Genomic DNA, 72,089 nt, shown 5'->3' with positions numbered 1-72,089 from the left:
CACGAACCCCAAGGCCCAAGCCAGTCAAAATCAAATAAGTCAGAGAAAGACCCTGTTGAAGGAGTCACCTTTTTAAGGCAAGTGGTTTGCTCAGTGATCTAATGTAACTGAGTTTCAACTTCCCCAGAAGTGTTAATCCAGGTACAGCAGGTGGTGTTGGTTGGGCACAGCACAGACACCTCCTTACTCACCTACAAGACAGTCAAGGGCTGTCCTATTACCAAGAATGACTTTGGCCAGAGATTCTTAGGATTTTTTGGGTAGCTACTGTTTTAGCAGTGGATTCCGCAGTACTTTCAAGAGTTAAGGAGAGGTTCCTGATCATAGCCTCATTTACATTTACTCCTAACCAGGCAATTAGAGGCCTGCCAAAGCAAATCCTGATTTATGAAAGCATCCTGGTAGGTTCTTCCTAACTCAACAATGTAAACTCAAGGGAGTGGACTAGTAAGATGTCTCAGTCTGTCTGTGCACAGTTAGGTAACCTAAAGGCATTGATCTATTATACACCAGCCATCTAGGCATTCACTTTTTAAAAAATGTAATTGGATCCTTTGCAGTCTTAGCCAGCTTGTCCACACATTGAAGTTTCTTTCTAAAGACTCCTTTTCCACAAACCTTCTACAACTTTTTTTTTCTTTTTTCTTTTTTTCGGTATGTGGGCCTCTCACTGTTGTGGCCTCTCCTGTTGCGGAGCCCAGGCTCCGGATGCGCAGGCTCAGCGGCCATGGCTCACGGGCCCAGCCGCTCCGCGGCACGTGGGATCTTCCCAGACCGGGGCACGAACCCATGTCCCCTGCATCGGCAGGCGGACTCTCAACCACTGTGCCACCAGGGAAGCCCTACAACTTTCTTTTTAACATTCAGATTCTGTTCTGTTTTTCCTCTTTCCTACTCTGAAATACCCAGTCTCACATTAGGACAAAATTACTTTCTTTTCCCTCAGAAACATGCATCTCTGTTTCTCATTCCTTCTCTTACCAAAAACACAATCCTACTTTGCATGCATACAGAGATGTTGCCTTTTTTCTTTCTAATAGCATTAAACAGCTGTGAATAGTCTATTACTGACAAATTTATGAATACACTTCATAATTCTTAAAAGTATATTTTCCTCATAGTACCTTTCCAATGTGACACAAAACACGTTTACCATTAGACCAAAATATCTTTAGTTCCTCTGCTAAAGGAAGCCAAAAATGTATAAACCTGTTTTTAGTAATGTTTCAGTTTTTTATTTGGTGATAATCTAGATATTCAGTAAATTTGACTTAATTCAGCATTTAAATTAACTTAGTAAAACCTCAAGGTTACAAGTAACCAAAAGACTTTGGAACCTGGCGAAAAGTTCACCTAGAAACTCTTACTCCATTTACATCTATTACATCTTTAAACCACTTGTTCTTAATAATCATGTTTCGATTACCTGCAAAAACTTCATTAGACATTATACAAAGGTAATCATCATCCTAACTTATTTTTCTGGCCAACAAATTTTGTAGGAGATAACATGAACTTAATTAGTAAACCCAGATAGAATGAAAGGATTATATTTAATGCTGATAACTCTAAAGATATGCCTGTTTTAATTAAACCAAAAACCTTAAACTAGCTTTTCTTTACTAAAGATTAATCCTATATCATGAGAACTTGGATTTGAGTTATGGTTTTATATTTCCAAGAGCTTTAGGAATCTTTAATTTATATAAGCACTTAATTCTCTTCAAGCTAATCAAATAGAGCTCTTCTACAAATCAATTATAGTAATATCATCCAGAGGTAGAAAACACCATATATCTACAACACATATACATAGATACACATAAACATATAGACAGACACAGACACCTTATAACTTCTATTTTTAAATTTTAGCCATTAATCAGATACAGTAATACAAAATTCACTAGTTATAAAAATGGTTAGGGCTTCCCTGGTGGCGCAGTGGTTGAGAGTCCGCCTGCCGATGCAGGGGACACGGGTTCGTGCCCCGGTCCGGGAAGATCCCACGTGCCACGGAGCGGCTGGGCCCATGAGCCATGGCCGCTGAGCCTGCGCGTCCGGAGCCTGTGCTCTACAATGGGAGAGGCCACAGCAGTGAGAGGCCCGTGTACCGCCAAAAAAAAAAAAAAAAATTGTTGGATCCAAATTACATTTCTGGCAGTTGGAAAAATTTCAAGTTACCTGCTCAGATAGCTTAAGCTTTTTTTTTTTAATTTAAAAAGAGGGTCAAAGAACCTTAAGAACATCTGTATTTAACATAGGACTGCAGAAAACTGAGCTAGGAAGAAAGACTGAGAAAGCATGATCTTTATTAATTTTTTTTTTTTTTTTTTGGCCGCACCACATGGCTTATGGAATCTTAGTTCCCCAACCCAGGCCTTGGCAGTGAAAGTGCTGAGTCCTAACCACTAGACCGCCAGGGATTTCCCTAAAACTTTTTATTAATAGTAGTGAAGAAGGCCTTTTTGGTTGTTGTTTTTTTCGGTACGCGGGCCTCTCACTGTTGTGGCCTCTCCCGTTGCGGAGCACAGGCTCCGGACGCGCAGGCTCAGTGGCCATGGCTCACGGGCCCAGCCGCTCCGTGGCACATGGGATCTTCCCGGACCGGGGCACGAACACGAACCCGTGTCCCCTGCATCGGCAGGTGGACTCTCAAACCACTGCGCCACCAGGGAAGCCCAAGAAGACCTTTAAGATTTTCCATTCGCCTAAGTTTCAAAATAACCTTTCCCCCTTTACTTTTTTCCTTCTGATAAGAATTACCTCCCTGAAGTTTTCATTGCAAGGACAAGGCCTAGATAAGAAGATAAGAGTTCTAGGCGAAGACCAGGTAGAACACTTACATCTCAAAGGCACAGAGAAAGAATGCAGGATCCTCCAATAAGGACTTTTGTTCCCTAGGGCCAGAATTTTTACAACACCTACAAGTTGTTTGCCTTTGGAATGTTTTAGTAAATCCTTTCACAAAAGCTTCAGTATGTTTTTCCTTCCCTCTGGGTACATAGTTTTCTTTTAGCTTAGGAGAGAAGGCTTTTTTAAAAAAAATATTCTATCAGGCTCTGAATATCAGCTTCAGATTTGGCCAACTTCTGATGACAGAGCTACTTAAAACAAAACAAAAAAATCCTTTCAAATATCTTGTTACTTTCTGGGCAGGACAAACAGTAAATAATTAAATAATTTTGGCAATATTGAATAATTCCCCTTCAAGAGGTGTCCCCAAAAAGGATGCAAAAGATATTTTCTTTTCCTCTGTCTACCTGGTATTACAGACAGAGATTCAGGAGAGCAGACTCGGGTAAGAATGCTCACCCTTTACTGACTTCTGCCAGTTTTTCCAGGATACAACATGTAGGCTATGAATAGGGTTTAAAGTACAGAGTATAGCTATGATATCCACCAGAACTTGGTAAGATTTTTTTTTAATTTAAATTTTAATTTTCCCTTGACTGTTTAAAAGTATTACTGGTAGCAGTTTACCAGAGCGTCCCTCAGAGGCCCATCGGCTCTTGAAGGGGCCCACATGGGGGCCCTCTTTTAGGGGGACAAATGGGAGCATTGGAGATGATGTGGAAGACTTTTCATAGAGCCTTTGAGGACTTTTCTTCCTAGTGCCCCAGCTGATTACAAGTGAGACATCAGTCCCTGGGCCAGCATTTTGATGTTGCTTATGAGGGTGTGATGTAGAAGGTCCAGGCGTTGTTTTGGGTGCCAGGACTTAGAGCTGTTGTAGCTGTAAGGCCAATAGCTTAGCAGATTTTTGCTTGTGGTCTTGTTCCAAGATACCTGAAAAGTGCTCAGCAATGGTCATGAATTCAGTCAAACCAGCAGCCTTCCATCCTATTTTCTGCCCTTTTATTAGTCCATTTATCTCAGGAGATAATTTCTTTACAAACAGGGCACCTAGAGCAGGTTGAGTGACCTTCTTTATTGAATGAAACCTGGAATGCCTTAGGAAAAGAGCTTCCAGACAGACTTTAAAATCTGCCACAGATTCATCTTTCTTTTGTTTACATGCTTGAATAATAGACCAACCAATGTGGGTAGGGAAGACTTTAGGAATGGCTTTTAAAAGATTGGTTGCTATTTCTTGAGCTTTATTTTTTGGTCCATGAGGGGACCATGTTGAATATCGAGGATCTCCTCCTCAGGGTTATGTCATTACGCTTCGCATATCCATTTTTTGGCTTCATCAGGTCCTACCAACGTGTGCACAAGCTGACCAAGATCTGACAACCCAGGGTCATACACCCTGATAAAAACTCTAATCTCTTCAGAAAACTTTTGGGAATCCTCCCTACGTTTAGAAAATTCTTTAACTATGGCCTTTAGTTTGGTGTGTAAAAGAGGAGTGAAAGATACCTAAAGAGGATCTCCTGAAACCTCAGGTGGTGTTATTTTAAAAGGCAACTGTTCAATCGGTCTCTTTGTAGTTGAAAGGCAGTTTAGGTGGAGGATTAGTAGAAAATGAGCATCCTGGTAAAGGACAGAGGGGAGCAGTAGGAGTTAGGTCAGTTTTATTGCCTTTGTTTTGAAACTGAGCAGGGCCCTGTGGGGTTCCTGGGAATGGAAGCCTTTCTGTGTCCCCTGTTTCTTGTTTGTAGGGAACAGACTCCAGCCTCCATGACCTTCCTTGAGTTCCAAAGGGCAGATTCAAACAGTTGCTAATCAGGGAAGGGAGGGGATGCAAAGACAAGGGAGGAGCAGTCAAGAAACAATAGTGCAGCCTTGGGGCAGGGTCCTGGTTCTCAAGGGATACACATAACAATATCTTTAAGCTCTTTATAGAACTAAAACTCCCAAGAATGGAAGATGTCAGCATTCTTAATTCCAGAGAAGACCACCTGAGGCCATATTAAAGGAACCAGAGAAGCTCATCAAGAGATTACCTGAGACCAGGCTAAAGGAGTGCAGGCCCTGCACACACCCTAATCTTATCAGCAACCGCACCCTTGAACCATTGCTATAAAAACTTCCCACCAAATCCTCCCAGGTTGGGACCCACAGTTTTCAAGGGCGGGAGCCCGCTGTGTTCCCCTTTGCCTGGCAAAGCATTAAAGCTCTTCTCTTCCATTTTACCCAAAACTCTGTCTCTGAGATTTGATTTAGCACCGTGCACAGAGGCCCAGTTTTCAGCATCAGTTTTAGGTACCACTTGGGTCTTTAATTTTCCATTAGTCTTTTGCAACACATTTTTTGTTGAAGCTATTTTGGAATCTTGAAGCCTTTTGGATGTTTCTGCACACCAACTAAAATAGGTATCCCTTTCTGTTTATTTAATTCAGGAACACTTGCAGTTGAAAACTGCACTTCTTAAATGAACAATCTTCTCTAATTGGAACATTCCCCATAATGGCCATTGTAATACTAGATTGTCTTTAGTAAGGTTTTCCCATTTTTGTAGATATTTATAGCTTCTGGGACCATAGTTCTTAGACATAAAATAAGCACCTGTGCCACAGATGGCATACCCAACTCTTTGGAATTTAAGCATTCCATTTTATTATCGTTAATTAATTTATTTATTTTAGCTAAACCTTTGGGTCTCTTGGAGCCAAACTAATACCTAAAAGGGATGTGCCTCTGGGTTGGGAAACTGTGTAATGTTTTGCAGTGTACCTCACTGCACAGAAATTTTCTTGAGATTGGCAGGTCAATGTCAATCTAACCCATTCCATGACCATCTTAACCTAACATGGGTGTGTTAGGGGTGAGCACTCTAACACCTTTTAATTGCTTGACTTGTGTACATTTCTGTGGCTTTCTGGCTTCTGAGATGCCCATTAGCAATAGCCTCTACTTCATGTGCACATGAGCATACCAGCATTATCACTGAGATGTTACTGGGGAATGGCTAATAGAAGGCCCTGTGTACACCAACAGCAGTTCCCATGGAACTGGGGGCTGGGGAAAGAACTGAACCAGCAGATCCCAAAGAAAGGGAACTGCAGGCTGATTCCAGACAAATGAGGAACTCCAGACTAAAATGCCAGCTGTTCCCAATGTGGAATCTAGGGACAGAACCAAAGGCTGAGGTTTTCCAATCAAATGGAAAACTGTGGACTGAACCAAAGGCTAGGGTGTTGGGTTCTGGATGGGACCATCTGCTCACTCATGCTGACCTGCCCTGTACTGCAAAGCCAATTAGATCAGGAGCTTGACACAAAGAGAACAGAACTCAGAACCAAGAAGAACTTACCCACAGCCCTCAGAAATGGTGAGAAAGACAGAACTCAGAAGAGTTTGCGGTTACCATGCCTCTGTTTCTCATTGTTCCTGATGCCACTGGAAGACTCCTTCGACTCCACCATTGCCACCAAGTCTGTTAAAAAACAAAATTCAACGGAGTAAATTTGAAGATCGAATTTGCTTAATTTCATGATTCATGAATCGGGCAGCATCCCATCTTAGCAGATAGAAAAGGAGCTCTAAGGAGCTGTACAAAATGGAAAACTTTTATAGGCAGAAGGAGGCAGGGCAAGGAAGCCATTCTAGTGAAGAATGGATTGTTTCAAGCAAGGTCACCTTCCTTTGGGGAAAGGCAGGGGGCTTTCAGGCAGATTACCTCATTAATACTGACCAGATAATTCCAGATTGACTGATTAAAGGTCACATTCCTGGGAGAGGCTGAAACTGCAATTAGGTTGGGTATGAAGTCTTGGTTTGCTGACTTGGGACTTAGCACAGGCAACTCCGTTTTGGGCCTGTTGTTTCTTTTTTTGACATTTCAACTGTGTTTTCTCAGACTCATGGCACAGAATGATTTCTGCCTACTTTACATGGCAAAATGTATATATCTGTCCTGACTCTGTCACCTTTCCTTTCCCTTAAATTTGCACATGGCAAGGAAATCACGCAGATAAAGGGATTAAGATGCAATAACTTAGGTAAGGGGGGAGGCTTCAAAAGGATATGATCTGAGCTGGCTCCTATGATCTATATAAAAATAACATTCATCATGGTAGACTTGCATTTTAAAAAACACATAAAATATAAATAATTGCTGCATATTTTATCTCTGGGGCCTGACAAAGTAACCGCAGCACTTTGTGTTCCCCAAATTTGACCATGCTAAGTTCTAGAAGCTTTTAAAAGATACCCAAGACATAAAAAGTTCACACCTATACTTGGAGTGCAACCAATGAAAACATTTAAAGAGAATTTCCAGGGCAATACATGAAGCACAAATGAGGAAGCTTAATGCAGACCAGCACACGTATATGAAATTTCTTATTTTTAAGCCAAGGTAGTATGTTTTTTTAATTGAAGATAGAAAAATTTTAAAATACTGCATTTCTTCTGTGTGCTAGGCATGTGTACTATCTCATTTAAGCTATTCAAACACACAGAGGGTAGGTATCTAAACAATACCTGCTTCTCTACATGAGGGAGCTGAGGTTTGGAGAGGTAATTAATTTGTCAAGGGTTATCACAATACCAAGAGCTAGGGCCAGGGTCTCATCTGCCCTCTTAAACCCCACTCCAGACCACTTTGGACCACATCATAGCTACCTCCCAGCGCAGAGTTTCTCATTTTAGATGCAGGGAGTTAAAGTCCTCCAAGGTAGAGAGGCTGCCTAATAGTGGATATAAAACCTGTTACTATGACCAGCTCACTCTTGTCTAGACTGACCTTTCTGGTTTGGGGCACCAAAATATTGCATCCTGGGAAATCACTCAGTCCCTGTTTGAAAAAGAAAGATTTTGTGCACCAGTAAACCCCTCAGTTGCAGGCAAACTGGGACAGTTGGTCACCCTACCTGTGGTTTTCCCACATATGTAGGGGCAGAGTCAATCCTAACATCTGCTTCCTTAGCATCATTCTCCCATGTCCCCACCACAGCCTACATCTGATCCCCTAGGGCCTAGCTAAAGCTCAGAGCCAAAAATAGCCCCTAAACTTAGTAGAAACTCAACATATATTTGCTGAATTTGTGTCCATGTTTGTCCAGCCTCCCAGTTCATGGACCATGGTGTTTTGCCCCTAGTCAATGTTCATCAGTGTTTACTGAATCATATATAGATGAAATCTATATATGATTACTGTAATAAACAGTAATCAATTACTGTAATGAACAGTAATGGCAATCTTAAAGAAATAAAGAAGTTTCCATGCAAGGGAGAGCTCTGTCTCTACAACTTGATGATGGTAGAGGACTTGGGGGTCAATTGCACATTTATGAATATCACATCTCCCTCCACTAGAAGATCAATTGGTGGAGCCACATTTCCTCTCCTGGGCAGCAGCCTCCCCAAATCACTGCTCGACTGCCAACACCAACTGGGCTCCCACAGGGGCAAAGGTCAAGGTAGGTGCCCCGAAGACTGTTCTAGAAAACATCTCTCATGTCTCAGGCAATGTGCCAATAATTAGCCCATTTAATACTTGCAACTACATGACACCGTTGCTATTATTATTCCTATCCTATGGTAAGTTGACTAAAGCTTCTAAAGGGACTGAATCCAGAAGCCAAGCTCTTAGGCACAAGGACATTGTACGTTCCATGTTATCATACAGTTGATGGATATGCCATGCATAATAATGTGGTACCTCACTGATTTCTGTTGTCTTTGGGGTGTCCAGATAATAACGAGAATAGTTATTTTCTGGTAACTGACAGATGTTAGGGAATAAAAGATAATGTAAACAGACCTTTGTATATTTAAGGTGGATTAAGTTTGCTTGTTCTTTCTTCTGATTTTTGAAATTTTGTGCTTGGAATTTGTAGATCTGAACCTGTGCCAAACACTGTAAACAGTTTTCCTATACCTGCATCTGCAAGTATTTGCAAACTTAAAAATGATTCCCTCGAAAGGCCCTAAATATGCCCTTCTGAAAAAAAAAAAAAAAAAATCCCATGCAACATCTTTGTCAAATGTCCCTCCTTTCTTTCCCTTGTCCTCCCTTTCCTCTCCTTTTGTGTGAATTGGAGGGAATCAAGCAAAATGTAAATGTAGATGAAGCCATACTCCTTGAGTATAATATCCTTAACTACTATAATTATAGAGAATATATTGGAATTAGCTGAATCATACAGGAAGTAATTCTTTAAACTTCTCTAATTTAACCTTAGAAATGCATAGAATCAAGAAATTTTACCATTACAGAGAATCTTAGAAATAATCTAGTTTGGTGGTTTTCTACCTTTGGTCTACAGAGCCCTGGGAGCCTGATTAGCGAGTGACCAGCCAACAGGGTCCCATCAACATCAAGCAACAGTGACAGGTAACAGTCAAATAGGGGCTCCTGCTCACCTTCAATGAGCACCGATGGCATATGTTGTGAGCTGACCCACCCAGCACGCATTGCAACCCCTTTCTAGCTGGCCTCCTGTCCTGCACAGTGCCTGGGTTCAGTCAGGCAACACACAGGTACAAGTGAGCTACATGAAAAGGCAGCCATAGGCTGGGGCCTCAAATCTACTGGCAAGGACAATGGCAGCAACATTAGGCAGAGCTGTGGAGAGTTTCTGGATTCCAGTCTATAGTGTGGCAGTTATCAAGTGATGGGCAAGTGACAATGTGGCTTCCACCAGAATAGGGGCATGGTGGAAAATTCTCTAGCTGCTTTGTTCCTGGATGGGCAATATGCGTGCCCAGCTGTCCAGCCTTCCAGAGACCCTGTAGGTTAACTTGTACCTTTTATTAAGCTCTTCCTACCTGACTACCTACAGTAGATTTGGTGGTTGCAACCAAAAACCCAGACATATTTGCTTTTATGTCTTGATGTAGTGTTTCCTTATGATTTTATTTAACCAAAGAATTCTGGGAGGAAGAAAATGTGACAACTACAGATTCTATCAGCTGCCTATCAGTTCTGATTCTATCAGTTCTTTTATATACAAAGAACTTGGGATTCAGAGAAGTGAAGCTATTAGTGGTAAAGCTGAGTTTAGAATCCAATTCTCATGATAGGCTCACCAAGTGATGTTCCAGAAAATGACCTTGGCAAACCAGATCCCATTCAACTGCCCAGTCCTTAAGAATCACCTAGGTGGCCTTTGGTTGGCCCTTCCTGCACACTTTTTAAAAAGCTCCAGTTTTACAAATTAAAATATTGTTTCCTTTTACATTTCAAAAGTTTTCAAATGTCCTGCTGTAGACTATCAAATCTTATTATTTTGTAAATGTCTCCATTATTCTAATAAAATGTGATAAGTATTCCTCAGATTTTTCCTTTCCAAAAGTATTAAGATATTTGGGGACAGTTCCTAGAATGCTACATCAATCTTTTGTTTTTAAATTAAAAAAAAAAATTTCCCAAAAGGTGTTTCTATGTCAATATGACCAAAATGGTGCAGGTCTTTCAGATCATAGTACTGTATCACAGATGGAATCTGAGATTCTGTACTATATCATAGCTAAGAGCATGAGTTCTGGTATCTGGGGCATGTTATCTACCCTCATTAAGATCTCAATTACCCTATCTGAAAAAAACAAGAGTGATAATCATACCTACCCATCTCATGGGATTGTTGTAAGAACTACATGGGATCCACACAAAAATTGCACCATGCCTGGCACATAATATATGCTTAATAAGAGTTAGCTGCTATATTTGTCTTCTTCTCCTTCTCCTCCTCCTCCTTCTTCTTCTTATTAAAACAAAATCTTAACTATGATACGGAAAATTCCAGAGAAAATTGCTTCCTGTCTTCCAATCCCAAACTCCTTTCAGATTTCAAAAGGAACTGCCCCAGAGGGCATTTAGTTATTTGTCCCAATGTCTGCTGGTAACTTTTTTTCTGCCCAGGAATGACGGGGAAGGGAGCAGGAACAGCTGGCCGACACCCTACATTAGATACCCCCCACGTCATGCAGGCTGTCACAGTCTGTGGAAACCTCATGCTGGAAGCCCATCTCTCAGACAACCTTCCACTTTCCCGGCATCATGAAGAAAATGGCTGACATACTCCAGAGTTTGCAAAGTGCTTCGCTGAAGAGTTTGACTTGATCCAAAAAATCACCTTCTGAGGAGGCAAGGTGGACAGATGTCTTTACTCTGACTTTTCAGGGTGCACATTTAAGCTGGCAGATGGCACACTGGGAGGTACATGACTGGTCACTGGCCCACTTATATCTTCTGTCTTTAGTCCAGGACTCTTTAGAGACTTATATACAAGTAACATTTGAATAATATATTTGAATAGCCAATTCTAAAGCAATTTATAAATCATAGATTGTACATTTCAGAACGAAACAGGCCAGTAATCTAAGTGTGTGAGTCAAGTCTGGTGTAAGGCAATACGTAGGGTGGTTTCTGAGAGCATCTAAAATTCCCTGCCTCCCTGAAAACATTCACCTTCAAGAGTCGTTAATGTGCTTAACTGTCACTCTTTCACACTGCTGCTGGGAATAAAAAATGGTACCACCACTTTGGAAAACAGTTTGGCACTCTTTAAAAAGCAAAAAAAAAAAAAAAAAAAGAGAAAAACACCTACAGTATGATGTAGTCATTTCATGCTTGGGTATTTACCCAGGAGAAATAAGAGCATACATCCAGATAAAGACTTGAACACAAATACTCAGTGTAGTGTTATATGTGATAGGCAAAAACTGGAAACAATTTAAATGCCCATCAACAGGTGAATGAATAAATATATTGTGGTATATCCACAATGGAGTTCTACTCAGCAGCAAATAACAAACTATTAAAACACACAACAACATGAAAGGACCTCATAATAATTATGCTGAGTGAAAGAAATTCTAGAAAGTACAGATAAATCTAGAGAAAGCAGGTGAGTTTACTGAACCTAGACATGGACAGCAAGGAGGAGAGCACAGAGGGTAGGAAGGAACAGAATACAAGAAAGCACAAAGAACCCTTTGAAGGTGATGAATTTTTTCATTATCTTGATTGTGATGATGGTTTCATGGGTGTATACAGAGGTCAAAATTTGACACTATAAATATGTGCCATTTATTATATGGCAATTGTATCAGTTTGCTAGGGCTGCTATAACAAAGTATTGATACCACAAACTGAGTGGTTCAAACAACAGAAATTTATTTTTTCATAGTCCTGAAAGCTAGAAGTTCATGATCACGGTGTAGGTAGGGTTGGTTCCTTCTTAGGGCTGTGAGGCAAAATCTGTTTTGTGACTTTCCGCTACCTTCTGGTGGTTTGCTGACAAATATTGGTGTTCCTTGCCTGGTAGAAGCATTACCCTGATCTCTGCCTTTGTTTGCACTTAGTGCTCTGCCCATGTGCATGTATGTCCAAATTTCCCCATTTTATAAGGACTCAGTCATTTTGGATTAGGGTCCCACCCTACTCCAGCATGACTAATCTTAACTAATTACATCTGCAATGACCTTATTTCCAAATAAAGTCACATTCTGAGGTCCTGGAGGTTAGAACGTCAACATATGAATTTGTGGAGACAAAATTCAACTCATACTAGCTATTACAGCTAAATAAAATTGTTTAGAAAAAAAACATAAAAACCTCCCAAACCAGTTAAACTCAAATTCAACCATCAATTTTATGTAAGAGTTGAACTTTTCCCCTTTTTTCCCTAAAATTAAGTGACCTTTTTAAGTGTGAACATGGTACTCATGCTCTCCCTCTCCCTCTCCCTCTCCCCCTCCCTCTCCCCCTCCCCTCCCCCTCCCTCTCCCCCTCCCCCCTCCCTCCCTTGTTCAATTATAAAGATGCTATTCAAATGATTCAGAATATGCTTATATTAATTTTTCAGATTATTATTGGAATTCAAACAAATACAATTTTCTTATAGCAACCTAGCAGACTCCTGAGAGTATATCCACAAAATCCTGGGGGCCCTGAGGATCCCAGTTAAAGTTACACTACTGCTAGAGAAAGATTCCTGACCTAAAAATCAAAGAACGAGATTTTAGGTTTAGTGCTCCTATTAACCAGCAGTGTGACCTTGGATAAGGGTTTAAATCCACCCAAACTTTCCAGATGCTCTTGAGGTACACGGAAATGTTAGCATTCTTGAGACCTGAGTTTGCTCATCTGTGAAATGAGAGGGTTGAGCCAGATTATGTCTAAGGTTCTTTTCAGCCCTCAAATCCTATGGTACTTGCTGAACTGAATTGCAATACAGCCTCATTTCTAATGACAAGCCTAAGTCACCACTTACATATTGCACATCTCTCTGTGGGTTTTTCTTCTGCCAAAGTCACAAAACTAAGTCCCTTTTCCAAAAGACTGTGTACAGTGCAAGGTTTGGGCAGGATACAGACTCAAGGGTACAATGTGAATCAAACTTCAGAGGAATAAAGATTTCATTAGATGATCGGTCTGGTAGGAGAGTAGTTAAGTTATCCATGAAAATGGAATACAGGCAAGGTTTTACTCAGAAGAGACTGTTAACATGCTCAGAGATATAAAGTGTGAACGTCTCTGTTATAAAATGGAGTGCAGTCAAAAATGCAGACAAACTCGACCGAGGAAGGTGTTGGATGAAATGTAGGGAAATTCTGTGACCTTCCGTGTTTCTGCAGGATGTGTATAAACCATTTGTGTCTACTCTGCCTGACAATCTTTCTTTTATAGCCTGGTAGGCCCCTAGGACTAAAAGTAAACGTGGATATTAAATTTATGGTAATAGGGGCACTGAATTACAGTGCAGTAGTCTCTAAGCATTTTCTTATGAGGAAGTATTCTGAACTTCTTTAAAGTTTTATGATTGCTGAAGGAAAAAGGATGTCAATGAAAGGAGTACAAGCTGCTATTGGGGCACCTGACAGTCGCGTCTCCGTGCTTTAAGTTCTCTGGGAACTTCGGGAAGGCAATATGGTGAGGGCAATCAGGTTAGCCATCCACCAAGAACAGTTTTAAGAGGACGTGAGAGGAGAATATAGCCAATATTTTATAATAACTATAAATGGAGTATAACCTTTAAAAATTGTGAATCACTATATTGTCCATCTGTAACATATACTATTATACATCAACTATACTTCAATTTAAAAATTTTATAATAATTTTAAAAAGGAAGTAAAAATTGGAAAGCCCTGTCTAGCAGCTGTTCTATGTATGTTTTTCAGTGTTTTTTTTTGTTTTTGTTTTTGTTTTGGCAGTACGCGGGCCTCTCACTGTTGTGGCCTCTCCCGTCGCGGAGCACAGGCTCCGGACGCGCAGGCTCAGCGGCCATGGTTCACGGGCCCAGCCGCTCCGTGGCATGTGAGATCTTCCCGGACCGGGGCACGAACCCGCGTCCCCTGCATCGGCAGGTGGACTCTCAACCACTGCGCCACCAGGGGAGCCCCTCTATGTATGTTTCGTTTGCTGTAATTATGGCCTCTTCCTTGCTGTATGATCCTGAGTCAGACATGTCCCCGCTCTCCTACCTTGTCAAACTTGTTATGAGGACTAAGCAAGATGAAAAACAACAGTAAGAGAGATTGCTGTACTTCTAATATATGTTGCTATATATTTAATACAGATCGCTGTGTGTTGCAAACTTTCCTCTACTCTTAGGCACACACCTCATCTACCTTTGCCAGTTTCCCTTGCTATTCGATGTAGCCCATAGAATGTAGATAGAGGTGATGTGAGCCATTTCTTAGCCTGGCCCATAAAGTTTTCCCATGTGGTCCTTTCTTCTGTCTTTCTTTTCCCATCCCCTGTGTGAATGGAAAGGAGTCTGCAGAAATAGAGGAAGAAGAATCAAAAGATGGAAGCAGCCTGCACCCTGAATGACCATGGGAGGCCACCCAGCCAGGAACACACTCTGTTACACAAGTGTGAAATAAACTTGCCTTATTTAAGCTCCTGGGGTTCTTTATTTGTTCCAGCAGCTAGCATGATATTTACTAATACATTAATATTTAGTGAATGCTTGCTATATGTTACGCACATAAACGTCTCTTTAATCCTCACAAACCACATGATACAGATGCAATTACAATGAGGACTTAAATAACTTGTTCAAATCCATACAGGTTGTGCTGGAATTTAAACCTTAGTAACATGAATAAAGAGCTCTAGCTTGTAACTATTATAGTATATTGCCTCTTTCAATATAAGAAACATTACTAAGTATATTACCTGGCACAGATTAAGTACTTAATTTATGTTAATTTATGTTAGCTATTATTATACAGGCAAAAGAGAAATCAGAATGGAGAGCAAATAACTGAAAACAAACATACCAACTAAAATCTTTATAACATAGAAGCAAAAAACCTAAATAATCCTTTATTTTTTAGTAAGGCCTGGCTGTCTAAAAATAAATAGTAATGAAAACAAAAATTGATGATCCAAGCTATAGTTTCTGTATCCATAGTTCAATAACCAAAATGGGCATTTCTAATGAGTATGTTTACTATAACATATGTTTTAGCAAAAAATTGATAAAGGCCTTATTTCTCACCAACAGAAGACTGGTGGAATTATACAGCCATAAAGCATTACAGTTTTAAAGACTTTTTTTTTTTTTTTTTTTTGTGGTATGTGGGCCTCACTGTTGTGGCCTCTCCCGTTGTGGAGCACAGGCTCCGGACGCGCAGGCTCAGCGGCCATGGCTCACGGGCCCAGCCGCTCCGCGGCATGTGGGATCCTCCCAGACCGGGGCACGAACCCGTGTCCCCTGCATCGGCAGGCGGACTCTCAACCACTGCGCCACCAGGGAAGCCCTAAAGACTTTTTAATAATATGAAGAAAATACTCATCATATAATGTGTTCTAATTATATAGAGACATTAATTTATTAATTGATTCAATTCATCCATTCAAAAAATGTTTACTGAGTACCGATTACATGCTGGGTGCTGGGCTAGGAGACGGCCATCTGGTCTCTGCCTTCCAACAGTATATAGTGTAGCTTTTTAGTGTAGGCTTCGTCAACAGACTGGCACAGTCCCTTTCTAGGGCTTAGTTTTCTTATGTGTAAAATAAGGAGGTTGGCTTAGATGATTGTCAAGGGCTATGTATGCAGCAATTAAATTAAGTGGAAATGGGATTCTTGATCCAGTCAGGCATAAGGACATTATTTGGTGTATGTGCAAGGTTATAACGCAACTAAAACTGCAAAAGTACCATAAACCTATCAATGTGAGTTATTTAGACCAATGAATCATCTTGGTTTGATCCAGACTAAGGGGTTTCTGAGATCTGAAACTTTTAGGACTAAAACCTGCCAAGTCCTAGGCAAATCGAGATGGTTGGTCACCTTAGTTTCATGTCAAACTATTAACTTAAATGTTAAAATAATTTTAATTAATAATAATCAATTATTTTGCTAATAATAATTAATACATAATAAGCACAAAAACCTTAATGAACACTTTTTTTGTATTGGAATGATTTCATATACAGTACAAAACTGAAAGAATGGGAAATATGAATATGTAGTAAAGTCATTCAACTGTCAAAAATTTTTCGAGAAGTACACATTTCACGTGAGAGTTAACAATGATCACAACAATCACATCATTATGAGTTTTATAGTCATCATCCTCTGAAAGCTTGGGATTATTACAGTTTTGAAACTATAATCTTAATTCAGAGGCTGTAAAGAACACTCTATTAATATTTCAATTAGAGAGAGACATATTTTCTTTATTATTTTTTTTTATTGAAGTGTAGTTGACTTACAATGTTGTGTTAATTTCTGCCGCACAGAAAAGTGATTCAGTTATACATATACATACACACTTTTTTTTTTTTTTTTTTTTTTTTGTTTGTTTGTTTGTTTGCGGTACGCAGGCCTCTCACTGTTGCGGCCTCTCCCGTTGCGGAGCACAGGCTCCGGACGCGCAGGCTCAGCGGCCATGGCTCACGGGCGCAGCCGCTCCGCGGCATGTGGGATCTTCCCGGACCGGCGCACGAACCCGCGTCCCCCGCATCGGCAGGCGGACTCTCAACCACTGTGCCAGCAGGGAAGCCCCATACATACACACTTTTTAATATTCTTTTCCATTATGGTTTATCACGGGATATTGAATATAGCTCCCTGTGTCATACAGTAGGACCTTGTTGTTTATCCATTCTAAACATACTAGTTTGCATCTGCTAACCCCAAACTCCCACTCCATTCCTCCCCCCTGCAACCCTTGGTAACCATAAGTCTGTTCTCTATATATGTGAGTCTATTTCTGTTTCGTAGATAAGTTCATCTGTGTCATATTTTAGATTCCACATGTACGTGATATCATATGGTATTTGTCTTTCTCTTTCTGACTTACTTCACTTACTGTGATAATCTCTTAATCTCCAGGTCCATCCATGTTGCTGCAAATGGAATGGCATTATTTCATTATTTTTTATGGCTGAGTAGTATTCCATTGTATATATGTACCACATCTTCTTTATCCATTCATCTGTCAATAGACATTTAGGTTGTTTCCATGTTTTGGCTATTGTGAATAGTGCCACTGTGAACACAGGAATGCATGTAACTTTTGGAACTATTGTTTTGTCCAGATATATGTCCAGGAGTGGGATTGTTGGATCACATGACAACTCTATTTTTAGTTTTCTGAGGAACCTCCAAACTGTTTTCCATAGTGGCTGTTCCAGCTTACATTCCTGCCAACAGTGTAGGAGGGTTCCCTTTTCTCCACATCCTCTCCAGCATTTGTTATTTGTAGACTTTTTAATGATGGCCATTCTGACTGGTGTGAGGTGATACCTCATTGTAGTTTTGATTTGTACTCCTCTAATAATTAGCGATGTTGAACATCTTTTCATGTGCCTATTGGCCATCTCTATGTCTTCTTTGGAAATATGTCTAAGTCTTCTGCCCATTTTTCAATTGGGTTGTTTGTTTTTTTATTGTTAAGTTGTATGAGATGTTTATATATTTTGGAAATTAAGCCCTTAGAGAGAGATATATTTTCAACTTTTAAAAGCTGTGGCTTAAAATGGCCTATTATGATTTTGTTCTTAAAATACAGATGTCCTTTTAAAGATTATTCTAAGATGATCACCTTCTAAAGTTTCACCTTTCTTTCTTCCCTCATTTACCACATAGCCCAGTATAATTAGGCTAATACCAATTATAATGTTTCTTCAAACTGAAGCTGAAGAACCTCAAGGGGATAGTGAGGGAACCCAAAGGGATTTGTAGTGTCTCAACAAGGCCAACTTCAGGGGCAAGAACTCCTCCCTACATCAACAGTAAGACCTGGCTCCCTTGGGAAATCTGGGGCCCTTCTATCCACTTCCATTCTCCTCCAAAGCCTCCAAGGTTTTCCAGTATGTAAGAAATAAATAAATATTTACTAATAAATTTAGGACCCCAGAACTGGGTGAGCTCACGAGGAGTAATTCAGATAGATTTGAGGATTCTACAAAAAAAACAAATGAGTTTGGTTTAGTTATCCCTGTCTATTGACTGAGTGTTTCCTCTTCATTCATCCCAATGAGGAGGGGCTTTTAAGTGTCAGTTGATAAAACAATCCTGAAACCACTTCGCAGAGTTACAAAATGCCAGTTCCTAAAATTTGGACCCATAAACCATTTAGGCAATTCATCAGATTTCCAATGACTGAATCAAACTTCAGATTTCTTTATAAATGCTCTGCCTACATTTGTCCTCCTCTGTCCCACAGCAATCTTTCCAACACACAGCAATCCTCATCCTCCTCCACAACCAGGCCCCCTCCCCAACTCTGGCACGTACATTTCTTCCTAATGATAATGCTCCTTCTGTCAGGAGCCAAATATATGCAATGGTCAAGGGGAAACAGGCAGAGCTTCTGTTCTCACCCTTGCCTTGGGGAAGAAGGAAATTAGTTTAAATAAATGATATGGTGATTTAAAAAGAAATGAACAATGGAGAGACAGAGTCTGTTTCTCTCATCGGAGCTGCTGGTGCTTTTAAAATATTCTGTCACCTGTGTCGGTTCTGTGAAATAATCATCCCACCTGTCTGACCTGATGTCTTGCTTTAGTCCTCACTGCCTGGCTAATAACGCCTAGTGCTTCCATGTGTTGAATGCTTACTATATACCAAGACCTGCACCAAGTATTTTACAGGCTTACTCTTACTCAACCAGCACAACCCTTTGGGATAGATACTGCTATTAACGCTACTTTATAGCCAAGGAAACCAAGGCTTAAAGAGGTAAAGTGACTTACCCCAGAGGAACACAGCTCATAAATTGCAGTGCTGGGATTTAAAGCAGTGTCAGCCTGGTTTCAAAGTTCATACCTTCGAGTCTGACTCAGTTTCTTCTTAGCTGGGCTTAAAAACCATTCTCATGAAGTCTATTCCAAAACCTGGAGGCTGTTAGATATCTTGCCCCCTAAGCAGAGTAACTCCAAACCACCAAGAATTGCTTCAACTGCTCCCCAGGACCTACTTCTGTAAAGCCCTGCTGTGCAAGGTACAGCATTGTTTCCCCTCCTCTCCCAGAAAAACCTAAAGGAGACTCCCTAAGAAACCTGTGTTCTGTCTTTCCCTGATCATTCAAGTTCTGTGTTTCTACCAGAGGCCCACCTTCTTTCGGACAAACTCCAAGCTACATGTAATCAGCATGAGAAAGGGAGGAAGAGACAAAAGTATGGCATTTGAGAAAGGTTCTAGAGAAGTTATTTTGAAAGTTTTAAAATCTTCTTTTATATGTAGCACCCTCGCACTCTAGTTGCAATGGGCCGTTTCCTATAGCTGTCCTTCTACTCTTTTTTTTTTTTTGCGGTACGCGGGCCTCTCACTGCTGTGGCCTCTCCCGTTGCGGAGCACAGGCTCCGGACACGCAGGCTCAGCGGCCATGGCTCACGGGCCCAGCCGCTCCGTGACACGTGGGATCTTCCCGGACCGGGGCACGAACCCGTGTCCCCTGCATCGGCAGGCGGATTCTCAACCACTGCGCCACCAGGGAAGCCCTATCCTTCTTCTCTTCACTTACCTTCTTCCTTAAATCCTAAGATATTCTTTCCCTAGAGCCTTCTAAGGCACACTGTGACCCACTGGTATTTATATGACAGTTTCAGGATAATACAGAGTAAATGGACATATGAGAGCATCAAATATTTATCAGACATCTATGAAAGACACCAAGAAATGCTATAGGAATCAAGATATAAGATTATTGTTGTTAAATTTCTACTATGTTTTCAAGGAATTCAAAAGATGATTCTATAATAATGAATGTATCTGTCCTAATTCCCCAGAAGTTCTAAGCTTGGACATCATGAGGAAATGTCACCACATTCTCTTTCGTGAAGTTGCTTGGCACTGAGGGGTTAATAATGCTCTAGCTTAAATCAGATCCCCCAATAACAAGCACCAAGGGCTTCTCTGGAGTCTGGCTCTAAGCTGGCCACTTGGAAGACGAAACTCAGGTTCATGAGCAGTTTCCAAAAACCCGTTTCCACCTTGCTCTCTGACACCGCCCTCTCCAAACAGACTATATTCTCAATCCTCCACTTATTTGAACACAACTTTCACACCTAACAAATCAGAAAGCTGTAATTACAAAGTTTCAGAAACGTTTTCTGAAAGCCTCCCTAAATAAGAAGCTGCTTCGCCGTTCATTTAAGTGTCACAATACTCTCTTTCCGCGGCAAGGGCTCAGACCAGTTCCGCGTGCACATACACCCAGGCATGTATACCCAGGCATGTACACACAGCACAAGGAATCGCCATTCATTTTAGGAGGAAGGGTCAGATTTCATACTGAGCCTTGGTTCTCTCGGGTTGAATTTTATCTGCTTCTCAGTCCCTGGAGCCCAAGTTCTACGTTGCACAGAGATCTGGCACTGTTGTGCCTAGCTGGCCTGCTAGCGTGGGCTTTTTTTTTTGCTAAGAAACGGCAATGTGTTTTGCCTGCCTAACCCAGCCGCAGCCTGTCGTCCGCTAGACAAAAAGCGGCAGCCCGCTGCTGCCTGCAACGGCCGTGGCGGCGACGCAGGGAGGCCGGGCCACCTGAGACCCGCGGCGCTACGCCTTTGTTGGCCCGGCTACAGATGGTGCCCCAGCACTGGGTTGAGCCAGGGGCGGGCGTGGGGGGCCGGAGGACAGGAGGGGGAGACCGGGAAGGGGGTCGGGCGGGAGGGGAGGAGACCGTGGAGCAGCCAATCGGGGTGCAGCCCATCAGCTGACCGCTTTTGCTTACACCAGGTGCACGCCGGCTGCGGGGAGCACAAAGCCGGGCGCACCGAGGGCGCCGGCAGCAAGCCAGCGAGCTAGGCGAGGCCAGTGCGTCCGCGCCTGCAGCGCCCTCCGGGCGGGGAGAGGGGCCGCCGGCGTCAGCCCGGGCAGAGGCATCCGCGCGGTGGCGTCCCTAGGCGCCCCGGACGCCGTCCTCCGGACCTGGACGCTCGCTGCCCCGCCCTCTGCGCCCCACTTCTGCCTTTTTTCCCAATCCTGACTGCCCCTGCCCCGGCCCCCGAGAGCCGGATTGAGCCCAGGCCCGCGCAGCAGCTGTTGCTCGTGTGGCTGCTTCGCCTCCTGTCTTGGTGTTCTGCCGGGAGCCCCCCAAGGAGCCAGTGCCTGTGGGTTGGGAGAGAGGCGCCGCTCAGCCGGTCCTCCTCCTCCTCTTCCTCCTGCTGCCGCCGCCGGTGCCTGGTCCGTGCGCACCCCGACACCCCCGCCAGCCGGGCCTCGGGGTAAGTGCGCTTGCCTAGCCGGGCAGCAGCGGGAGATGTGGGCGGCAGCGAGGGGAAGTCGAGGCAAACTTGGCGGCGTGGCGGGCCCGAGAAGGGGCTGGGGAACCTGGGACAAGATCGCGGGCCTAAGGGGTACGAGGGGGCGCGGCTCATGAAACTGGGGAAAACGACGAAGTCGGGGAAACCGGAATCTAGTGACCTCCTTACTGAAAAAATTCACTGGGGTCGGGCAGAACGATACTTCGGAAGGAAGGCCGAACAGAAGCGAGCAAAAGGCATTGACAGGAGGCGAGCCCGCTAGATTTCAGGGACCGACGCGGGGGAGGGTGATGCCCGGGTATCCGGAGGAAGGAGGGCTGCTGGAGTGTGAACTGGGGAAGGCAGCCGGAGCCGGAGAAGAGCGCGGAAAGGGGGCCCGGGGAGTTGGAAAGACGACTAAGAAGGGGAAAGAAGGTGGCAGGCTGTGGAAAGAGAAAAGAGGAAGGATGTTTTGGCGGTGGCCTTGTAGGTAAAGAAAGAGACAAGGGGAGTAATTCACAAAGCATCGAGTGTACTGAAGTCAGGGTATTGGGAAGAATCTGCTCAACTGTCGCGCGGTCGAAGTGGGGAAAAGAGCTCATCCTACACGTTTTGAGTCCAGAAGGGGTGGCAGCCTCACGAGGCTTTTCAAGGATGCTGAAATGTCAGGGAAGCCTCGGTCCGCTCCAGGCACGGAGCCGGTGCTGGGTTCCCCGCGCGGCCGGGGTCGATGGCGAGGAAAGTTTGCCAGCGAGTGTCCTTTGTGCTGCGTGGAGAGGGGTGTGGGCAGCCGCCGACTGGGCACTTCCCGGGGCTCTGCAGCGACTACCTCCGCGGAGGGGAGTCCCTGCTTGGCAAGCCCAGGTAGAGTGGAAAGATCGAGTAGCTGGAGGGGCGCGGCGCACTCGGGAGTGGTGGGAAAACCGCCCCAGGACGGTTGTGAGGGAGCCGGCCTGCCTACTCGGCACTGCGAGGTTCGGCGGTGGTACCTGCTCTGGGAGACAGAGGGGGACCTTGCCTGATGGGTTCACCGCTGTAGCCACAGTGCCTGGAACTGAATGAATGAATGACCGGGGTGGGAATGGTTTTGAGGCGTTCGAACAACAGAGGAAAAGGCCAAGGGTCCAGGAAAAGAGACCCTTCTCTAAATCTCATGCCACCATTAGCATTAGCATTTTCACTCCCAGACCCAGAAAATAAAGAAAAAGTGGAATTCAGTGACGGAACAGGTATTACTGACTTGAGCTTTTGCTTGTAGGATTTTTTTTGAAAGACAGTATGTTGTTTTGTTTCGCAATTTGCCTTGCCACGGTGGTCTAAAGAGTTAATATTACTCGAATATGCTCATTACTTCATTTTTAAGATCTAGGACTGGAGAACTGGAGAGTTCAGGAAGGTACTTTGATCAGTGTAAGTCTAGAGTAAAAGTGGTGTTGTTGGCTCCAGGGCCATGTGTGTCCCGAAGTCTCTGATTTGCATGCAAATGTGAGCGAATCCTGGCAGATGTCTGGCCTCATCCATTCACATGAAGGAATTTGAAAAGACAAGGAGTCTTTAGTTAACAATAGACCTTAAGAAAATGGAATAAAGGCGCAGTGAGTTTTTCTCTTTGGGAATTCCAAGGCTTGCTGACACCTTTATTCAAGAGCCAAATTCTCTGAGTGCTATTGTATTGAAAGCCTCAAGTACTGCTTGCTCTTTACCTGGCTGTGTGTTTTTGTGCAATTTCAAGCTGGATGTTCTGAACTAGTGAGGAAAATGGTTATATGAAGCAGACAGTAAGTTAATTTTACTTCTGGTGGTTTCAAGTAATTTCTGAATCGACCCCTCAACTTTTATTTAGAGTTTCTTCTCTTTTTCTTTCAGTAATCCCACCTCCTGCTCACATTTGCTCTCCATCCTCAGACATATACAGTATAGGAGAAGATAGTTGTAGATGACTAACAGGAATCTCTCATTAGAATGTCCATAGTCCAGTCAAAATCATTTTAGTGACAAGCACCAAACTTGTAGAACTGCAGGTGATGAAACCATCACGTTCCTAGTCACCTGAGGGATTTTCGGGTCACAGGACAGAACAATGAATAGCGAGGCAGTCATGCAGTAGACCCCCAAACAGGGACATTTCTGCCTTGTCTAAGAGTAGCTAATAGACCACTGCACTGCTCACCTCCTGGCACTGATCAAGCGATGAACAAAAGGCGTGCAGTGTGGGCCACACGTGAGTCCCGGGGATTATACCTACTGACAGGCCAGCCCAGTGGCCTCTTCTTTTGTCAGTCTCAGACACTGTCGAAGGGAAAAAGAACCTATTCACTGAACAGCGTTTGCCACTGTATGCTATATATTCGCTGAAAGGGACATTAAACTACAACCAAAAAAAAAAAAAAAAAAGACAAGACAACATTGTTTTGAGGACTCAGTGGGGGGGGGATGGGGGATGGGTAGCAGATGTTAGTCTACTGTTTTATATGTTTCCTTAAGTTATTTTCACTGGTTCAGTGACTTTTTTACAAATGAAGCAGTACTTTCCCAGGAGGGGAAAAATGAATTGAGTCAAATTTAAGTAAGAAAATGTTATAGCCAAGGTTACATTTACTGTCTTAGAGCTATCTAGAAGTCAGAAAGTAACAAATCATTATAATAAACTCTTATGTGACTTAAGCCTGGGATTTTGTCTTGATTATGGACTTGAGGGCTACCTGTAAAATGCAGTTGACATTTATTTCTAAACTAGGCAATGAGCCATTTTATTGTAAAGTTACCATCTAGGTATTTTTGAAACAAATGTAAGTTCAAAATGACCAAAGCCTCACATTTTGTGAGAACTTACTTCGGCTGTTACCTGCCTGTGTGAAATCTTTGTTCTGCAAGTCTAATGGAAGGGAAGATTAGGGCTTACTCCTTGGTAAATAAAAGTAATAAATACTTACTATTAGAAAAGGATCACTCCGCTAAATAAAATCTTAGACCGGATCCAACTGCCGACTCTGGTTCTGAACAATAATATAGGTAGTTCTGGGCAGTGTCTGGAATTCCCAAAAAGCAGGGGAAAACTCAACCATTGATTTCTCTCTGGTTAGACCCTGCTAAGGCTAGCTTCTTGACCTGAACTGTTAGAACAATTATCACATATTCTAAACCAGTGACACTCATGGGAACAAACCCAGTAGGTACTAAAGAAAATCTGTCTCTACAGAATTATAATGCTACTTCCCAAGCCAGTTGGGCATGATTATAAATAATTAGAATGGCAGACTTTTTAATGCCACCATAAATAAGCCATGAATAAAGTATGGTAAATTATAGGACCTGGGTGTCATTTTTTACTAGACTTTCATAATGCTTTCTTATAATTTATTTTTAAGCTACAAAATAATAATAATAGTTCTTTGAATGATTTGCTTGAGCACTAATGTAAGCTTGCTCAAATATTGTATTTAACTTTTCAGAATTATTATGCTGAACACCTATTTTAGGTTAAGGCAATCTGGAGATAAAGCAAATTCCATTTTATACTCATAATCATATTTTGGTTTCTGGGAAAAACGTAAGTATCTTTAACTCATGAATAGAGCTTTGATTAATATTTTATTCAAGATGAAATTATAATTATATAGATGAAGTCAGAAAAACAGGTATTCTCTCTTGTTTTGGCTCAAAGTGCAGAATAGAGACAAAAGTTAAACCCTATATGTAAAATCCAATACTTGAGTGACCAAGGGAACCATTCATACTACAAGTCTTCTTAAATGAAGTTTGCCTTTTAAATTTTCTTGTTTTACTTATTTCATGGATACATCACTGGATGTAGCATCCAAGTCTCAAAACATAGACAAATGCATAATAAATTGTTTACTGACATTAAAATTACAATACATGATAAAATAACAGTATATATTTTCAGACTTTATGGCCACCCTATAAAAGTGTTAAGCATATTATTCAATAATTAAAACATGTGCCATTTTATGTTAGAGTTTTTTTTAAAGAAAGAATATGCAGGCTTATATATTATTATTATACTTTTTACTTTTTGAATATTTCCAAAAGGTCTAACAAAGGTAGGATATTATTAGCAGTTTTATCAGTTATTTGCTTGGTAACTAAGCTACCTAGTCAGAGCCAGGTGATCTTAGATCAGCTTCTTAACCCCACCAACCCTCAGTTTCCTCATTTGTATCATGACTAGGTTGGGAGAATAGGGCTGCAAGGACTAACTACCATAATGCGTGAGGTTGCTAAAAGGTTTGTGGAAGCTGTGTGTGTCTTCAATACCACAACGAACATAAACGTTTAACTTGGATGGAACCATTACAATTATTACACCAAAAGTCATCCTGAGATGCACAGAAACTAGGCTTAAACTTGCATTGATACAGACTGGAGGTCTGTCAGCTCTGGTTTGAGGGTACCCTCCAAAGATGCTGCTGCCTTGACTTACAACATTTAGTTTTGAAAACTGAGGAGTGAAAACTGTGTTTACGATGGCTTATTGCCTTCCATTTACACTCTTCATAGCTCAGGGGTTGAAATGTTATTTGAAAGCTCTGATTAATATACATGTCTTGTAATTTTCTGGCCAACCTAGCTCACATCTATTATACTCCTGGCAGACATGTGGACTCCACAACTGCCCCCTCATTTGTATATGAAACAGACACTGGTGGCATTTTTTGGTTACCATAGTTACATTAACAGTATACACATGACCTGACATACTTCTTCGTGAAAGGGTTTTGTTGCAAATATTATGTTGACCTGGGAGTAAAGGACAACTATCTAAAGTCTGAGGCATACATAGATTAATCTGTTGTCTATTTCTGGAGCCACCATTTCAATCATGGGAGAAGAGCCATCCTACAGTGAGGTCCAGGAAAAGGCAATCGCAAGACTTTGACTAGCAAAGATGTCTAAGAGAGGCATTTCCAACAATGCTTAACCTCTACAGGAGGATGTCTGTTTCGTATTCATTTCAAAATATTTGCTCCTCCTATCCATGACTGCCCTTTGTGAGATAATGCATCAGCATAGTCATTTTTGATTCATACAGGGAAAAATGGACAGCATCCATCTCAATAAGACCTAGGGGACAAAAAAATCAATCTGCACTATTAAGCAGTAAGCACAAAGAGAGGATCTTCATTTAGGAAAACTAAAAAAGCTTTACAAAGAAAGAAAGATTGCTTAATTGGTTTCATGCCTATAATTTTCCCCTCTAGAAAAAAATGTTAGCATAGCAATAAAGAATATCATTAACCTGCACTGTTATTTCACAATAGTAATAAGTCTTAATTTGCATCTATAATAATCACTGTAATCAAGTACTGTACAGCGAGTCAGGAAGGCACAGGCTCATTTCCCAGCTCTGACACCAATGACTGAATGTGTGACCTTCTGGATGTCCTGCATCCCTCCTGGTGCTTCACGTCCCTATCCGAGTTGTGTTTTAAAGGATCCAGAAAGACTGGTAGATATTTCTAGTATTAACCACTGCAAAGAATTTGATTTCTGCCCTATACATCATGATGAAATGGAGAGCTAAAGGTCTGGGGGACATGGCAAGGTGATTTTTCTGGTTCCTAATCCCACAACTGAGAGATTGTTTTGTTCTTTTAAAAATTTTCTCCCCCTAATATGACAATTCCCCACCACCTCACTTGGACTCTCTTGAGGGTAAGAATTTTACTTGGGATATAGGAAGCTGCTTAGGATTACAGAACCCTTGCACACTCAGTAAATATATACTGACCACCAGCCATGTGCCAGGCATCATAAGAGGTACTAAAACCAAAAGAAATTAGCTTGCTTTTTCTGCATCTTGTATGCTAAATCCATCATAAGCATTTTAGCACACCCCCGCCCCCAGGGGACATTTGGAGACATTTTTGTCAATTATCGTCACAACTGAGGGTGGGGTGTGCTACTGGCTAGAAGCCAGGGATGATGTTAAACATCCTAAAATGCACAGACAGTCCCTCCAAAACAGAGAAGTATCTGCTCCACGTGTCAGTCAGGCCAAGGTTGAGGAATCCTGCTCTGGTAGATGTAGCTCTGCCCTCAGTGAGTTTAAGTCTAGTACAGGTGACAGAAAGGAAGCTGGCAGTACGATAAAGCATGCTGTGATGGTGAAAGTGTGAGCTACAGCATCTGTACAGAAGTAGGAGCCTTCATTCAAAGTTTGGCTGCCAGCAAAAGCTTTAAGAAACATTCTGATTAATTCCCAGAAAGGGCTATCGATACCTGGAACACCAGTGTTCAGCAGGAGACAATTTTAGATCTAACCTCATTGAACATAAGTGAGTTGGACGGTTGTTTGAAAGAGGGTAGACGCCTTAAGTTTGTTGAGAACTCTACACTGGATGGAGTTGTTAATTCCTTGGAGGACTCAGAATTCAGAGTGTCTTGAGTCGTTAGGAGAGGAGGCTCGAAACAGAACGAATGTCAGTGGCAAGAAACATAGGGCTGTACAAGCTGCTTAAAGAGAAGATGTAGCTGAGTTGACAAAGTGAATAATGCCTCATGTTTTAGAACCTCAAATTCTGCAGAGTCCTGAAATATGTATCTCATTTGACCTGCCGCAGTCTGAGACACCAAGTATTATCATTCCTTCTCCTTTTTAAAATTTTTTTTTGCCGTACACGAGCCTCTCACTGCTGTGGCCTCTCCCGTTGCGGAGCACAGGCTCTGGAAGCGCAGGCTCAGCGGCCGTGGCTCACGGGCCCAGCCGCTCCGCGGCATGTGGGATCTTCCCGGACCGGGGCACGAGCCCGTGTCCCCTGCATCGGCAGGCGGACTCTCAACCAGTGCGCCCCCAGGGAAGCACCCCTTCCCCCTTTTTTAAATAACTAAGGAATCAGAGCCATGGAGAGATTCAGTGTGACCTTGGATGAGTCACTTAGTATTTCTCTAATGTTTATCTATAAAAGAAGAGGGGTTGCAAGGCTCTTCTTCCTAATGCAAGTTCAGTTTGTCTAAGGACACATCTAGGGAAACAATGGAGCTGGGATAAGACCAGCCTCACTGCCTCTCTCAGACCCAGTGCCTTTCCCATTCACACCAAGGCTGCTTCCTGGACCATGAAGTCAGAACAGGTAATAATATGACAGTGATTCAGCATTCTACCTCTCGGGTTACCAAAAAGAGCAAGGATTTTGGATGCATCAATTATAATGTATAATGCAGAGAAACTTAAGCTGGGTTTCCCAGATACCTAAGGACTAATCAGACCTTCCCTCTAATATTTTATTTTAAGCCGACCTTAGAAGCTTAAAAAAATACTGTGACAAGCTGGGAAGAAAGGTAGGAGAGTGATGCTAGGGTAAGAAAATGATATAACCCAGAATGTGTGTGCAGAACTGAAGACGTTCCGCCTAGAAAAGAGATGCAGTGGTGGCATGGCTTTCTGCCTTTGTTTGATTTTGCTCTGTTCTTTGGCAGGGGTATTTTAACTTTCCTCCCAGAGAATGATGACCAGTGTGTACATACACACACGTGCACCCACATACAACTGGGGTGACAGACTAGATTCCATACTGAGACATTTATGTGTTTGCTTTAATTAAGCCTGGCACATTAAAAATGAGCTTTGGGGAGAGCCTTCTCTCAAGGTTTTAAAGATTTAACTACTTCTCACTTCTGTGCGATGGAGTAATGTTTTCTTGTGAGAAGAAAGACTGAGAAGCTGCCTGACTGCTCAAATTTCTTTTCATCTTCATAATTCTGTGATTTCAAGATCATGAGCGAGAGTTATGTAGGACTTCAGCCATGACCTGAAAGTTTCCGAGACACTAATGGAATGTATATTAACTTATCCAAGCATGATAGAACCACTGAAGACTCTGGAGCGGCAATTAACTGGATTTCTCCACTTGTTCTTCCAGCTGATTATAGTTCTTTGCAGGGAGAACTACACATCAGGTTTAACCCCTCAAAGGACCAATGAGCTTTGCTGTGTCCTACGGGGATAGTCTGTCTCTGGAATCCCAGCTGACCTCCCACACATACCCACAAACTCATCATTTCTCTCCTGGGAGGCCAGGTGAAAAATTTGGGTCTCTTCAAAACCATCTGAAGGAAAAACACAAAGTATGTGGGCAAATACTGGTGGGACAGTTTTCTCTTCATGCATGAAGGATAACACTGTCAAAACAGAACCCTAGTGAAGAAGTTTCCAAATGGCTTCACCCTCAGGATAGAGCAATGGAATGAGAGATTCACTCCGTGCACATGAGATGCTTTAATTTTTAGGAAGAAAATATTATATAGAACTCCCAAATAGCATCCCCAGGGCCCCCCTTATTACCTTATATAGAACGTAGAAGCAGTAGGAGAAAGGGAATGCTATCCAACATTATTGTGCCTTTCCCGTGTGCCAGGAACTATCTCACACACCTTACCCACATTCATTCATTTAATCCTTGCAACTACTGTATAATGTAGACACCCGCTTTACAGCTCAGGAAGCTGTCGCACAAAGCAATTAAGTAACTTGCCCAAGGCCACAAACTAGTGTGTATTCAATAAATATTTATCAAATGAATGCATAAATGAATAGAATATACATCTGTTTTAGAGGAGAGAGTCCTTTATTCAAAGTCTCAATTTATAGCAGTCCTGCTTCCTAAGCAGGGCACTTTCAAGAATGATGACAAATGAAGTCTTGATGACAGATGAAGTCTAACTTCATCTGGATGACAAATGAAGTCTCAGAGCTGGTAAGTGACAGAGCAGGGATGTGAACTTGGGTCTGACTCTGAAACTGCACTGTTAAAGCACTCAGCTATGCTTCTTTCTCGCTAATTGCAGCTATAAAACAAAAGGATTAGACTAGACTAGCTTTCATAGCCCATCTGGCTCTAAAAATTCTATAATTCCATTACCAAAGTAAGGTTTATGTAAAATAAAACATGATGTATTTTTATTACTTTAAATTTTAAAATCTGATATTTTTATTTAACCAATCATCATTCAATTATTCTTTAAAATTACACTGGAGTTATTAACACCATGTTTTTAAATTGTTTTTAAGATAAGTAATTTTAAATAGATGAAAATGCATACTTAAGACTGCATTCTCCTAACCAGTACCATCACATGGCATATTGAATTATATCATCATCTAAATTTAGAAGGTTTCTAAAAATTGAAAAACATCTTTCTGTTACACAGAGAAAAGAAGTCAAATTATTAATTGTGAAAAAAGTTACTTTGATATTTGCAGAGATAAGGAGATTGCTGAATATTACGGAAAGTATTGAGTGATTTTTACAAGAGCTTAAAGCTGCTAGCAATATTAGAAACTACTTGAGATTTGCTTCTAGATATTGTTTTGCTTTAAGAGATCCTTCTGGCATCCAAGTGATGCATCAGAACAATGTGAGTCCCTGCCATAGAATTACAGGATGTACAATCCAAGGCAGGGCAAAGAGAGTGGATAACTAGGCAGGTCTTAGAGTTGGGAAGAACTGGTTCCAAAACTGCATCCTAGCTGTGGCCTGGAGTGATTTCAGTGAGCCTCAGTATCCTCATCTGTAAAATGGGGATAATAATAGAACCTGCCTTATAGATTCATTCAATGAGATCATGTGTCTAAAGCCCTTTGCACATTTTACTGGACCAAGGTAAGTACTTAGTAAATAGTAGCAATGGGTAGTAGTGGTATTATTATGTGGAAATGTGGCATTCTGACTGCTATTGTGTCTGGATGCTCTTTTGGAGGCAAGTGGAGGTATTTTAACAGAGAAGAAGATACAGACTAGATGTTTGAGAAGTCGATAGTTCACACGGTTGTCACCTTTTGTGATGAACCCCAAGAGAGCTTTATATGTGTGCAGACATGCAAGAAATCTTGAGTCAGTGGTCAGCTGATGTACTTTGAAAGAAGTGGCAAACAGATGAATACATTAGAGCTTTTTTGTTTCTAGATTCTGCTTTGTATCCACTCTCTCTTTTCTCTCTCTGAAAATATTATAATACCCCTAAGTTGTGATTCATAGAATCAGATTTTCTAACCAGAGAGAAAAGGTTCAGTTCAGAGCTATCATTCCCCAAAGAGGAGCTGAATTCACGACATTGTTAGAACTAACAGACCCAAAAGCTTCAACCCTCTGAAATCCATTGTTAGATAATAAAGTTGCTGAGGCATATACAACTCTTAGAACAATGGCTACCATCTCATAAATGCTCAATAAATCCTGCTGCTACCACTGTTATTGTTGATTCTGTGTATCACCATCTTCATAACATTTATCTTCTTGCTTCTTGACCAAACTACAAAGCTCCTGGTTGGGAGCAGATTAGAACCCAAAGAGTCCTCCTGGGAGCAGGTCAGTCACAAAGCAAGAGAAAGCACCAGGCTAGCCAAATCAGGTGACTCTTAAGAAGACCCCTGGTAGATTGACATAGGAAAAAGTTGCTGTGATTTAGCTTCTATAGCCTCTACCCTGTTTCAGCTAGCAGATTCTCCTTTACTCATGAATGGGAGTGTTAGAATACAATTAAGTGCCTCATTTTCTTTGAATTCTTTGAGGGCTGGAAATATTAATTATATACAGAGAAACTTATATTCATTGTCTGTTTAATCCTTCTAATCAGAGCTTCCCAACTGGTAGCTGGGTGCATTTACAGGTAATTGGAGATACTGATACTCTTAGCCCTTGGGTACAGCCAGTACCACCCAGTTAGTCACCTCTGGTTACCCTTGCCAATAAACAGCATTTTCTAGTGTGCTGAGAGGTGGGCATACCAACTATTATCCTTGGTTTAAAGATAAGGGAAAAACCTGAGACAAAGAATTTGTCCAGTATCTCACAGCCAGTTAGTGTATAGGACCAGGTGCTTTTAACTCTGGTTTTCCTCCAGGCTGAGTCAGTCACACTGTCTTTGACTTTCCCACATTTCCTTGTCCTCACTTCAAGCATAGTGTGTTATCTTAGTTTAATATTATTTATTCACATCACAGTGATACCACCCCTCCACCAAACAGCTCCTTAAGGGAAAGGCTATGGCTTACTCAGCCTTGAGTCCCTGGCACCTAGAAGAGTACTTGGCACATGGAAAACACACTTACAAATATTCAGGGGATGAAAGAGGGAAGGAATTTCCATATCATATGTCTTCTTCATTTTGCCATGCTGTTTCCTCTCATAATTAAAAAAAAAAAAATTTCCTAAATAGTTTGGTAGAAATTAGTAGCTCTTAAACCTGTATTTATACTCAGAGATGTTAGTACGTTACTATTTTAGACAGGTTGTTATAGAAGCTGAACTCATTGGGGGATGCTTTTATGTTATTAATGCCAAGGAAGTGTTATTAATCAAAAAGTATTCATTAAATGCATGTAGACTATCCAGTGCTATTAGCAGGGTGATGTGGAGGAATGAAAAAAGTGTACAAGGTGTTATTTCCATCCCAAATAAGCTTTGAGACTCATTGGGAAACAGAATGAATAGAGACAAGACAAAATAATTCAGCGATCATCTGTGGAAATTCCACAACAACAGAAAAAAAGAGGGGCTCGGATGAGATGGGTCTGGGTTTAAATTTCAACGCTATCACATACTAGCTGTGTGATCTTGGTTAAAAGACTTAACTTGTCTGATCCCCCAAGCTGTCTCATCTGTAGAATGGAGGAGTGATATGACCCCACAGGGTTGCTCTGAAGATATGTGGGAAAGCTCTTGCTATAATGCTTAGAACATGACAGTCATTTACTTCAGTCACTTGGCAAATATTGACAGCATCACCTCTCTACAGATCTTTTTGTGTGAACTGGGGATACAGTGGTGAGCAAAACAGATGAAATGCAGCCCCCTCCTATGTGGGGCTTGCCTTCTGAGGGGGGATAAAAGCATTAATCCGATTATCACACAAGGAAATGTAAAAGTATGGCTGTGTTAAGTCCAGTGAAAGAGAAGTTCATGAGGCCAGAACAGAACATTACATGAAGCCTTCTAAGAGAACACCTGCCTAAAGAAGTGACATTTCAACCAAAATCCCAAGCGTAAGTGAGAATTAGCCAGGCAAAGGGGTGCTGGGGGGAGCTTTGTAAGCTAAGATTTGGAGGTTGGAAGAAGCTCAGTGGGTTTGAGAAACAGAAGACCTGTGAGGCTTAGAATAGAGCAAAAGGGAGGCCATTAATCTCAGACCTTCCTTTCCCCCTTCCTCTAAAGTACACTGGAGTTCAGACAATACAGATTATTATGAAGTCCCGCAAAGGGGGAGTTTGCATTATGTACAGAGGGACGGGATGTGTTGAATCTAGTCATGGAAAGGGGAAGAGAACAGAAGGCTTGAATTCCTGGAGAGAAGAATTGCAGGAGCAAGGGTTCAGGTGCCTGGGCTGGCTGAGTGGCATGCCAATGCCTGACATATTTGGACTGACACACCAGGACTAAGAGCTAAAGAGCACAGGAGGAGAAAGTCTCTCCTTCCTTTCTGTGTGGTCTTGGGCATGTTACTTAACTTTTCCACCTCTTGGTTAAAGATAAAATGTATGTGAGAGTAAAAGAGAGTGCCTAGTAAGCTAATATACATTCTTTTATTTCCTGCTTTCCATTGCCTTTTTCCCCTGTAATACATTTCCTTCTCTTGTAGATGAACCCCTGATTAAGACACTGGCTAACTGACAACACATCAACTGTGCTGCCCACACATGTAAATTTTTAAATACTAATTTATACCTATCTTAAAACCCTCTTGCTTGGTATGCAAATGTTTCATGTGTGGAACATCATTCTTGTTCCTGATCTCCATTATGTAAATTGCACTTAGCCACATCTGGCCACGTGTTGACATGAAAGACGTGACTGATGTTGAGTGTTCAAGATCCTCCAAGAGATTTAGATGCTGAGTAATTTCATTACGGTGCTAATGACCATAAAATCTAGTTGTTATTGATTTGTCCTCCATGGAGAGATCTACTTTTCTGCCTGATCTCAATTATTATGGTTCATAATACAGAGATCGTTTCAGCACCGAGTTAGCATGCTGCCCCTGTAATAATTTGTTTTCACTTCATCTTTGTATTGACATATAACTTAATTCAGACATTATCACCAGATAGTTATCAAAGGAGATGATGGAGATAGAGTCACTTATTTTTCAGTAAGATGCCCTTATCCTTCGTATTTGTACTGTGCTTTATAGCAGTACATCTCTGGTTCCCTGAACACTTTTATTACTATTCTACTTTTCTTTATTTTTAAATAGTAATATTTTATTTATTTATTTATTTATGGCTGTATTGGGTCTTCGTTTCTGTACGAGGGCTTTCTCTAGTTGCGGCAAGCGGGAGCCACGGTTCATCGCGGTGCGCGGGCCTCTTCACTGTCGTGGCCTCTCTTGTTGCGGAGCACAGGCTCCAGACGCGCAGGCTCAGCAGTTGTGGCTCACGGGCCCAGTTGCTCCGCGGCATGTGGGATCCTCCCAGACCAGGGCTCGAACCTGTGTCCCCTGCATTGGCAGGCGGATTCTCAACCACTGCGCCACCAGGGAAGCCCTACTATTCTACTTTTCTCTCCATGCTTCTAGAGATCTTCTTAAGTCTTACCAGTTTCAGTTCTCATTACCTCTTACTTAGCTTTACTGAAAGTGCTTCTTAGTGCGTTTCCCCATATCCATTATGTTCCCTCTCCTGTCTTACACACAGCTGGTGGATCAATTTTTCTGAATTGTAGAAATGATTCCATAGTTCCCTGCAAAGACATTTAATGGTCCCCACGGATAATGAGATTGTGCTGAATATTTCCCATACCCCTCCAGAACCACCCTACTCCACATTGCTTTGTAACCTGGGAATCAGATTGTATGGACTGTCCCAGTGGGTCGTTTGCCATCTGGTTTTTGTTGACTTCTGCTTCGTGCAGTAGCTAGCTCAGGGGTGTCTGGCCATCCTTTGTGCGTTTACCTTAACCTTGTCCATGCCTTGTAAATGGTCCCTTTTTAAAAATTTTCTTTATTCACTCCCTTTTGAATGTACCTTCTGTTTTCTGCTAGGTCTCTGACAAGGATAATAAATTGAGAGAATACTTCTTAGTGAAGCATAAAAAGCCCTCCATAGCTAGGCACCGTCCTTCTTTTCTGTCTTGATTTCCATTCCTGTCTTAGAGACCTTGAATCTCATTCATAATGAAATAGTTCTGATTCCATGTACCTATTCCGCCTCTGCTACTTTGGTGCCTTGACACCAGCAGTGTGCTGGTAAATGTTTTAACAGTCAGCTCTCTGAAAAGATCAGCCTGATTCGTAGTGTTTGCCAATTTCTGTGGTGTAAGTACACTCACCATGACCAATCGTAAGCTGACAACATGATGTCTCTAAACTTGGATGTAAAAAGAAATGCTCACGATTGGCTCAGGACACCACTGCTTTGCATACAACTTCACTTCCACTTAGGATGCCTGCTTCCCCCCATTCCCCAACAGTGCCTTACACAGAAGAACTGCCCAGTCAACTATTGTAATTCATTTCTGTTGTTCCTTTGAAGGGTACAATAACCGAATTGACAGCCGCATGTCCATGTAATACTTCTGAACCCAGAATTTTCTCATGAGTGCTAACATGGGTGCTTGTTAGATTTTGGAGACTTAAAAAAGTCCTGAAGCAAAAATCAGTCACCTGTCCATATTTTATCCCAAGTTGCTGAAGCTTACTGAAAAGTTGCTTAATTCTCCAAGAAGACAATTCTCATTTTCTGGTCTTGTGTTCAAATTATGTCTTCATTATCCTCATTTAAATATAACTTGAAGTAATAATAAAATAACATTAATATACTTCATCACTAGTATAACCAGTTGAACATTCCAGTTTAAATAGTGTACTCTTAAACCTAAAACTCTACAGAAAGCTTTTAAGGTGTTTGTTAGTCCTAGATAGATAAGATTGCACTGCATTTTATTCTAAAATGTACTTTATTATGAAATAACCTTTTTATTTAGTCAAGCTTTCCAAGAGATAACTTTAATTTTGCTTCATTAAAAATATCATTCCTATATTTAAAGTTCAAAAAGTAACTACAATTTCCATTAGAAAACTAGGGAGAGTAATAAAGATGATCTTATAATAGCACTGGATTATTTTATATTTTAATGGTTATGATGGAAATAGATATTTAACTGAAACTATTCTTTTTACTTTTAATTTAATAAGACACATGAAGAGACTATAGAATGCATTATGATTTACAATGCCTGCTGGCATTTTAATGTTCTCAGCTGTTCCTTTGCACCATTGATTACACAAAGCCCAAACTGGTGTAATTAAGGACCATCCCACTAATGTGCTCTGGTGGATTTATGGCGTCCAGGTCATCCATGAGCTGAAGTACATTGAGTATTGGACCATTAGTTTCAAATGCATACGAACATAGGTGAACACATTGGCATCAAAGAGAATCTATAATAAGAAACTATTTCAAATTCAGGGAGGTAGCTTTCGCCTGATTTTAATTTACTAAACCAATTTAAAAACCAGATTACTAAAATCCTAATTAACTGGAATTCTTTTTCTCTAGCGTCCACTTTTAGGAGAAAGTGGGAAATTGGAAGAAAATAAGTTAATAACCAAGGCTTTATATTTTTTAAAAATTTCCAACATGAGTTCATTATCAAGGCCTTGAAGAAAAAATGTCTTTTAAAAAATCAAAAATTTAACTACCATTATCAAAGGCAAGAAACGTGGGTATTAGAGATTGAAGCTAAAAGCTTTCTAGGAAACCTTTAAATTTGCAAATTCCCTGAGCCTAATCTTCTGGTTAACCAAGGTTTTACTTTACAAGTTAGTTTTATTCTGTGCACCTGGGAGAACGCTGCAGTGTATTCACGCTACTTACTGGAGGTCCCATAACATCACATCACCGAGGCGGGGCTTCCCTGGTGGCGCAGTGGTTAAGAGTCCGCCTGTCAATTCAGAGCACACGGTTTCGAGCCCTTGTCCGCGAAGATCCCACATGCCGCGGAGCAACTAAGCCCGTGCACCACAACTACTGAAGCCCGCATGCCTACACAGCCTGTGCTCCGCAACAAGAGAAGCCACCGCAATGAGAAGCCCGCGCGCCCGCGCACCGCAACGAAGAGTAGCCCCCGCTTGCCGCAACTAGAGACAGCCCGTGCACGGCAACGAAGACCCAACACAGCCATAAGTAAATAAATTTATTTTTTTTAAAAAAAAAGATCACTGAGGCAAGTGGGTTCACAGAAAGGGTTCTCACTCAGAATGCAGCATACTTGGGTTTAATATCAGCCCTTTCACCAATTAGCTGTGGGAATTCTGGCAAGTCACTTGATCACTGAGCCCTAAGGTCATTTATAAAATGAAAATAATCACATCTACCACCATCTCGTGCTGTGAGAATGTAGGCAAAGCACTTCCCACGGTGCTGTCCCTCTTGCTGTATATCCTGCTCCCCATCCCTGGCCTTTGGCTATCTTAGCACTCTTCCTTAGAGAGCCACTGCAGCCCCCAAGCCTTCAAAGGGAAGGTTTGAACAGGCAGGCACACTTTTTGCTATATTTATCCTCTCCCAATGATGAAGAAAATCAGGTTCTTTGAGTCCTTATTAGAACAAAGTCATATAAAAATAGTTTAGAAAAAGAACTGAAACCAAGTTTATTTTAAGAGTTCAGGGACAGATGGCTTTATTTTGCTTCTTTAAAAAAGATGGCATTCTGTAGAAATACAATGTGCTTAAGGTCTATCAAATTGAAGGGCAAATACTGTCACTCCCCCCAACACTGCAGTCTTTAACCTTGAGTAGCAGGAACTTTTTACACTAAAGATATGTATACTTCTATATGTCGGTCTCCAAATTTTAAAGGAACATTTCAACGTGGAAGGGATATGTTCTTGACATTTTCTCAGTCTGAGATTTAAACAGCACTTAGTCTTCTAATTGGCAAATTCTAAGCAGTCAGATTCTTTAGAGAAATATTGCTAGATGAGATCTAAAAGTATAGGCTCCCCTCTGAAGGACATTGGATGCTTTCATTTTTTAAATACAAATTTTGAGAAAATGTCAGGTAATAAATATTACTACTGGATATAAAAAATATAACAAAAGATAGTACAGAACTCTCTTTGAGCAAAGAAAAACGCAATAAATATTCTGAAATGGATGTAAAAATGTTTGCCATTTTTTTGATGAGAAGTTATTTTCACTATTACAAAGTAAACTCTCATTCAGTCTGAGAGCAAAAGAAAATCTAATACGATCTAATGGAGTTGCTTGACTTAGTTGGCATCCAAAAATCTACAGCGTTTGTATTAGCAGCCTACATATTGGCACTTTCAGTACCAACCATGATGAGTCTATTTTTTTCATTGGTCTATCTGTAGTTTTGAATGTATAATCAAAAGCCATTGTAGCAACTGGCTCCTTATGGAACATTTGTTAACATGACATGGTGAAATCTATGTGTGCAGTGAAAATACTAAGCAATATGCTGTGAAGTTCTTAAAAAGAAGTAATGAAACTTAGCCTTCTAGGCATGTTAAGGCTGCCGAACTAAAGATTTCGCGTTTATTTAACATTTAATCATGTCGGTAATTACAGAGCAATTATTTTATATAGACATATTACGGGAGGAGAGTTAAAATAATTTGTAAAAAGACTAAAATTAATTGATTTCATGGTAGTTTTTATATCACTGCACTTGCTGGTACTAAAAAGGAGCAATAAAAATAGCCCAGTTGTTGGTTCATGTTTTGTTCTGTTTAGCCTTCTGTCGGTTTCTCCATTCAATAATGTTAAATTGCTACCTCATGATTCTAGTTATGCAAATAGCTCATTTCTTACAAAGAAAGAAAGAAAAAAAAAACTTTCTTGATCCTGCAAGTAATGAAAACAGAAAACAAAATTTTTTCCTGGTCCAGCTTCCTTTGCCTGTCTTAGAATCTGAGGTTTAAAAGGGAATTGAAAGACTGTAGGTTCAAGAAGTCTGCAAACTATAACTGGCATATGACTTTCAAAACAGTGGAGGAAAAATGATTTTGGCATAGAGCTGAGATAGCTCATGAGTAGGTATTAGTCTTGCTTGCTAAGTCCTAGAGAAGAAGCTCTAAAGATCATCGAGTTTACCACGATATTTAAAATTAAGAATGGGTATCTCCCTATCCGTAAGATGTATAGGCAATGGTAGAAAACAACCTCTTTTCATAATCAGGGTATGTGTTGTAGGTATGCAGTGGGGAGAAAGGTGGTGAGGAGAGTGAGCACCTTAAATATTAAATAAAATAAGCATTCATGTAAAAATAATTAGGAAAGTAGTTAATACACATATAGCGCTGTATTATTTTCAGGACTGCCATAATAAAGTACAAAAAACTGGGTGACGTAAACAACAGAAATTTATTGTTTCACAGTTTGGGTGGCTGGAAGTCTGAAATCAAGGTATCAGGATATCAGCAGGGTCATGCTTCCTCTGAAACCTGCAAAGGGTCCCTTCCTCGCCCCTTCCTAGCCTCTGGGGGTTTGCTGGCAAACTGGTGTTTCTTGTGTACTGGTGTAGCTGTATAACTCCAGTCTCTGCCTTCATTGACACAAGGCATTCTCCTTGTGTGTCCCTGTATTCACATCATCCTCCCTCTTATAAGGACCCCAGTTATATTGGATTAGGGGCCCACCCTGCGCCAGTATGACCCCATCTTTAACTAATTACATCTGCAACAACCCTGTTTCCAAAACAGGTCACTTTCTGAGGTCCCAGGGGTTAGGACTTCAACATATCTTTTTGAGGGAGGACAATTCATTTGAGCCTTTTAAACGACCCCATGAAGAAAGGAGGCTCACACTGCTCTCAAAGGAGGACTTAGAGTCTAGAAAAGTGACTCTCATGCATGAGAGCTGGATTTTAATTCAGTCTGTTGGCTCCAAATCCTGAGTTTACTCTCATCTTCTCAAGAGCTGCCTTATCAGTTGGCAAGATTTCCCATCCCCTTTCTTCTAGCAGGAAATATAGAGATCATTTCCTGAGTTCTCAAAAACGATTTCCATCTTTCCTACCATAATATGAATTTGCCTTGCTGGTTTTTAGCACTACTTTTATCTCATGTCTTCTACTATTATCTTGCCCAAGGGTATGATCCCCAAATGACAAATGTTTTTGATGGGAGCCAACTAAAATGCTTAAAACACAAAACAGATAGGGCCATTAGCACCTAAAGGCCTATTCATTCCACAACCGATTCTGAGCGCCCCCTAAACACTCAGCACTCTGCCAGGCACTGTGTAGCAAACACCATCAAAAATTCTTAATTTCTAAAAAGTTTCCTACACTCAGACTTGTCTTTAGGAAATAGACAAAGAATCATGGCATTTGCTACGGGGATAGACATTTTTTGTTTAGGTTAGTTTGTTTAGGTTAGTTTTTATGCAGGATGGTTTCTGACAACTATTTTCAAAGAGGGTAAGGAGAACAATGGTGCAGTCTGATACTTGGTTTGAAGGCACGAGTCCAGACTTGTTTGCCTTATCCTGAGATTCTGGACAAAAGAATTCTTTATGACTTTCCTTCTGGAGTCAAATTATGAATCTTTTAAACAGTGCATTGGCTTTCCTGTGTTTGCTTTTTGCACACCATCATCCATACACCTGTTTCAGGTGGACTTTGTTCTCCGGGGTGGCAGGCCCCATGAGTGGAAGACTGTTGAAAATGTGTTTTGTGACATATCTCGGTTGTTTCAGCCAACATTTATATACCACTCATAGGCCAGGCACTGTGGTACAGTGCCTACCAAGAGGAGTAAAACACAACCTTGGACCTCAGTTATATATTAGCTTAGAGTATGGGTCACCTCTAAAAACATCTGGTTGAGTGGGTAGAGGAAGGAAACAGAGTGGCTTAGAGCAAAGCCAAGTCAAGCGACACCTTTGCCGTTATCAGGCCCAGGCCAACGTGGCTGCCAGACCCTCTGAGCCTGTGAGTAGTGATAGGGCAGAGCCCAGCCAGGATAGCCTGAGGCTGGAGTATTAAACTTGGTCTGCTTTAGAGCCCCAAGTGGAGCTTTATACACCCAAACCCTATCCCAGACCAACTTCATCAAAATCTCCATAAGGAATGAGAATCTGCATTCTTAAAAAGATCCCTGGGTAATAAACAGCTACGTTTGTAGATCTAGGGCTCTGCTGCCCAATATGGTAGCTGCTGGCCACATCTGGCTGTTTACATGTAGTTGAAATAAAAATTTTAAATTCCATTTCTCATTCATACCGGCTACATTTCCAGCACTCAGTAGCTTACTCAGTACCCTAATGAGAAGTGCCAGTACAGAACGCCTCTGTCATCAGAGGGTCGGACTGGAGAGCGCTGATGGAGCTGTCACATGTTGGCAACTCTGATCTCTCCTTCCCAAGGATCCACATATCTACTCATTCCTTCCTTCCTTTTGACATGTATCTTATTTTATAGTCACTTGTGTATTTGTCTTATTCTCTCTCCACAGGATTATAAATTTTTTAAGGGCAGGATCTGGTCTTCCTGGCCCTGTGACACAGTAAACACCCAATGAGTATTTGTTTGATTTAATGAATCTATTTAAATTAGGCATCAGTTTATTAGACCTCTTTTGCATTTAGTCTGAATCCTGATTTCATCAGAGTCTGGAAAAAACATCAGAGAGCAGGATTTTCATAAATCACAAGCATGAGGATGGATGGTGAGCAGATATGTGCTCAACTGCAAGCTTTTTCTTCTTCTTCTTAATTTTAAAATAAAAGTGTGACGTTTAAAAGCACAGGGTTTATATCAGCCCAAATGTAGAAGAGACCTAGTAGGACTGAACATCTGCAAGCTTAGTATCATTGTCATATCTGGGCACCTGGAAAGCACATTTTAATTGATTCAATTATTTTATTTATTTATTGAGTGCCCACTATGTAGGTGCCAGGCCAGTGTCATTGTGAACAAGACGGAAACAGGGTCTCTACCCCCATGAAACTCACTTTAGTCCTGGCAGATTAAAATATTGGCAAGGACCCCCCCTGCCCAGACAGACTGGGATAGAAGAGGAGCATGATTTGGGCTCTGGCCTCAGGTGCCTGGATTCACAGACTCTCCACCACTTTACTGGCTCCAAGATCTTGGCCAGCTTATTTCATTTATCTGAGTCTCTATTTCATCATCCATAAAAATAGAAAAATTAATGTTTCCTACCACATAGGGTTGTGAGCATTAAATGCAATAATTTATGTAAAGTGCTTAGTGCAGTGCCTGTGGCATTGTAAGAGCTAACTGCTGTTAACAACTACTGACTGCTATTATTATGACTACTACTCAGCCAAAACGACTCCTCAACAAACATTAGGTGTAAAAATGGGAAGTGTCTACAAGGCTAGAAGATACCTCATTATTTGGAAGAGATGCTTCCTATCTTTCTTGGGCTACAATTTAACTCCCTTTGCTTATTGTTTACATCTTTGCAGCCAGAGTAATTAAGATAGACACTTCCTGTGTTGGTAAATGCCCATCCCTTGCTTTATCTTTTGTTTCTGTGTTTGGCAAAGGATTTAACTCATTTGGAAATGGAAATGCTTGGGTTGTCATTCAACCTCTCTAAAGGTAGAGAGAGGTGTATGCACTTTTTTAGCATACTGCTTGCAAAGCAGAATTCCTTAAAGGGTTTTACCATTAAACTGCATAATTGAAACCCTAAGTAACCAGCGTGTAAAGATTTAATTAGCATTGTCTCATTAAAATAAATGCGTGACATAGTCTTAATTCCAAAAATGACATTGCCTTTGAAAATACATTTTGGAAATGAGCTGGGGAAAAGGAAGAATTGAACTTTGAAGGCAGTAATGTGGTAGTTGGGGAGTTTGCAGGTTGAGCCTTTTCTGAGTCCTGCCCATTGTTTGCTCTGAGGGAGAAGGACACCTGCTTATATACCTGTATTTCATGTTAAAATAAAACAAAAAAAGATCGTGGTACCGGGCTTCCCTGGTGGCATGGTGGTTAAGAATCCGCCTGCCAATGCAGGGGACATGGGTTTGAGCCCCGGTCCAGGAAGATCCCACATGCCGTGGAGCAACTAAGCCCGTGCTCCACAACTACTGAGTCTGCGCTCTAGAGCCCACGAGCCACAACTACTGAGCCCACGTGCCACAACTACTGAAGCCCATGCGCCTAGAACCCATGCTCTGCAACCAGAAGCCACCACAATGAGAAGCCCGTGCACCGCAGTGAAGAGTAGCCCCCACTTGCCGCAACCAGAGAAAAGCCCGCACACAGCAACAAAGACCCAACGCAGCCAAAAAAATAAAATAAATAAAATTTTAAAAATAATTTTTAAAAAATGGTGGTGCCTACCAAATTCTTCTCTAAAGATTCATTGCAACCAAACTGCAGAACTACTCTTGTGCCTGTGTTCTAAAATCTTTCTAATATTCTAGAAATCTATTCTGTCCTTAACTGAGGGATAGAAGATGTCTCAGTGGTACACAAGATTTTTGGCAAAGAGATGATCCATCCCTAGATCTTCACTCTGATCTCTTGAGCTCCAGTCGTTTGGGAGGAATCTGTATTGCCTTTAAGAGCTATAAATGCTCCCAGCCAGCCAATCTATACTTCTGATACTTCATGGACAGTCCCACTCCTGATTCAAAATCAAGGGTTCTTTTTGATGATCATGTGACATGTGGGAGGTGGTGTTTAGGGCATGGGCTTTGGAGCAAGGCTGTCTTAGTTTAAGTCCTTCTCCGTCACTTTCTAGCTGTATGTCTTGAGCAGGTTACTTAATATTTCTATGCCTTGGTTTCTTCAGTGTGAAAAGGGACAATCATAGTTCCTACCTCCCAAGGATGTTATGAGGGAAAAATAAAGCAGTAAATAAGGCTTGGGCTTGAGAGCGAGAGCGGGAGCGAGAGCAGGAAGGAGGGAGGGAGGGAGAGAGAGAGAGAAGCAAAAGAGGAAAAGAAAAGCTGTTCCAGATAATTTTCTGGAAACGTATCAATTTCCTTGTTGGAAGAGTAGACATTAAGTCGGTTTTCAGCACCTGACTCTAATTTTCTAAGTTGAGAACTCCAAAGGAAATGTATGATTATTGACATTCTACTATGTACCAGGCACTGCTCAAGACATGCTGTCTCATTTAATCTTCACAACACCCATGTGAGGCAGATAGATGATGATCCCCTTCCAACAGGTGAGGAAACCAAGGCCCAGAGAGTTAGACTAATCTGTCCAAGGTGGCATACGTAGTTCCAGGATATGGCTCTAGCTCTGTCTGCCTCTACAGACCATTTCTTTTTTAAAAAAATTGCTAAACACAGTTTCTCTTAAAAAGCCAGGATCAAGTGTTTTTCGCAGGCATAAGAAGTTCTGCTTACATGGGTGCTATTAAGAGTAGAAACTCAGAAAAAGAGTCCTAAGACATCATCTAGACTTGCCCAACCTCACCACTTACAGGTAGGAAAGATGGCCAGCATGATCTGAGTCGGAGGAAAAACCAGAGCTAAGGACTTGGGTCACCTAACTCTTCATCTAATACTCCGATCTCTGTGCCACTCTGATTTTCGAACTACCTCCAAACCAGGTAAGATTCAGAACTAGACAGTATTAGGGCATGAGCCTTATATCCTTGACCCAGTCTTATTTGAGATCTTGGACAAGCAACTTGACCTCTCTGAAAAATAGGGACGATCACACTTTATACCATATACATGTAAGTCACTCACTATAGTGGTTAGTACATAGTAAGTCTTCTATTAAAGTAAGTTATTAATAAAGTTAGCTAATTCATATTATTTTTATTCATGAGGCGTCTCCTGTCTTGAATGCTCACTTTCCAACTCCTACTCATGTTTCACATCCACTTTACACTTCTTACATTTGCATATCTATGCCCTTATAGAGCTTGCAACACACAATCCATCAAATTAACAGAAGTTCAATTTATGTATATTACAAGTTAAAGTTATAGAACAAATCAACCATTATAATCAATTCACTGCCATGTTTTAAAAAAATCAATGAACATTGTTTGGATGACCTGACTTAATTTTTTGTAATAAGTTGGACATCAGCATGATTGATTGAGCTGTGCACCCTCTCTGATCCACCTAAGCAAAGGTCAAGACAGAGGTTACTAAAGCCACAGCACTCTTCCTCAATTGAATGTTTTCCTATGCGTCTAATGGTAACTGATTAATGGAGTGCTAGAGGCCAACATTCTTCAGAGAGTTTTGGACCCTGCCCATTTAGACCCTGCTGGAATATGAATTTCAACTAATCCCAGACTAAGTGAAGCAGTGCAGGATTCTGTAAAGGACCCTCCCTGTTTTTGGAGAGTAGGAATGCAGTCAAGCTTGGCCTCCAAATATGTGATCTCACCTCTCTGAGGTGTCCTCTGTGAAATGAGAGGGTTTTTTAGATGTGCCAGGTGATCTCTAAGGCCTCATCCAACGTTCACAGTTTGTGTTCCTCATTTCAAAGGGAGGCTAGCCTGCTTGCCTTTGATCAGTTGAAGCCAAATCAGAATCTGAAGCAGATGTTCTTCCCCAGGGCTCTTCCACAAGCACCTTCCTGATCATGCCAAGCCAGCTACTTCGATTTGGATTCATGCCAGGTGGCTCTGGGCTTTTGGCTTTCGTTTTTCTTTTGCCTTTTAAAAATTTTCTTTTGTACTTCTTCAGTTCATGCAGTCCTAGCCTGCCCTGTTTACCATTCCTGGCCAACCCTCCTACAACAGCTAATGTGCTGTCCAGGCCCAGTTCCTCTCAGGAGCCTGATGAATTGTGGCTCCAGCTTATACCCTCAGCTTGGAGACCAGCTGCGCCTTTGAGCTTTTCCCAGAGGTGTTGGCTGATGCCGCACCTGTGGTGTGATGGATTTGCCCCAGCCCAAAAGAGGAAGGAAAATGAGGGGGAATCAAAAGATCACTTGTGTCCATCCTCTGCTTTACACACTAGTGCATTTGTACCGCCTAAGTGTGCCAGAGAATTTTTGAGTCTTTGTTGATCAAGAATAACGAATACAAGAAGAAAATAAAATTAGGGAAAGGACAACCAAATTTTTCTCTGGGAACCAGAAAAACCAACACAGAATTTTAAAATGGTCAGAGCAGGAAATGCTGAATCGGGGTTCAAGACATTTGTGTTTTATTTTGTTCCTCTGCCAATTAACTGGGTCATCCTGGATCACCTAGGGTATCTCTAAGGTTCTGCCTGCCTTTAAAAGTAGGTCTTCTAGGGCTTCCCTGGTGGCGCAGTGGTTGAGAATCTGCTTGCTAATGCAGGGGACACGGGTTTGAGCCCTGGTCTGGGTGGATTCCACATGCCACGGAGCAACTAGGCCCGTGAGCCACAACTACTGAGCCTGCGCGTCAGGAGCCTGTGCTCTGCAACAAGAGAGGCCACGATAGTGAGAGGCCCGCGCACCGCGATGAAGAGTGACCCCCGCTTGCCACAACTAGAGATAGCCCTTGCACAGAAACGAAGACCCAACACAGCAAAAAATTAATAAATTAAAAAAAAAAAAGTAGGTCTTCCAAAAGAAAAGGAGTGTAAGATGAATTTTTGTAGATGTAATGGTTTTTTTAAAAGCACTAAACAGGTTTTCTTCAGAGCAAAGAGTCACACCGTAATATACTGTTTCTAATGATAGGTTTTCACATAAGGAGTATTGGCCAGTAATATTTGAAAATTGATATCTAATTATCAGATATTCCCATTAGCTCAGCATTATTGGTGATAATGGTTATTTATGGTGATATTTAAATAATTCAGAGGTGTCAGACTGGCCACATGCCATAAAAGGCCTCAAAAAGCAGATTTTTTTTTTTTTTTAACCTTGTACAGTTATAAACATCCATGGATGCCTCTTGGAGTGCATGCACTCTCCAGCTTTTTACATGACCACTACTTCCTTCTGTGTTCTATTCAACTGACTTGATCTACCTGGCCCCTGAAGGCACTGCAGTTCTAGATCGTTGGCATAATCAAACACCTTGCCTCTACAACAATTTAAGAACCAAAAAAGGGAAACAAAGGAAGGAAAGGGGGGAAGGAAGAGAGGGAGGTAAGAGGAACAAGGGAAGGCAGGAGGAAGGATTACCTCTCTGAAAATGGTTGGAAGTGTAGTTTTCATGACATGGGAGAATGGGCTAAGATGACTTCCCGAGGTTCATGTTGGTCTAGGAAGCTGTGACTGTCTCTCCTCTCAACCCACTTACTGTAAGACAAATAAAATAGGACACCAAGTCACGGGACTTGCTCAAGGTCACCTAGAAAGTTTGTGGTGAAGCCAAAACGAAGAATCCTTTCCCTGGCGTCCTCATCCTGCTGCTCGGCCCACTCACACACTGCTGCACTGTTTGCTGATCAATAATGTGGGCTCTCAGGAACAGTTCCTTATGCAAAAGAGCCTCAGCAAGCTCCATTGTGTCCTTGCGGGGGGGGGGGGGGGGGGGATGCACTTCAGTGTTTTCTTCATGCATTATGGAGACGACTATAGCTCCTCCTCCCATACGCACCCTCCATCTGTGATCCCTAACACACACTACAGGGTGCTTCACTTTGGATAATGTGTGAACAAGGAACTTAATTTTGGAAAATGGAGCAAAAAATCTAAAAGTCAGAAAGGGTCAGGGGCCAAACAAAAGTCCAAGAAACTAGTGTCTTTAGAAACAGCCCATGCAGATTCAGCATTCAGAATGCATTTGCAAGACCTTCTTTCCTGCTCAAGGGAAATAAAATATACCCTCCATAAAGAAATCTCTGTAATCTCTCTCTCTGGCTCTACCTACACTAGTCATCTACATTGTTAGAAGGTCTCCGGCCAGGCCCTTTTCAGGACTTGCAGTTGCTAATACCACAAAGGGCACCCTCTACTGATTTCCACTACGCTCTTATCCTCAGTGTCCATAAAGAGACTCAGATTCAATATGAGACATCAAACCTGTAAATAATATTAGCTAACATCTGTTGAGTACGTGCTATGTGCCAGGCCCTCGACCAAAAGCTCTGTGTTTAACATCTCATTCTACTTCTCTTAATCACCCTTGGCAAAGAAGGTTTTATGATATCCATTTTCTAAAAAAAGGGAAATAGACTTAGAAAGCTTCAATAACTTGCCCAGGGTCACAGAGCTGAATTTGAAACCAGGTATGTCTCTCCAGAAGCCACACTCTTAACTCGATGCTAAATTCCTGTTTCAAAAAGCTTAACAACCTTGTGAGACTAACAGTCAGCCACTTGTACCTGCAGTAGAAGTCACGGTGGCCTTCAGACCAGAGAGAATTCCCTCTGGGAGGTCAATCCATCGAGTAAAGTCTGGCTGTACCTTAGCCCCCCACACAAGCCCCCACCCACACCAGGAGGGTGGATACAGGGAGAATTTGTATTGAGACAATCATTGTTTGTAACCAGAGGAAAGCTTACTGGAACAAAAATTCCATTTCTCCATTATTCAAGCCATTCCCAAAAGAAGACATGCAAATCTGAATGTGGCATTAGCCCTGGATCTTTTGGGGACCGACAGAGCTAAAAGACTGATTTTTCTGAACATTATGTACGTGGTGTGAATTTGGCCACCAAAGAAACTTTGCATAAAAGCACATGTCCTATGAAGGCATTTTCTTCATAGTTTAGGAGATCAAACTTTTAATTCCTCATTGCTGTGACTAATGTCTCTGAGATGATGTTAATTTCCATGTGGGGAGTTTGTGTTTCATAATTTGCTTGCCTGCATCAGATTTTAATTTAGCCCCAGTGTGATATTTGGTCTCTGGATTTCTAACACTATTAATTCCAATAATACTGATTGAAAATATAATGGAAATGGTAAACAATAATAGTTTAGAAATAATTAGAAAAAATAATTATTTTTTAAATAAAAAAAGATATAAAATTTTAAAAGTACCTGTTATGCCCAAGAGTCTTAAAGAGATTTGCTTATTCATTACCTCCCCAAAGCCCTGCAGGGTGAGAATGAAATTTAACGGCGAACTTGATGAGGTTCCAGAGATTCAAACAAGGATTTGAGGTCTCAGTCTGTGCTGGACTCTTCCCCAGATTCTGGGCTGAATACTTTCACATAGAGTATTTTATTTAGCGTTCATAGTTTTCATATATGAAGTATGTATAATTAGCCTTAATTTAAGCCATAGAAACTGAGACACAAAGAATGTATGTAGTTCATACAAGGTAACACGTCTAGTGAGTAAGTGAAGAAGTTGGACCCTCAGTCCAGATCGCCTGATTCCCCCAGGACAGAGTTCTTTCTATAAGTTGAGCGCTATTTGGATTTAGTATACCTAGAATTCACATAACCATCATGTTACTGTGATTGCTTATTTCTTTCGCTCAACTCCCTAAGAACTTAATGAATGAGGATCCCAGCCCAAATTCCTATCAACTATTGTGATGTTGTTAAACTAACATGCCATCTGACATGATTCCATGGGAGAAGTGGGGGTCAGTGCCAACTTCACGGATGGTGATGACCATGCAGTCCATTTCCTTTGAAATTTTATATTCAGAGCTGAGCGTTCCAAACATAAATTGTTAGAAAAAGAAGCATCAAATTTAATTATAGAGTTGTTTGTGGACCTCTTTGAAAGGCATGCCTTGCCAATTCTGGGCCTTTAAAGCCATGGTTTCTTATTTAAGGGATTTTTCCTTTAAACTGCCAGACTTGTTTGTGGAAGACATTTTCTTCTCACATTTGACCAACTTAGTTCAGTCAGCCCTAGAACAAAGCAATTTTACTTTTAAAAAGATCTATGCCAGCCATTTTTTATTTGTTGCAGAATTTAAGATCTTAATTTGTATGTGGGTGATAAAAGTTGGCCTGTATTATAATTAATTTACTTCATTATAATGAAAAGCCCTAACATTAAATCTACCATCTTCCATTTTTAAGTGTATAGTTAAGGAGTGTTAAAATATATTCCCATTGTTGTACAACAGATCTCTCAAACTTTTTCATCTTGCAAAACTGATACTCTACCCATTAAAATCTAATCCTCTCTTTTCCCTCCCTACAATCCTTAGCAACCACCTCTCTACTTTCTCTTTCTATGATTTTGACTATTTTAAATAATTCATATGAGTGGAATCATACAGTATTTTGTCTTTTTGTGACCGGCTTATTTCATCTAGTATAATGTCCTCAGGGTTCATCCATATTGTAGATATAACAGGGTTTCCTTCTTTTTTAAAGCTGCATAATATCCCACTTTATATATATGCCATGTTTTCTTTTTCCATTCACCCATCTGTGGACATCTGGGTTGCTTCCACCTCTTGCCATTGTGAATGATACTGCAATTTACATTGGTGTGCACATATTTCTTTGAGATCCTGCTTTGAATTCTTTTGAATACATACCCAGAAGTGGGATTGTTGGATCATATGGTAATTCTATTTCTAATTTTTTGAGGAACCCTCCATACTGTTTTCCATAATGGCTGCACCATTTTACATTCCAACCAGTAGTCTACGCACAAGAGTTTTAATTGCTTCACATCCTCACCAAAAGTTTGTTATTTTCTGTTCTTTTGACAATAGCTATCCTCTTGGGGCCCAACTTCATTCTTTTGCCATGGATATCCAACAGCATTTGTTGAACAGACTATCCTTTCCTCATTGTGTAGTCTTGGCACGCTTGTCGGAGATCATCTAATCATATATGGAAGAGTTTATTTCTGGGCTCTCTGTTCCATTGGTCTATACGTCTGTCTTTGGTTATTATTACTGGTAGTATGTTTTCTGGGTGTTTTTTAAAGATTTTTTTGATGTGGACCATTTTTAAAGTCTTTATTGAATTTGTTATAACATTGTTTCTGTTCCATGTTTTGGTTTTTTGGCCATGAGGCATATGGGATCTTAGCTCCCGGACCAGGCATCAAACGCGTACCCCCTACATTGGAAGGCAAAGTCTCAACAACTGGACCACCAGGGAAGTGTCCCACTTGTAGTATGTTTTGAAATCAGGAAGTGTGAGGTGAGGCCTCCATCTGTGTTCTTTGTTTTCAAGACTGTTTTGGTTTTTCAGAGTTCCTTGAGATTCTATATGCATTTAAAGAGTTTTTTTCTATTTCTGCAAATATTGCCATTGAGATTTTGATAGGGATTGAATTGAATTTGTAGATTATTTGGGGTAGATAGACATTTTAACAATATTAAGTCTTCTAATCCATGAACATGGAATGTCTTTCCATTTATTTGTATCTTCTTTTATTTCTTTTAGCAATGTTTTGTAGCTTTCGGTGTACAGGTCTTTCACCTCCTTGGTTGAGTTTATTCCTAAGTGTTTTATCCTTCTTGATACTATTGTAGGTGGGATTCTTTCCTTAATTTCATTTTTATATGGTTTATTGTTAATGTACTGAAACACAATTGATTTTGTGTTCTGAAACTTTCCTTAAGTTGTTCATTAGTTTTAACAGTTTGGAGTTTTTTTTGCATGGCATATTTAGGGCTTTCTACATACAAGATCATATCATCTGCAAACAAGGACAGTTCTACATCTTCCTTTCCAATTTGGATGTATTTTATTTCTTTCCCTTATCTAACTGCTCTGGCTAGGAGTTCTAACATTAAGTTAAATAGGAGAGGCTAGAGTAGCAATCCTTGCATTGTTCCTGATTTTAGAGGAAAAACATACTCTTTCACCAATGAGTCTGATTTTGACTGTGACCTTTTCACATAGGGCTTTTATTATGTTGAGACAGTTTTCTTTTATTCTTAGTTTGTTGAGTGTTTTTATCATGAAAGGGTGCTGAATTTTGTCAAATGCTTTTTCTGCATCAACTGAGATGATCATGTGGGTTTTGTCATTCGTTCTGTTAATATGGTGTCTTACAATGGTTGATTTTCATATATTGAATCATCTTTACATTCGAGGTATGAATCCAACTTAGTGGTGGTGTATAATCATTTTAAAGTGTCATTGAATTCAGTTTGCTAGTATTTTGTTCAGGAATTTTGCATCAATATTCATCAGATATTGGTCTGTAGTTTTCTTCTCTTGTTGTGATAATGGATTTAGTTTTAAACACTGTTAGTGAATAGATCCTGAGATATAACCTAAGTTTTAAACGTATAAAATGGTATAGGGACTCTGAAGCTTTGTTCTTTATATAATTTCATGTTCAAAAGTAAGTCTGGGGCTTCCCTGGTGGCGCAGTGGTTGGGAGTCCGCCTGCCGATGCGGGGGGCGCGGGTTCGTGCCCTGGTCCGGGAAGATCCCACATGGCCGCTGGGCCTGCGCGTCCGGGGCCTGCGCTCCGCGGCGGGAGAGGCCACGGCAGTGAGAGGCCCGCATACCGCAAAAAAAAAAAAAAAAAAAAAAAAAAAAAAAGTAAGTCTGGGAAAAATGCTAAAGAGAATTTACAATGTTATACAAATAGAAACATCTTAAACACCTCCTTTTGTGTTAAGGAAGTTTCATTCTCTACTCCCAAAGGAGCCAAATGCAGGTTTGAGAAACGAAAATGTCTTCACTCTGTGTTTGATATGACAGCTAACATTCTGAGCTTGTGTGGTTTGTTTATGTGTTTAAAGAGGTGTGTATGTGTGTCAAAGAGAATTTTGAATATTTCAATATAATAACTTCAAGTCATATAACTTAAACTAAAATGGAGCATTACTCATGACAATATTCAAAGTATAGCCCCATAAAATATATTTTTTCATGGTAACAGATTGCTTTGGGAGTCTCACATGGCTTATTAATACATATTTTACTTCCTGCTGTTTTCTTCAATTCAGTCAAAACAGAAAAATTAGTTGAAATTCCGTCTCAGTTATGAAAGGTAGATTTTATTCTCCTGGTTTTCTATTTTGAATTACAATTAAGGAATAACTTGTGGCAGAAATGTTCTTAACTGAACGTTTATTGTGACTACTGTCCCTGTTTTAGGATTACTCTAAAGGGAAACAAAAGAGTGGAATAAACTTGTGGAGTTAATAATATTTGGAAAATGCTATTCTCTGAGGTATGTTTTTATTTTATGGAATTTCTTGATAAAAGTCAAAATCAGATAGTGTTAAATACTGAAAACTTTTGCATGTCCATGATATATGGTAAACTATCCACATCAGGGGGGAGGAGAATGTCAGTGTGTTTCTCCCCACAGAGAATAGCAAGGATCCAGCATTATGCAACACATACACTTCCTTCTTCCACTTCTGATTTGCCAGATCTGGACTGGATGGTTTTTTAAAACTCCCATCTTGTTAGCTGGTAACTTGGTTTGTGTATTTTGTAAAACAAACCAAAACATGTAGAATTTTTCATTCTTTCTACTAAACTATAACAAATACAGAACTTTAGGACTGGCTGTTTGTAGTATTATACTTCTTGGTCCATCACAAGGATAACTGTGCTTTGCAAAGTATGAAGGTAGTAAGAGTAGCAAATGTGAATTGAGAGCTTGCTGTGTGTTGAACACTAGGGCTTCAAATACATTATATGCTCTATTTTATTGAATCCTTACAGTAATCTTATGAAGATAAAGAAAACACTAGTCACTTAAGTTCCTTCAGTACTCAAAGCTGAAGAGCTGAAGTGCATTATAACAAGACAAATGTAAGGAAATACATATCTCTACTTTCCATATCTTAGCAAGTGACTAGAGTAGTCTTGGGAAAGCAAGACAGACACTGAATCCATAATGGCTTTTTACACCTGATTGGAATCCAGAAAACTGGCAACATTAGCTACTATATGATGATTACAAGCAGCTGAGCAGTACATATTTGACCTCAGAAGACCTTATCAAAGTCAACAGATGATAGCTAAATAAAATCAAGTATCTCCAGCTTTCCTTCTTTTACTTATCCTCCAATAACCACGACATAGCTAAAATTAAATAGATGAGAGATATAAGAAGATGATAATAGATACAATTAACCTTTATAAGAATTTAATATCTGCCAGGCACTACACTAAGAGCTTTACATAGATTCCTTTAATTCTCTCAGTAATCCTGTAAGAGAGATACTTTTATGACCAACCCTATTTTATGGTTGAAGGAGCTGAGGCTTTAAAAGGTTCAATAACATATTCATGGTGTATAGCCATGACTATTAAGTGGCCATGACATTCCCATGAGACTGATGAAATCATGCATGTGACATTATATATATATATACATGTATAAGTGTATTTGTATTTTTAATGAAGACCAGTAGTGTGGTGGAATAGAGTCCTTTTACAATTTTATTCAGTCAAGATCAGATGTGGCTACGAGAATACAAGAAAAACTGATATTTTTCTTTTGTAGTTCTGTTAGATTACTTTTTGCATAAGAATAATTAATCTAGACCAGGTTTGGCTGAGTATTTCTATAGAATGCACCATTTGGAAAAGAAAGAATTCCTAAAAACAAATGAAGTATTAATTAAAATATAAATAACTAAATATGTACTTTGAATCTTTAATAAACTGGCTTTCATGTTTTGCTTTCATGAGGAATTACCTTTTGATTTTTTTGGAGCCATGAATATATGTAGTTTCTAAATCACCTTTGTTTTTAAAGAAATGACATCAGTGGGCTTTTCTAAGTGTTTCGTGTGTGTGTGTGTGTGTGTGTGTGTGAATGGGTGTGTATGTGCAATGTGTGTTTAATGTTTTTACCCAGTAATACAAGCGGTCCCAATTTAATTGTAAATGTGAAGGAACACTAAAACTAGTTTACTAAGTGCAATAATATATTAAAAGTATTCTACAGTTTAAAAGCTTTAGTTACTTTGAACATTGTTATTAGATTTATAAGTGATTATGCCTTTTTAGTAGACAAAAGAAAAGCTATAATGTATTAGAAAGTATATGGAATAAACATAATATTTGTCCTAATCTAATTTTCAGGCACATCTCCAGACTTTGATTTGGCTGAAATAACTTATGCCACAGAGCTGTGCGCATGCCTGGAATTGAGAGACACAGGTAAAAGACTCCAAACTGTTTCCTGCCTTTCAGAAACTCCAGGAAACCATCCCTTCAGACTCTGGAATTCTACGCATCTCAACAGAGACTTTGCTTGAATGTTTACGATTTCTGCTTGCTGTCCTTCATACCGCTATATAGTGTTCACCTTTTGTTAAAACTTCACAGTTAGCAGGAGTTGAGCTTGCTCAGCAAGCCAGCATGGCTAGGATGAGCTTTGCTTTAGCAGCTTGCCGAATGGTGCTGAGCTTGCTAATGACTTCATTAACCGGGTCTTGCCTACAAAATAGTGAGTGTCCACAACTCTGCGTATGTGAAATTAGGCCCTGGTTTACCCCGCAGTCAACATACAGAGAAGCCACCACCGTTGATTGCAATGATCTCCGCTTAACAAGGATCCCCAGCAACCTTTCTAGTGATACTCAAGTGCTCCTCCTACAGAGCAATAACATCGCAAAGACCGTGGATGAGCTTCAGCAGCTTTTCAACCTGACGGAGCTAGATTTCTCCCAAAACAACTTTACAAATATTAAGGAGGTAGGGCTGGCAAACCTGACCCAGCTCACTACTCTGCATTTGGAGGAAAATCAGATTACGGAAATGAATGATTATTGTCTGCAGGATCTCAGCAACCTTCAAGAACTCTATATCAACCATAACCAGATTAGCACTATTTCTGCTAATGCTTTTTCAGGCTTAAAAAATCTTTTAAGGCTCCACCTAAACTCCAACAGATTGAAAGTGATTGATAGCCGCTGGTTTGATTCAACACCCAACCTGGAAATTCTCATGATTGGGGAAAACCCCGTGATTGGAATTCTGGATATGAACTTCAAACCCCTCTCAAATTTGAGAAGCTTAGTCTTGGCAGGAATGTATCTCACGGATATTCCTGGGAATGCCTTGGTGGGCTTGGATAGCCTAGAGAGCCTGTCGTTTTATGATAACAAACTGCTCAAAGTCCCTCAACTTGCCCTGCAAAAAGTTCCAAATTTGAAATTCTTAGACCTCAACAAAAACCCCATCCACAAAATCCAGGAAGGGGACTTCAAAAATATGCTCCGGTTAAAAGAACTGGGAATCAACAATATGGGGGAACTTGTCTCTGTAGACCGCTACGCCCTGGATAACTTGCCTGAACTCACAAAGTTAGAAGCCACCAATAACCCCAAATTATCGTACATCCACCGCTTGGCTTTTCGAAGTGTCCCTGCCCTAGAAAGCTTGATGTTGAACAACAATGCCTTGAATGCCGTTTACCAGAAGACAGTAGAATCCCTTCCTAATCTGCGTGAGATCAGTATCCACAGCAATCCCCTGAGGTGTGACTGTGTTATCCACTGGATTAATTCCAACAAGACAAATATCCGCTTCATGGAGCCCTTATCCATGTTCTGTGCCATGCCGCCTGAATATAGAGGGCAGCAGGTGAAGGAAGTTTTAATTCAGGATTCAGGTGAACAGTGCCTCCCAATGATATCTCACGACACATTCCCAAATCATTTAAACATGGATACCGGCACAACAGTTTTCCTAGACTGTCGGGCCATGGCTGAGCCAGAACCTGAAATTTACTGGGTCACTCCCCTTGGAAATAAGATAACTGTGGAAACGCTTTCAGATAAATACAAACTAAGTAGTGAAGGTACATTGGAAATATCTAACATACAAACTGAAGACTCAGGAAGATACACCTGTGTTGCCCAGAATGTTGAAGGGGCAGACACTCGAGTGGTGACAATTAAGGTTAATGGAACCCTTCTGGATGGTACCCAGCTGCTGAAAATATATGTCAAACAGACAGAATCTCATTCCATTTTAGTGTCCTGGAAAGTTAATTCCAATGTCATGACGTCAAACTTAAAATGGTCATCTGCCACCATGAAGATTGACAATCCCCACATAACATATACTGCCAGAGTCCCGGTAGATGTTCACGAATACAACCTAACACACCTGCAGCCTTCCACAGATTATGAAGTGTGTCTCACAGTGTCCAATATTCATCAGCAGACTCAAAAGTCATGTGTTAATGTCACAACCAAAAATGCCGCCTTCGCGCTGGACATTTCTGATCAAGAAACCAGTACAGCCCTTGCTGCAGTTATGGGGTCCATGTTTGCCGTCATTAGCCTTGCATCCATTGCTGTGTACATTGCCAAAAGATTTAAGAGGAAAAACTACCACCATTCATTAAAAAAGTATATGCAAAAAACCTCATCAATCCCACTAAATGAGCTGTACCCACCACTCATTAACCTGTGGGAAGGAGACAGCGAGAAAGACAAAGATGGTACTGCAGACACCAAGCCAACCCAAGTTGACACATCCAGAAGCTATTACATGTGGTAACTCAGTGGATATTTTGCTTCTGGTAGTAAGGAGCACAAAGACGTTTTTGCTTTATTCTGCAAAAGTAACAAGTTGAAGACTTTTGTATTTTTGACTTTGCTAGTTTGTGGCAGAGTGGAGAGGATGGGTGGATATTTCAAATTTTTTTAGTATAGCGTATCGCAAGGGTTTGACACAGCTGGCAGCGTCTCTAGGCTTCCAGTTTGTGTTTGGTTTTTATTCTCATTATTATGATTATGATTTTGTTTTAGTTGTGCTAAACTCAATAATGCTGTTCTAACTAAATGCTAAATAAAATGATTAATGACAGGTTGGGGTTCCCCTGTGCTTTTACCAGTAGCATGACCCCTTCTTCTGAAGCCATGAGCAGACAGTACCGTGTCCTCCAAAAAGCTAACACACAGTTGTGAAGCAGCATTGAACTTTTTGTAGCAATTTGGTCTACAGACTTGTAACTGGAGAAGCTAAGGCTAGACTTGTTACCTTTGCTGAATGATGTTAGTTGACTGTACTGTAATGTTGTATCAACTGAATTGAATGTTTGCTTTTGAACAACGACTTTTCTTTCTTTTTTTTTTTTTTTTGTAATAGTTAAAAGGCTTAGAACAAGCTAACAGGCAATAGAAATATGTATACCAGATTTTTTAATGTAACTAACTACATGTTAATTGTTACCTTATTCTTTTTATCTTTAGTAGACACTTTTAAAAGACAATAATTTTGTTGTGTTTAACTCACCAACATGTGGTGTATAATGAAGACAGAACTATATAATAAATTAGTTTTGTTCTGATTTTTTTAGAACACTTGCAATAATGTATCATTTATAGTTCTTGCTAGTTGCAGTGGTGATATTTTTCACATTCCCCAAAACAACCGCCAAAACAAATTACCTATATAGCATGTTGCTTTTTAAAACTAGGCCCTAAAAAGTTTTGAATTCTTTTTCTAAGGGAAGAAATAAATATTTTAATGAAGATATTTTAATGAATAGGATTTCTATATTTTAAATATTACTGACCAGACCTAATGGAAGGAAAAGTTCATTTGAAGAAAAAAGGTATATTACTGTATCCTGTGTATAGCTAAACGTGGTAAAAGAGATACATGCATTGGATATGTCACATTCTTTTTCTGTAAGGGTCTTGTTAAAATTTGATTTTTTTTTAGTAGTATCATATTCCCCATCAAAGTCTAAAACATGCTGCTATGTAATATTCTAAAACGTGTTCCATGTTATTCTTCTTTTAACAGCTGTCATTATGCCTAGATCCATATTAGTCCACATATCAGTGGGGAAATATCTGCTGAGACAAGTAAATGATTAATAGAAAACAGAACAACTTCTCTACAGTTGGCATTTTTCATCCAAATAATATACAGAAACAGTTTTGCAGAATTAAGTGCTTCACGGGTAATGTGTGTGAAATTTAGAACAGAAGGAGCTAGATTTAGGTAGGATCCCAGTTCCACAAAGTGGGGGAGGGGCAAGATTTAATGGTGTAGGTGGAAGAAAAAGGACCCACTTGAAAATGCAGGTTGAAAAAGCATAGTAATCTTTTTAAAAGGCTGCTCTCGATGGCACCTGCTTCCACAGACAAGCTATCACACCAGGAACGATGAAATTGTGAAAGGGACTGAGAGCAAGCAGGTGCCAGCTGAGCAAAAGCAAGGAAAAGGGAGAAAGAAAGTGCAGGCGAGGAAGGATGAAGGATTTCTTTCTTTGTAAAATTCCTTGTTTCATGAGTCAATTAGGAAAAGAATCGTCACCTTCCTTCCCATTTCTAAGGTGGAGAAAAGAACTTCAAATGCTGAAGCAAGTAAGCTGCACAGAAAAACAATGAGTGTCTGAAGCAGGAGCATCTTTGTCCACAGCCTACATTTGTTGGCAGAAAAACCTAGGCCCAGGGAAGAAATGTAACTTGCCCCAGTCAGACTCCTGCCCATTGAGAACTCTGCCTTCCATCGATTGCTCTGGGTCCAGCAGCCTTCTAGGTTGCTGTGCAGAGCTTATCTTTTTCAGTTCTCAACAACTGTTGGTGCCCTTGCTCCAAAAATTCACTATATCCTCAAGTTCTCATTTATTCAGGACATATTTTAGCACAAGGGCAGAGCAGAGGGTCAGGAAAGCTTCTACATTGTGGGTATTACCAAGTACATGTGGGAAACATCGAGAATTAGAGATGCCTTGGATGCAATCTTGGGCAGGGGTCGGGGTGGGGTGGGGGTGGTTCCTGTTGGGGATTCTTGTCTTCAAATATCTACAGAGAGTAGTGGACTATCCAAGAAAAACAGTGAAAGCGGAATGACACCAAAGCATTAGGTCCAGAGCAGGGAGGAGGCATTGTTTATCCCATAAAGCAATGATTTGAACCTGGCACATAATCAACACTCAAATATTAGTGGAATAAATGGAAACAAAAAAACAACCATTTCTCTATTCTGGATATATAGCAATCACCAGGAAATCCAAGTGTTTTTTTGCCAACTACCTTTTGCCAGGCCACTTTGGGGGGAAAAATATCCCTTTTATTCCTCCTCCAATAAAATATTTGAGCTTCTTTTTCCTTGTCCGTGCTACTTGGTTTGGTTTTCAGTTAATAGAAAGCAAAATGGCATAGTACTTATTTTTCCCTAGCCAAGTATTTCCTCATTTGTACTTAATTTAATTTGATAAGTTTGACAACCAGTAAAATTAGACATCAAACTAGGTCCTGATTGGTAATGGAGGTTATGTCACCTTTACCAATGAAGTGACTATTATAGGTCACTTTCTAATTTCATATTTTCCCTTTTGCTTTGGGCTGCCCTCAGGGCATATAATGTATCTCTAACCTGATTTTACACGGTTATTTTTGGATCAGCTTCTTAAAACAGGCATTCCCAAATTTGCCTGTTTAATTAATGAGAAACTGAACTGATGCCATGAATATAAAAACAAATGCAATGTTTGATTATCAAATTTTCTAATTTGGCTGTGTGATTGGCAAAAAGGAGTCATCTCCATTCTTTCACACACAAACAATACCAAAGTCCATTATTTTCTCTCATGTGGCTTTCTATTTATTCATTCATTTATTTGCCAAGGACACCACAATCAGTCCTTTACTTGGTGTTTGCTTCCTCTCTCTGTATTCATCTTCCAGGGCATTTTCTTTTCTTCATTACTGGAAAAAAACATTACACATCCCTAACACTTGCCGGGAAAACCATACTTTCTGCCTTTCTATTCACTGATAAGGGGATTTTAACTATTTCTGATGCATTATAACTACAACTGAAAATGCTTTCTTCACCTCAATTCTTTCACTCTCACCCTGCTTGCAAATAGAGTTTTAAAAATTATTATTCATAAGGGATTACTTGGAGGAAAAATGTTTCTTAAAAGATGAATTTGAGAGTCATTATCCATCCAGAGCTCCGGAATGACTTTGGCATAGAATCCCTGCAGGACTTGATCTAATCTGGTGTGGGCATGATTTCTCAGTCCTCCCCACCTCCCCCCCTTTGCAGTGATACCAGCACCAGCTCCTTCTCTCTGTACCCCAAGTCAGGAACTTAGGGTATATGGTAAGAATAAGGCGATGGCAAGGGAACTCATTATTTTTGTACCTGCTGGTTCAGCATTGCCCAGCACATGTTAACAGAATTAAATGGGTTTCTTGTATTGTAGAACTCCTCAGAAACTTGATGGTACTAATATTAATTACATAGCATTTCCCACAGCCGTTTGACCATCAGTATATTTCAGGCTACTATTCTGTAGCCTGAGAAACTGAGGATTTAACTTAATCTCCAAAACAGTCCTGATAAATTGGCTATTATTCTTCGCAATTTACAGAAAAGACAACCAAGGCCCATAGGAGTAATCATTTGGTGACACCGTACAGTTCTGTAAGTGGGTGACCATGATGGGGCCCTTCACTTCCAGTTTCCTCTCCATCCATCCAGCACCCTTCTAAGGTGGAGGTGGGAGTATCTATAGAAGGTGAGAGGCTGGAGGTCACAGGGCACCTGGGGAAAGCAGAGTAAGTACATACAGGAGAACTCATAGGAGATAACACTGAAAACTTTCTCTATGTCTTAATGTTCTTCTCTCTTCCCCTTTAAAGATTTATGTGCTGGGAATTTCTAAACTATCCATCAAAACTGTGTTCACATCAGGCTAAATTTTAATTCTAAACTTCAGTTCTCCTATACTCTCCTCTCTGTTACCTGCTCAGAAAATTTGGAAGATTTTGTGGAGGAAATTCCAAGCTCATTCTTTCCTTAGCAGTAAATCATGGAAGGCATATGAAACATTAGTAACAAACTCAATGTTTAGCTCCAAAGCTTTAAGGGGGAAATGTGAAATTCATATAACTGGGCAGTTGTAAGGGTGTATATGACATACCTGGAAACAAATGGCTTTTGTACAATCACCAAGTTTGTGGAGTTGGTGGTATATTTTTATTCAGGGATCTCTCTGTTCCCCAGAAAAAAATTCTATCCAGAGGCCATAAAACATTAAAAGGATATCTTTCTTTTTTAAAAAATAAATGTGATAGCCCTCTTGACATACTCCAATTTTGTCAGTTACATACTACTTAATATGAAGCAAAACCAGTTTCACTCACTTCATGAAAGTAGCTCTGGGTGCAGAGTGGGTCAGAACATGCAGTCCTCTCTGTTCCACCTTGCCTCCCTCCCTCTCTCCCATAAGATTAAACTGACAAGGTAAATTTCAGCCTGGGCCCTGACAAAATGGTCATGAATTCCTAACGGGGGTTGCCCTGAATTACGTAGCTTTTTAATGGATCAGTTTGCACCTCAGTCTGTCTTACTAATATAAACAAGACAGGGTGGTCCTGGAGGGAAGAAAAACAAATTTACAGTGGTGACTTATGAAAGAAAAAGGAGGGAGAAACATTTTTTGTGTACATAGCCCTCTGCTAGGAACTTCACATAGATCATTTACATTTAATCCTTTTAATTGACCCTCATCCCCCAGGGAGTGGGTACAGGGTAGGTACGTTGTCCCTCCATTAGAGAGGAGAAAAATGAACACTCAGCCTCAGAGATGCAAGCAATTTACCTGAAATCGCACAGCTTGTAAAAGGCAGAACTTAAACTTGAGGTCTATATGCATAAAAATTATTGTTTTTCCATTATAAAATGGTCTGCAGGCTAAATCTGGACCAGGAGTGTAGAACACAGAGCCCAAAAGCCAATGTGGCACTTGAGATAGAAGGAAAAATAGAGCAAAGAGAGGCACTGCCCAGAAGTGAAGACTCAGAGTAGAGGGGTCTAATTTAAGACCCAAACCTGAGATCAATATACGGAAATAATAGTAAGCCAGAGAGAGGAAAAAGTAAAGGACTATTTGTGATAACAAATACATACAAGCAAATGGAAGACACTGAAGCTGAAGAAAAATAAAACAGTTTAAAAAAAAGGGGAGGGTAGTCTAGGTAGGGGTGGAACTCAGAGTATGGTTATTTTTATGAAATAGGTATATCTTCATTTTTTTACATGGAGAAACTGACCCTCAGTTCATCTTAAGACTGACTTAGCCTCAGTCTTAGTCTGAAGTCATCTTGAAGCCAAGATTTCAACGCTGGCTGTCAGACTGTAAGGCCCAAGACTAACCACTAAACCGTTCTGTAGCTAAAAGGCACCCAGAGGACTGGGCTGGCCATCTCATTTGCTTGACTGGTTTAGTTCTTCCCTGAGAGTGAGCAGCAAGAAAAAGGGTAGGTTTCACGACCTTGTGAGGATCTTGCAAGGACCTTCCTACAAAAGGTGTATAAATGTGGAATTAATGCCACAGGCTTTGGTAGGGAGAAAAATTCTCGCTCAGTCTTCTGCTTTTGTAACCATTCAGGTCAGCCTCACGTTTTAATCATTTCTCTGATCTGTTTCACACCACATCACCCAGAGCAAAGACCTGTCCTGCTGTTCAGTGTGATCTCATCTGGACTTTCCTGTAAATCATTCCAGTGGGCCAGTGTGTGTGTATGGGGGGTGGGGGTGGAGGTGGGGGAGGTGTTCAGGGAGGATAAACTCCCTGGGGTACCTTTAAGTGAAGAGTTGTTATGCCATATCTTTGTGACCTCAATAGCCCTTCATTTAAAAATATATTACTTTCTATCTTATAAGAAGCCAATTGGTTTAAATACCTCCTACTCTACTGATAAAACTATGAAAAAAAGGCCACTATGACTATTAACTAAAAATGTATACTCCTGTATTCTTTTTCCTCTTGTTAGAATATCACACATAACAATGCTCTATTTCACCAAATTTTATTCGAACTGGCTTTGGTGTACCCCTGCCATCATAAGATAGTTCCTATCTGCCATTCATTTTTAAATGGTGTTTTTTTTCTTCGATTATGACACTAATATATGTTCACTATAGACAATCTGGAGAAAAATAGTAAGAAAAAATAGTGTTTATCAAAATAACCAAGTGGGATTTTGGTGTACTTTCTTCTAGTCTTTTTTCCCTCTGTGTGTATATTTATATATGTATATATACAATAATTATAAAATATACATATTTATGAATATAGAATTAGAACCCTGATATATATGGTTTTGTATACTGGTTTTTTTTTTCTTCATGCAAAAAATAAGCATCTTCTCATATTATTTATTAAATTCTCTTGGAAAGCCTGTTGTTAAAGTCTGTATAATCATATGGGTATCCAGTGATTGAAAACGTCCTTCCTTTGGGGGCACTTTACCTCGACTACATCAAGCCCTAGGGGCATAAAAATAAGCATCCCATGCCCATGCTCTCCAGTGCACAGTCCCAAAGAAAGAGGAACATCCACATAAGTGATCACCCAGTAAAAGAGCTGCCACCAAGAGGATGAAATCGTGGCATGAAAGCACAGGAAAAAGAACCCTGGTCAGCTGGGGAGCTCAAACTTCAAATCTTACTACCTAAGCTCAGAAGTAAAAGATGAGGTGAGGGACTTCCCTGGTGGCACAGTGGTTAAGAATCTGCCTGCCGAAGCAGGGGACACGGGTGCGAGCCCTGGTCCGGGAAGATCCCACAGGCCGCAGAGCAACTGGGCCCATGAGCCATGGCTGTTGCGCCTGCACGTCGGGAGCCTGTGCGCCACCACTACTGAGCCTGCGCTCTAGAGCCCGTGAGTCACAACTACTGAAGCCCGCACGCTTAGAGCCCGTGCTCCTGAACAAGAGAAGCCACTGCAGTGAGAAGCCCGGGCACCGCAACGAAGAGTAGGCCCCTCTCGCTGCAACCAGACAAAGACCGCACAGCAACGAAGACTCAACACAGCCAAAAATAAATAAATATATAAATTTATTTTTAAAAATGATGAGGTGAGCATTCAAGGAGCCAACATTGAGAGGGAGGGTGTTCTGGGTGAAGGAAGCAAATCCCCCTGATCACAGAGCTTCCGATGACACGGAAGAAGACTTCTCAGAGGAGCTGGGGATTCTGGAGGCGTTCTGGCGATGAGGAAAGGGCTACTAAAAACAGAGAGTAACTAAATAGGAAGCTGAGGCAGGAGGAAAGTTTTTGTGCAGAGATGAGAAGATGAGGCTGAGTAATACAAGGGGGCTATGGGCCCCAGAAGGAGCTTTGCTCCCAATTTAATTTCTTTTAGCCATTCCTCATAATCCCTGGAGGAGTGCCTTCGTGGTGAGATAAGAGGAGCTTGCAAGAGCAACTTAATAAACCTCCCAAGCCCTGGGGCTTCAACGTGGGATCTCAACTGCAGAAATACATAAAACCCAAGCATTAAACAAATGAGAGATTTGCCCTAATTGCATATGTGTACCCATCAGTGGCCTGCAGTTAGTTCAGGTTTCCTTTGGTGATGCTGGTGTAAAGGAAACAGGAAGCGCGTGTTTGGGAAATGGAAACTGATTATGTGAGATCTCAAAGCACAGAAATTCTCTGTTCAGCTTGCTCCTTACCCACTAAATACAAATATTTCTGGTTCTCCTGTTTAGAAAAAAAAAACCTGATTTTTTTTTTTAACGTAACAAACTAGGCCTTGGGCTGGGAATAGCAATAAAGAACAAGCCAAACCTTAACACATCTACCTCCAGACTCACACACTGCACCCCTCTTTGTTCCCCAAAGCAAAACAGGTCAAAAACACTGTAGTGTAACCTAATACAAAATACTTCTGAATCTAGAATCCATTCATATGGGATTTCCTTTGGATTCTTAATGTGATTAATTCCTGAGAATAGAAATTCATGACAGCAAGAAGAGTTTGGTAGAGAAGTTTCATTTTCCTAATTCTGTTCTTAATAAGTATATTAGTGGGACGTAATAGTTAGTAGTGTTTTTTTCATTGGGAGATTTGTCCAAGCCTATTTTCACATTCCCTCAACTCACCCTCTGAATTATTGGTCTTTCTCTGGACAAAGATTCAAATAACCATTCTACAGATATCTTCATTCCAATCCGTTTCCCCAGACAGACAATGTAAGTTATAGTTATCTCCCCATTAGGTACATAAATCAAGACAAGCAGTTTTGTAGACAGTGAAAACCACTGGGCAGTCCTAAAGTCAATAGCAGTTTGTTGAATGAGTGAATTCATAATTTTGACTTTGGAGTGAAAAATAAGTTTTTGCCAGGAGCAGATTCATCTTCCTAGTTGGATTTTGTTTTGTCTGGTAATAGATTTTTGGACTGCTGAAGGGAGCGAGATGGCATTTGGCTGATTTGGGGAACAGACTGCATTTCTTGTATTTTCTTTCTATGTTTCTTCTGTATTGAGGACTGGGAAACTTTGCCTTAACTTTAATCCAAGTTTCTGGATATCATGCAACCTAGGACATGTGCTGGAGCTGAGCCACTTTTGGTGACTCAGGATTGTTGGGATTTCCTGAACACACCACACAACAGTTTACATTGTCTGGGCATATAGCAACTGTCAGTGGCTTTGGTAGCCTCGAGTACTCCCCATGCAGATGAGTTCATATTCTTTATAGTTCAGTGGAGTACACCTTCCCAATTCCCAAACTCTGGAAGCCTTAGTCAAAATAGCGTAGCCACCTTTTTGTTTCTGTTTTTGTTTTTGTTTTTCCCACAAAGCCCTGTGATTTGCAGACAAGCAGAAATTCATATACAATCTCCCTCATGTTTCACAACTACCAATAGGCAGGCTGGGGAAGAGTTTTGTTAAGAGTAATGCTCCTAGGGGAGAAATGGAAAGAAAGCCAAGCAATGCAGTGACTGTAGAAATGCCAAACAATGGAGACAATGTAGACAGAAAACTGCTTAGGGGCAGAGTACAGAGAGACAACCACCTCCCTAAAAGCTCTGTACCATGCAACCATGGTAGAAGCAGAGAAAGGACAAAGTTTGCTGAAAAAGAGCCTCTTAAATTGATCTTTTGTGAATCGGTCTCCTTCTCCCTCTTTTTTTCTCATTTTCTCTAAGCGAAGCACTCTGACATTTCTACAATCACCCCTAGCCCCTCTCTCACTTGGGTTTTCTCCTGGGGAGTGAAGAGAACTTCTAGTTGGACCGAGAAGAGTAGAGGCAGGGTGCTAGTCATTAAGTTATCTTTTAAATTGTGAGACCCAAGGAAAGATACCAACTTGGCCAAATCTCCCCATCCAGTGAGTAGAGAAAGTGAAACTAGAACCACGGTCTCCTGAATTTCAGAAACAGGCAAACTTAAGCTTCCCCCCCAAATTTTCCCACCTTGCATCAAAAAGGTAATTGTATCAGGCTTATTTCATTTAGTCTGTCAAGGACAAATAATCTGTGGTCATACAGCGTTCTGGTTATGAAAGTCCTGCTTTTAACTCCTACAATATAGGTGGGAAATTCCTTTCTGTTTTTAACCTCAACACCTTGCCCATATCAACTGTGCTAAGCAAAACCACAGGTAGCACCCCCGCCCCAAGGCCCATTCTATTCTTGAAAAGAAGCCTTCTTTTCAAAATATAGGGGACTTCATCTTTTTTTTCTACCATCTTGCAAAGGAAGATAATGACAAAACAGAAATAATCCATCATAATCTGTTCAAATAACAAAGCACTCTGTTTCCCTTTTAACCTGGATCATAAGTGAAAATGGTAGCTATCACAGAGAAAAGAACTATGAATCTGAAAAGATTCAGCTCTCACATATAGAATCCCCAAAACCAACCTAAATTCATGAGCCATAAAATATATCTGACACGTCACCAAATCCTCCCCAGGCTCAAAGTTCAAAGGGTCTCCGAATCTCAGTATACACACTTTCTGAGGAATTTCAAATTTAGGATGAAATGCGGTCTTCTGATGGAATGATACGCATGGTAGCCACAGAGAGTTCCTTCCACTCCACACAGATCCTTTCCCTGAATAAATATTTATTGAGCATCTACTGTGTGCTGGACATGATCACAGGGTAGTTGCATTTACCAGTTAAGGCCAAGCAGCATGCTAGGGAGGACTGACATTACCTCAGAGATGCAGGGGAAAGGAAGAAACACGCTCCAGATCTCAGCCACCAAAAGGGAGTCCAGTAGAGCATCCCTGATACAAGCAGCTGCCACTTTCACCTCAGAAAAAAATGTCAACAGGATTTAAAGAAAGGAGAGGTCACTTAGAAGTGTGGGGAGCAGGAAAGGAGGAATTACTTTTGTGGCAGCAGTTAGATAGGACGCACCATGGTGAGAGGGCATCAGAGAATGAAGAACATTTGAACTCGGCAAAGAGGGGAAGGAGTGAGGAAAAGCATGAGGCAAAAGAAGTCTGAAAGAAAATGTAAATTATGGGGTACTCGCAATAGTGCTTGCAGCAGTAATTAGTTACATTTGCTGTATCAGGGGAGAGAGGTGGTAAAAATAACAACCTTTTATTGAGCCTTTACAGTGTTGTAGGCATAAAAGTGTGCACTTTATATGCATAATTTTAATTAATCTTCAAAACAACCCTCAGGAGATAGGTTCCATTGTTTGCTCCTTAAGAAAATAGGAGGTTTAGAAAGATTAAGCAATTTGCCCGAGGTCATCCAAGAGGCAGAATCAGATATTTAATCCCAGAATCTATGCTCCTAAACACAACACTATTCTAGAATTTGATTGTAAGAAAACTTAAGTGCAGAGTGAATGCGGAAGACTTTCTCTACAAGTGTTGGGGAGCTGGTGAAGGGTTTTGAACAATAACATAATCAATGTCATTCTTCAGGAAGGCAAAGAGATCCAATAAGCATCCAAAATATGCACAAAAAAGACCTCCTAGAATTTATACAGAGAGTAAAAAAAAGTACAGCTTTCAAGAACAAAGGCTCTTTCCCAGCCTCAACTGACCATTAAGGAATTGAAGCAGTCAGTGAGTCTCCACCCTTTCATGCGTAGCTCCAGGTCATCAGACTTTGGGGACCAGACAAAGGAGGCTGGAGGGACAGGTGACTCAAATCCTCACAGGTGGTTGATGGAAGGTTCAACACACAAATTGCCTCACCTTTTAAAGCTGTACAGAAACAAAAAATCAATCACCTATAGAGGTGGTACACAGGTTGGAGATTATCTAGGGCAAATGATTAATCTCAGTGTGTATCCCTACTACCCCCCTCACCCCCCTCCTACCTCAGTAGTATGAACTGTTTGGCTTTTCAAAACCGCCAAAGAAAAAAAAAAGGTGCACTTTTTACAGCAACTTAACACAACAGAAAGTGTGTTAAGAATTTCTTCATTAGAAAAATAAAGAGATAAACAAATTACTTTTCAAACTTAAAAAGAATCTATTGATACTTGGTGAATTATCCATTTCAGTGCTACCAGATATGTATGCTAAAGCTCCTTAAGAAGTTCCCATTGATATAGGAGAGACCCACATGTTTGGTATCATGTGTCAACTTATTTATTTCTTGTCTATAATTGGTATCTTTAAAATCACTTTCACGGGAAATTGCCTATTCAGTTATTGGAATTTGAAATCTCACGGGCAGTTATCTTGGCATCTTGGCATACGTGGTCAAATCCTGCCATAAAGGAACAGGAAGATTAGATCATGGGTTATATAATTCATTCATTCATCACTAAATAAATCTTTATTGAGCCCCTACTATTTGTCAGGCACTGTGCTGGGTGCTGGGGACACAAGAAGAACAAAGCATACTTGGTTCCTGCCCCCCTTGAACTTTTATGTTCTTGACGGGCAACCAGAGATAAATAAGTTAAATAATTAGTTAATTAATTTCAGCTTATGATAAGTGTTATAAAGAAAATGAAACTACTGAATAAAAATAACTGGTGTGGGAGAAAGAGGGTGGTCTGTTCCTTTCCCCCAGCATGGCTACCTACAGTACATTGTAGATCCTGCTAATATGAGAAGACTCAATGCCCTGGGTGCCGGCATTATAGCAGGAGCTGACTGGACTCTGATGAGGATGCTTTGTTACTGAAATATCTCCCTAGCAAAGGATGCACAGCAGTTTTCAAATGGCATTTCCATTCATCACTGCAGCACTTCTGAGAGGCAAGACAGAGATTCAAGCCTCATTACTTCTATTTTTTAAAAAAAGAGGAAGGGCAATGACTAGAGAACTACCCCCAGCCAAATACCAAGGAGCAGGGCAGCTGTAGGGTTGATTCAGTGGCTGGGCTCAACTCCCCTGTTCCTAGCTGTTTCCACTAGTCTGTTCATTCTCTCCTTCACTGTAAGTTAGGAACTCACACATGCCTGGAGGTTTTGGAAATAAACCAGCTCAAACTAACTCAGCAAAAAGGGCTAATTTGTTACACCAAGAAAATTATTCCCAGTAGTCATTAATATGAAATTTGATTACCTAGACTTATAAAATATCCTATGTGAGAAATCTAATAAGTGGAATCACAGACTGAATAATTTTCTTGAATATTTTGCCTGGCTTCTTCCCTCCTTCACAATAACAACAACAAACAAATAATAACCTTCCACTGGAAATTTCTTTGATGTCATAGTCGCCGCATCAAGTGGAATGTGTTATAAGGCAAAGTCATTATGAACCACACCCAGAAGAAAAGATTCAGTTATTCAAATATCCAAAGGACATTAGAGAATCATAAAGGAGTGTTCTGGAAGGGATGAAGAAGAATCAAAGAACACTTTAAATCGTTAACATTCCAGACACGATTTGAAGCCAAGAAAAGTAAAATGACTAATCAAAGGTCACACAACTACTGAACCAGAACTCAAATTTCAGTTTCTTGATTCTCAATCCAGTGCTCTGTTGCAGGTATTAGAAACACTACTCAACAGTCAACATATCTCAGGGACACAGTGAAGACAGAGACAGTGTGGCTTAAGAAAGCCGAGGACATTTTATTTATCTCATAATGTCAACACAGCAACCTGTAGGTAAGCAGGGCAGTGGCTCAATGACTAAAATGCCTTACACTTTTTACATTTTTTAATTTTTGCCATACTTAAGATATAGACAAAGGCTTCCCTGGTGGCGCAGTGGTTGAGAGTCCGCCTGCCGATGCAGGGGACACGGGTTCGTGCCCAGGTCTGGGAAGATTCCACGTGCTGCGGAGCGGCTGGGCCCGTGAGCCATGGCCGCTGAGCCTGCGCGTCCGGAGCCTATGCTCCGCAACGGGAGAGGCCACAACAGTGAGAGGCCCGCGTAACGCAAAAAAAAAAAAAAAAAATATATATATATATATATAGACAAAACCTGTGAGAATAGTACCGAAAAATTCCCGGATACCTTTTACCCAGATCCTCCAAATGATAACATTTTACTACATTTGTTTCATTCTCTCTGTGTCTCTCTTCTGAACTGTTGGTTTCTTACTGATGTTCCTGCATCCTTAAATAATTCAGTGTGCATTTCTCAAAAATAAGAAAATTCTCTTAAGTATTCTAAGCATAAAAATAAGAATATTCTTGTACATGACCACAGTACAATTTATAAAATCAGGGCCATTGATAGTGATAAAATACTATTATCTAATCTAAAGTCCTTATTCAGACTTTTTTTCAATTGCCTTAATAATGTTCTTAATAGCAAAATAAAAACTCAAGATCATATATTTCTTTTAGTTTTCAAGTATTTTTAGTCTCCTTTAGTCTGGAATAGTTATAGTTCTTGAATCTTCCTTTGTATTTCATGACATTGACATCTTTTAAGAGGACAGGCCAGTTGTTTTATAGAGTGTCCCTCAATTTGGTTTTGTCACTTTTTTTCATGGTTAGATTCAAGTTATGCCCTTTGGGCAGGAATACACTGAGATCCTCTCAGTGCCTCACATCGGAAGGCGGAAGGCAGATGATTTTGTCCCATTGACCAATTAGATAATTTGCTTAAGGTGATGGCTACCAGATTTCTCCACCGTCAAGCTACTCT

At 40.7% G+C, this 72,089-nt stretch overlaps 1 protein-coding gene across 1 annotated transcript; it reads left to right on the top strand.

The window, feature by feature from the left end:
• Window positions 1-21,021: 21,021 nt before the first annotated feature.
• LRRN1 (leucine rich repeat neuronal 1) lies at window positions 21,022-64,573 on the top strand. Its single transcript, XM_059077505.2, has 2 exons — window positions 21,022-21,532; window positions 55,357-64,573. Exon 2 carries the CDS (start codon window positions 55,636-55,638, stop codon window positions 57,784-57,786), a length of 2,151 nt encoding a protein of 716 aa, XP_058933488.1. The 5' UTR covers window positions 21,022-21,532; window positions 55,357-55,635; the 3' UTR covers window positions 57,787-64,573.
• The last annotated feature ends 7,516 nt before the right edge of the window (window positions 64,574-72,089 follow it).

The sequence above is a fragment of the Kogia breviceps genome, chromosome 10 (assembly GCF_026419965.1).
Source record: "Kogia breviceps isolate mKogBre1 chromosome 10, mKogBre1 haplotype 1, whole genome shotgun sequence".
Classification (NCBI taxonomy): Eukaryota; Metazoa; Chordata; class Mammalia; order Artiodactyla; family Physeteridae; genus Kogia; species Kogia breviceps.
Note: the sequence above shows the minus strand (reverse complement) of the source record. Positions and strands in the feature narration are given on the sequence as shown.

Bases quoted from the DNA above. Each gene is read 5' to 3' on its own strand.
- LRRN1 (XM_059077505.2), top strand. From the start codon at position 55,636: ATGGCTAGGATGAGCTTTGCTTTAGCAGCTTGCCGAATGGTGCTGAGC.